Consider the following 72,089-nt stretch of genomic DNA (forward strand, 5'->3'; position numbering starts at 1 on the left):
TATCCTTGCCCTTCCATTGTACCGTGGTTTGAAACATAGGTACTTGCGTGTTATTCTATAGGATGTAATATTCCGGCGTGACCTCCGCCATTTCTTCATGGTACTCTCTCTGCTAAGTTCTATTTCCCACACCGTATCAACATCTTCTAATGGCTCTTCAATTAATACTTGATTGATTTTTTCCTACAGTGGTTGTGGTGGTAGAATTGGTGGTGGCAGAGGTGAAGCGTCTTGTACCCGGAACATCCCCCTAGGTAAGTAGGAAGAGTTGGGTTGTCTAGCAGTAGCGGTGATCTATACACGTGGTGCAAGTAAAGCCAATGGGGCTCTAAGTGCTCGTAGCTGTGCAACATTTTGAAATCTTGGATATCTGCACATTGATGTGTCATGATTTCCTAATTTTACACAGTGAGCACAATAGAGTAATGGCCTCTTTCTTAACTGTGGACACTTGGACACTTGGTGGTAGTGTGATTCAATCTACACAGAGCACCACACAAATTTCCTGCAGGGATAAAGATGACTATGCCCATGCCCAAATGTTTCTCTTCCCTCTACTTTCAATTTCTCTAATATGGCATTACTGAGCTCATCCACCATCATGTTTCCGACTTGCTTGCTTTGAGCTCTAATTTCCTGGTGACTCGATACACGCGAAGTCATAGTTGTGCTGAAGATGTTTTGACATCTTTCGGTTACAACAATTCCAAAATATTATCTTCATATTCGATTGCCAGTTTGCAACATGCATCAAGAGTAGCAGGTCGGGCTAGTACCAAGTAATCATTCATTTTATGGTCTCTAACCCGTCTCCAGAAGTAAGGCAATAAACTGATCATCAGTTAACCTCTCCCAAAGTTTGCACCTTGAATTTAAGTGCATCCACCATCACGTTTCCGACTTGCTTGCTTCGAGCTCCAATTTCTTGGTGACTCGATACACGCGAAGTCGTAGTTTTGCTGAAGATGTTTTGACATCTTTCGGTTATAGCAATTCCAAAATATTATCTTCATATTCGATTGCCTGTTTGCAACATGCATCAAGAGTAGCAGGTCGCGCTAGTACCAGGTAATCATGCATTTTGTGGTCTCTAACCCGTCTCCGGAAGTAAGGCAATAAACTGATCATCAGTTAACCTCTCCCGAAGTTTGCACCTTGAATTTAAGTGCTTAAGACGAGACACATAGTCTCTCATTGACTCAACTTCCTTTTGTTTAATATTATGTAACCGTGCCAGAGGGCCCCATCTGTCACCACTTCGAGCAAAACTGGGCACAAAAACGTTTTTGAGTCTTATGAAGTTAACCTTATCCTCAGGCTTGAGGGTTCGGAACCACTGATGAGCTTTTCCTTCCAAGGTCAGTGAGAAGGCATGAATCATTGTCACATCACTGACAGGCCCGTAGGTTTCACATGTGGATTCAAAAATCTCTACATGTTTGATAGGATCTCCATCCCCAAAGAATTTTTGGACAAGTTTGGAAATGATATGTGGTTTCATCTGGGAGGGTCAGGATTCTAGAGTAGTGCCTAGTTCTCTGACCATCCCTCACAGTCCATCTCTGCCGCCATATTTAGCAGGTCTCTCCTTGTGGCTACATTAAGGTCCATGGTTGGATCCATCCTTGGCCTTTAGGGAATTGCTCCCCCCCTTCCTAGACCTCGTCCCCTTCCTATATTGGCTCTTCTAGGCATTTCTGGTCCATGATGGGATGGTCCAGTCGTTGTACCTTGGAGTGGCTCATCATTAGTCACACCTCCGTACATCTTTGCAGAATCACAAGTTTCATGTCTTGTAGCAACGTAGGGTGATTGATTATCTGCTCAATATCCTTTTTGGTGTACATACGGTCCTCTACTTCACCCGCCACTCTTGCTAGATTATCCTCCTCTTCTATGGTTTTTGTAAACCCTTCCTCCGCTCTGGATTCCTCGTTTATGGGTTCCAAGTTTGGAATTTCTCCCTCACTTCTTCCCATAACCAATTTTGGTTCCTTCCCTCGTGATTAGAGTGGGTTTAAACTTCTCGTTTTCTTTTGCTCAGCTCTCACCCTTCGAGTATCGAGCTCTTGTTTCCTTAAGCTCAATCCTCGCGTAAGCTGTCATTCCACCTCGCTAGGTTTGAGGTATAACTCTACTTCTTCGGTGGTGGGGAAGAATATTTGACTCGTCCTGGCCACACTTTCCATGTCCCGTCTTATTCTGGTATTCGACAGCCTAGAATTCAACATTTGAATGGGCACTTCTTATCGTGGATCGAGTCCAGCGCTGGTTGACAGACCCATGCCCGCAAAATGCGCTTCTTCATCATGACTGGTTTGGAGACCAAAAAATCCCTGGGTGATATCAATGATACTACTAGACCTCGTTGGGGAGGGTGGTTTCTCCTCTTCCCCAAACCCAGTGTATCTTAGCCCTTCTTCCATGGACTCTTCGCTACTAGTTTCAACAGTGGTCAGGTTTCTTAAAACAGTCAGGTGTGTGCTTGTGGAATGTCCTGATCCCACACTTCTTTTATGGGAAGATCCTGGGTGATTCGATGCACTGTCGTCAGGTGTAAGATCGTCTCCGATGAGTTTTCCAGATCTTAAGTGCATGTATGTACAATTTGATAAGCTACTTTGTCGATCCAATTCGATTTTGCTTCCGATTCTATCGCTCTATTTTTGAAGCCATGAAACTGCAAAGAATGGTTCACGGCATGATAAGTCAAAAAAAGGTTCACGGCATAAACGTTATTCTGCACTTTCACGTGCTCAAAGATTTTTGCCTTTCAGGTAAGACCCCCTCTCTTGGCTATAGGTTGCCCTCCCTTACCGACCTTTGTGGCCTTGGCCTGACTATTCGTTGGATTGGACAAAACCGTGAGTCTGCAGAAAAAGTTCACGTCGTGAACACAAAAGGATTCACGTCGTGAAGATTTTCAAAAGGGTTTCACGTCGTGAAGATTTTTTGGAAACTTTCACATCGTGAAAGTTTTGCTGAACTTTCACGTGATCAAAATTTTGGCAAACTTCATGGCGTCAGAGGTGTCAGGATAAGGTTGCCTATTTTTGGCAAGGCAATCCCATGATTAGCGACATTAATTATTACGACGCTGATTTTGAGAACGATTCACGGCATGAAGTTACAGAAAATATTCACGGCGTGAATGTTTCTCTGCAGGTTGACGTGGAACTTCCCACGTCGAAAGTTATAATTTTCAAAATACTTATCCAATTGATCCCAAATTGATTGTGCCACTCCTAAGGAACGGAATGCAAGTTCTTGGCACAGTCAATGGCTCCTTTGGTTTTTGCTTTTTGTGAATTTTTTGAAAAAGAAGAAAAACAGAACACCAACCTGTTCATTCATGTTGGTGCTTAAAATGATGCAAATATCAAAATTAACAAGGAAAAATAGTGAAGCTCTATCCTAAGACCACTCAACCACAAACATACACAACATCACAACCAATTTCTCAGGATTGCTTCCTACCACGCAAATCTTATCCATTCATTTTCTACACAATGCACTACCAGAATGCAAGAGCAATCATGATTTTTATGCAATGGGAGCTAAGACTCCAAGAGGATGGAAAAAACAAAGGTGTTTCCGCGAGAGCGACGTCAAAAATTTTATGGGCTACCACACCTCCAAGAGGGAACTCAACACATTCACCTAAAGGATGAGCAATAGATCACAACTGTCGTAGGGCACTTACCAATGCTTCGAACTTGAGTCCCTTGAGGCCTCTAAGCTCGCTTGTTAGGCTCCACCTCCATGCTATCACCGTAGAGTCGCTCGCATGTCGCATAAGGCAATCACTCTCCCTCTCTCATTCTCTCACACAAGCATGAATCACACAAGCATAAAAGAGGAACAATGCTAGAATGCTCTCTCTCTCTCTCTCTCAATCTCTCTCAAGACACAAGGGAGAGCTCTCTATAGCACAAAGGGGATTGTGTCTTTTCATTATGAGAAAGTGCCTTATATATGTTTGGCCCTTATTCACATTTGGGCGCTCAAAACTTACTAGGCCTTGGGTGGCCAATATCTCATAATGTACAACTTTTATAGTGCTGTTTCATGACACTTATTAATGTCCTCAATTGGAGGATCATGTTTGTTAATCCAAAACAGGACTAATAGAAAAATTACCTTAAAGTTCCGTAATGTTTATAGATTTCTTTGGTATAAAATTCTTTGGTGCCACCTTTTGCCAAGGCACCGAAGGTGTTGCAGCTCCATTCAAAGGACATAATTTCTTTGTGTGTCCCTTTTCTTTGCATTTGAAACATGTGAGATTATCCCTACTCATAAATTTCAACTTCTGCTAGCATTATTGAAATTTTTTGAATTTGGTGTAAAAATCATCTTCCTTTTTTGTCCACTCTTCAAAAAAGTGAACGTGGATTTCTTTTCATTAGACGATAGTTTTGAAGTGTTGGCGCCAACCATTGTCTTATGAAAAAGCTGAGCTACTTGAATAGCATCCTCAATAATTTTGACTTTGAATTTTTTTACCTCGTAGTATTGATAGTCACGAGCTAGACATGTAAGATTCCTCCTTAGCCTGAATAATGAATAAGCTTTTACCTCAATCCCTTGTAATCATTCCCTATTTCAGAATGGAAGAAAATCTTATTTTTCCTTGTTTTTGCCTAGAGAGAATAAAAATTTTAGAGAGAGATAATTCAATATTGAGATATTTTTGGATATTAAAATTATCCTAATATCTAAAATATATTTCCCTGAAACAGAAGTTCAAAATAAATTCTCCAATGTGCATTAGGAATCAATAAAAAATGATATAAGGGACCTTAGCCTAAGGGTCTAGATTTTCAGAAATTTTTGGATTATGGTCCAATTAAGGTTCCAATGGGCTAATAGGATTAATCCAAGTGTTGGGATGAGATAAATCCAAAGAATAAAAGAAAATACCCAAAAATGAGTAAATGCACACATAAGATGAAGAGTTGACTGAGTACAAGGTTTATTAGTTAAAAATTAGGCGATATTACTAAAAAAATGAGATATTTTGGAGAAATAATGAATTTTTGACACCTTGGTAAGGATAGGGGGACCTTTGAGGTAGGCGATTTTTTCACATGTGTAGGAGGGTTTTTTTATTCAAAAAATTGTGATATTTTTATCTCTCCTGGATCAAACTGGATCAAAAAGGGAGCCAGACTGGTCCAAATCTTGTCCAAATTGAGTCAAACTCAAGTTGGAAAATTCTAGAACCTAGTTAGACTTAGTTAGTAGCCTCCCTCACCTATAAATAGACTCTCATTCCTTTGTATTCTCATCTGTGAGCTATACCATGCCAGTATTACATTAAAATAATCATATTTTCTATTATCCCTTAATTTTCCTCTACTTTTGGGGAGCTTGGAGCTTCTCTCTCTCTTCAACAACTCTTGGAGCTCTCTTCTCCTCTTACTAAACGAATTGATTGGTTGGGGGCTTCACTTCTAGAAAAAGAAACAAGCTAATCCTTGAGCTAAGAATGAATTTTATGGTTTTTTGTTAATTTCCTCAAGTGACTTCTCTTCTCAACCCCTCTCAAGCTTGAGAAGTTTTCTAAATGGTTATTCAAATTCAAATCAAGCTTTCCCTAAGAATCATAATGCTCAATTAAGAGAAAATTAATCATTATGCTTATTTTGAATGCTTTCTTATGTATATATCTCTCTCAAAAAGAAAAGTCATCTCTATGACTAATTCTTTAGCAGAAGAATGCTTCTCATTGATAATTTCTTATTTCAAAACCAAACTCTAGGCTTGATAAGCTAGATATTAAGAAAATGGTATTTTCATGATTTTGTGTTAGTAAAATAATGGTTAATTCTTTTAGATTATTGATTCTAAATGAGAAATAGATTATCCTATCAAATTGGGAAAAGAGGAATAATAAAATTAGCTTAATCTAGTGGGATGATCATAATTAAGTTTATGATTATGGTTAAAATTATGATTTAAATTCATAGTTTAGATTTAAGCTTAAAAATAGATCTTCTATCATATTTTCATTACAATGTTTTATTCTTTTATAAAAATTAAAAATTATCAGTAATAGCAGCGAAGCTATGGTAAATTTAAAAAAAATATATATCTTATTTTTATGCATAATACCAAAAGAGGAACTCCTATCATATTGTAGGTTTAGAAATTTAATGCAAAAAGTGATTTTGATCATATTTAGGAAAGAATACTTTTTTGTAATTATGTATAATTATTTAATTAAGAAAAAGAGAAATTTTTGATAAATTTAATTTATGTATAAGAAATTAGAATTTTTAAATGATAAAAGAGGAATTCCCATGACATTTGGAATTCAATCATTTAAATGCAAAAGAGGAATTTTTGGCATATTCAAAATAATGGATATAATTTTTTTTAAAAATACATATCTTATTTTTATGCATAATACTAAAAGAGGAACTCCTACCATATTGTAGGTTTAGAAATTTAATGCAAAAAGAATCATTTTGATCATATTAAGGAAAGAAAACTTTTTTTGTAATTATGTATAATTATTTAATTAAGAAAAAGAAGAATTTTTGATAAATTTAATTTATGTATAAGAATTTTTAAATAATAAAAGAGAAATTCCATGACATTTGGAATTCAATCATTTAAATGCAAAAAGAGGAATTTTTGGCATATTCAAAATAATGGATATTTTTATTTAATTTAAAAAAGAGAAATTTTAAACAAATTTATTTTATGTATAAGAATTTTTTAAATGATAAAAGAGGAATTCCCATGACATTCAGAATTCAATCATTTAAATACAAAAAGAGGAATTTTAAGCATATTCAAAAAAATGGATATTTGTATTTAATTAAAAGAGAAATTTTTATGGTATTTTAAGTAGAGAAAGGTTTAAATTAATTTTGATGACAAAAGAGGAATCTGAATCAAGCAAAAACCTCAAGACCAATTCCAATTCTCGACACAAAGAATAGACTACTATTGAATTAGCGTAATTTTCCCTTAACCGAAATCACCAAGAATCTAGTTGGAAATTCAGTAAAGTGATGGGTAGGTTACCCTGATGAGAGATCAATGATTCTCATTAAGAAAATCTGGATTATGGGAAAAGGGTTTTGTGGAACCAATCTTGAATTGGGAATTCTACTTGTATAGAACCTCTGTTTTCTTTTAAAGAACTGTTTTACGCCAGAATGCTGGAGGAAGCATTTAGTATGTGATTAACTAAGGAGATACTCGTTTTGGCGGGGAGTCATCGAGGGACGTCACTTCCGGCAAAGCCTACCCAGGTCTGCCCAGGTCTTAACCAACCTCGGTATGGTTAAAATGGTGCGCTTTCGGTACAATGGGCGAGGACCGACGAAGCGGTCCTTGAGTGAAGTGCTAGGACACCTAAGTAGGATCCTAGAGGATTCTGACGAGGTGATGCTGCACGGGCTCGCGTTGCTAGGACACCCATGCGTACGCGAGGAAGATACAGATGAACTAAAAAGAATTACTTTTGTGAACTGAATTTTGATATTGGATCTCGTTGGTTGACTAGCTGGTCTTCAACGGAGAGTCCGGATGATATATTTGTAAATCAATGGACTCAATATTTTGGAGGATTATGATCAGTAATACTATGATTTCATTCAAAGATTGTTTTAAAGACAATCGAATCTGTTATAATGGCAATTTCATATTGGGTGTGTAAGTGGTATGCCTACCTTAAATTTTGCCTGGGAATTCTTTCCTTGGTACCCGAGAAAACATAACCAAATTTTTATAAAGGAATCCCGTGTAAATTTCCCGTGCAAGTCTCTTCCTTGATCGGACCATGTGACTTTCGGGTTCAGTCGAATCAGTTTGGATAGTTAAAACTTTGACTCGTTAGATCAATTCTCCAGTTAGATGATTTTCCTGGTGGAATCGCGCGTGCCTTCCGGGCGAGGGAAGTTTTTTCGGGTTCGGGTTTAGTTTCGGAGGAATCGCCAGGCTAGTCTCTTGTCCAGATATCCGTGGGGAGCGAGGCCCCGAATGTGGATCCCTGCCTCGCGTGAGAGACTGATGGTGCTTCTGTCGCCAACGCCCTCGGAGGGGGGCATCACGGAGGGGGCGGGGATCTCACAACTGGTATCAGAGAGTTGTTGAAAGCTAATAAGGAAAAATGAATTCTTATTAGAAACTATAGTAAAAACTCAAAAAGAGCATTTACGTATTGTATTTTCATTCCTTAAGCTTCATTAATGAAGATTTTTAATCAAAGAATTTGGTTTTATAGATGGAAGTTCCATGCTTATCTGGTATTCCTCCCGATCTCACCCAGTCACAAGATATGACTGCTTTCGCCTTCGAGCATATCATCTATTCCACTACAAGCCAAGCCAGACTTGCAAGCCATTTCGAGGATTTATATTTTCCAGACCCAGCGGAGAGACGACAACACATGTGGTTTGCAGGGCAGTATGTCCACGCCTCTTTGCGACCAGCGTGTGATGCTGAGGGAAAATATCTCGTTGGCCATGATTCTGATGAGGCTTAAAGTGATTCATAGTGTTATTCTATATCACCCTACGCCTCGAGATTTCAAACTTTCCTGCCATATCTATAGACTTCTTAGCCACTTTATCCCAAAGAGTAAGATAGTAGCTCCCTTGGCAGTGAGGGAACATTTGTATCGGGGCATGTCTGTAGCCCAGTATCGTCGTCTTACGCATTTCTCGAGGAGCTTTTGACTTTCTGGAGCTAAGATGCTCTATGTACATATTGCAACCTTTATATAAATAAAGAAATGTTTTGTGGAAAAATTCCCTGTTATATAAGTGATTGTTTATTATATGACGAATTGAAGAAGCAAGATCTATTACACTCGGACATATGTCATAGATCTCCAATAAGATCATTTATCTTGTTTAAACAATTATTTTCCGAACCTCTTAAGTCTTAGGATGGTCCAGTCGTTATACCTTGGAGTGGCTCATCATTAGTCACCTCCGTACGTCTTTGCAAAATCAGAAGTTTCATGTCTTGTAGGAACGTAGGGTGATTGATCATCTACTCAATATCCTTTTTGGTGTATAGACGGTCCTCTACTTCACCCACCACTCTTGTTAGGTTATCCTCCTCTTCTATAGTTGTAAACCCTTTCTCCGCTCTGGATTCCTTGTTTATGGGTTCCAAGTTTGGAATTTCTCCCTCACTTCTTCCCATAACCAATTTTGGTTCCTTCCCTCATGATTGGAGTGGGTTTAAACTTCTCGTTTCCTTTTGCTCAGCTCTCGCCCTTCGAGTATTGAGCTCTTGTTTCTTTAAGCTCAATTCTCGTAGCTGTCATTCCACCTCGCTACGTTTGAGGTATAACTATACTTCCTCGGTGGTGGGGAAGAATATTTGACTCGTCCTGGCTGCACTTTCCATGTCCTATCTTATTCGGGGGGGTGCCGGTATTTGACTGCCTAGAATTCGACATTTGGATGGGCACTTCTTGTCATGGACCAAGTCCAGCGCTGGTTGATAGACCCATGCCCACAGAATGCGCTTCTTCGACACTCATGGCTGGTTTGGAGACCAAAAAATCCCCGGGTGATATCAATGATACCACTGGACCTCGTTGGGGAGGCTGGTTTCTCCTCTTCCCCAAACCCAGTGTATCTTAGCCCTTCTTCCATCATGGACTCTTCACTACTAGTTTCAACAGTGGTCAGGTTTCTTAAAACAGTCAGGTGTGTGCTTGTAGAATGCCTTGATCCCACACTTCTTTGATAGGAAGATCCTGGGTGATTCGATGCACTGTCGTCAGGTGTAAGATCGTCTCCGCGAGCGATGAGTTTTCCAGATCTTAAGTGCATGTATGTACAATTTGATAAGCTACTTTGTCGACCCAATTCGATTTTGCTTCCGATTCTATCACTCTATTTCTGAAGCCGTGAAACTGCACGGAATGGTTCATGACGTGATAAGTCAGAAAAAGGTTCACGGCATAAACGTTATTCTGCACTTTCACATGCTCAAAGATTTTTGCCTTTCAGGTCAAACCCCCTCTCTTTGCTATAGGCTGCCCTCCCTTACCGACCTTTTGTGGCCTTGGCCTGCTGACTATTCGTTGGATTGGACCAAACCGTGAGTCGTCATGAACACAAAAGGATTCACGCTGTGAAGATTTTCAATTATCAAAAAATTTACCTTGAAGTTCTGTGATGTTCATAGATTTCTTTGGTATAAAATTCTTCGGTGCCACCTTGCAAGGTTCATGGAAAATGAAAAGACATGTAACTCCCAGGATTTGAATGGTCAAAAAAATATGGACCCGAAAGGCCAAAAGATTCAAGATGATTTTTTTTAACTTCAATTCATCATGGGGGGGCACAAGCTGTCGGCCCCATGGGAAAACCCCCCACCCCCCCGGGCTGTGCGTGAATGCATAAGGGAGAGGGGGAGAAGCAAAGCTTCGCTTTCTCTTCCCCTTTTCCACCTCATCAACCTCTCCTTCACCACTTCTCTCATCTCTTCTTCTCTTCCTTTGTTAATCATGGTTATTAACCACTAATCATGTTTATTCACTAATCAATTCTACCCACACGTGGAAGAGATATTTTGAAGGAAAAGGAAAATTCCGATGAGAGAGATAAAAAATATGCCACGCACACGGGAGAGAACCTGATACAATAACATGCTGCCCACCACTGATTTTCAGTAGAAAATCGACAGAAATTTGCTAACATGCCCACGGGAAACCTACAAAGATGTAATAAAAATGTCTATTTTACCATAAAAATGCTCTAAAAAAGTCCTAAATAATTAGGAAAAACTCCTAAAAATTGTAGAGATGTGGGGAATCCCTTCTACCAAAAAATACCCGCAAATAGCATGTGCGGTATTTTGGTAAAAAATTTGTAAAATGCTTATTTTAACCATAAAAATAGAGAAAAATAGCATTTTCACTCACGGAATTTTCTCGCATCATCGATACGTCCATCCAAGTCGAGAAGCACCACGTTCTGATCGCCATATTGATGTTCCCAATGTATAGGCCATCAAAACAAACTAAAAAATAACAATTTTTGCTTAGTAAAAGTTAAAATTTACTGTAAAAAATGTTAAAATTTTGGTATAATGAGAGAATTAAAAGAAGAAAAAACATCAAAAACTAACTAGAGACCGCTCTGATACCACTGTTAAAATGCCATAGATCTCTCTAGCTAATCACTATGCATAAACACACATAATTCAGGCATATACTCATCCACCCGACCACCCTTGAGTCCAAGGGTGCACACATCAAAGTAATGAAGAACTACATACCTAACCTTGGTGTCCCATACCACCAAAAGGTATGTCTTCAATCCAACAACACATAGCTCTAGCATGAAATGGCAAGAGATTAGATAGTATGCTCTAAACAAGAGAACATCCCTTGAGAGTGCCCCATGTCCCTATTATATAGGAGAGCTCTCAAGTGACTCTTGACTCTCCATTTCCATGTGTGACCCTTGGTTGCCTGACCCTAACCCCAACCCAAGGTTAGGTCTAACCCTTGTCCCACTAGAGCATGCTCCCATGCTCCCATGCTCACATGCCTAGGGTGGGTTAGCCTCCTAGTATATGCACATAACATGATGTACACATAAAAGGACCTTTATGATACTTGGAGAAGAAATTCTACTTCTCAAGCACAAAAATTAGAGCATAGCATAGCCTTGCATAAATTAAAAGCATAAACCTTAATAAAGGAAATTAAATAAACAAGAGAGATGGAGGTGGTCCACCAACATATGTTCCACATGATTAACACTTAATCCATTGCTCATTGCCTACATCTAAAATAATATTAGTTAGTGCACACAATTAATAAAACACATTAATCGTGACTATATCATACCAGTGCACACAGCTAATTAGACAATCTTGACTATATCATACCAGTGTACATAGATGATTAAACACATTAATCCTAGTGAATGATATCAATAAAAGGTGCATCCAAAATATAATATCCTGAAATAAAATAATGGGCATCCCCATAGAGGTTATGACTAATAATCAATGGGCTACGTACCATATTATTGAGGTATCTTGCTCTTTGGTGTGAACCATGGCCTTGAACAAAGAATTGTAGTTTATGGGGTGAAACCTAGTTAGGATCCTATTGTTTCTGTGGGTGGCTAGGGTTAAGTACTATTGTATTGGTGCAGTTCTTAGAGGAACCGACTGGGGTGGTAGTACTGAAGGTGTATTTAGCAATTAGGGCGGTCTATACATATCTTGTAGTGGTAAATGGTTTTGATATGTAAGCACTAGAGCTAAGGAGTGACTAATGGGGCTGGTAAGGCCAATGGTTGCCTTGGCAATGCAAGGAGCATCTATCGTTGTGCTAGATTCCACCCTGTTGGGTTTCCTTGGTACCAACAATGAGCTTTGTCACAATAAGCGCAACATGGTTATTATTTAGGCCTTAGCATTAGACACTTTGTGCTTGTCTGATTTTGGCGAGAGATTGTACACCAAACCATCTCTCTCTGTTGAAAGGTTTCCCTTGGGGCTACCCCTGCCTACTACGGGCCTAAACAATTAAGTAAATTATTCTCTTATAACTCATCCATCCTCATATTCTTGACTAGGAATCTAGTTGGTGCTTTGTTGGGCACTGCTTGGTCGATAGCACTCATCAAAGATGTAGTGCCTAGACTTGTAGCGATGGTTATGAAACTCTTACTCTTACGACCAATCATAAATTGATTGATGAGCGATGAGTCATCTAGTCTTTCACAAATGTTGCATCTCATGTGGAGATACTTAGTTCTAATATTGTAGTCCTGAATTATTTTGCCCTCCTCTTACTTGAGGTTATAGATCTGTGCAAAAGGGCTCCATCTGGCTCTCCTAGGCAAGAATCCCATATTGAATGTGTCTCAAGACCTCGTAGGTGGCCTTTTCAAGTGGGTTTAGAGATCTAATACATTGACCTACTTTGCCTTCAAGGCATAGTCCAAATGAGCAGATCTTGGTGGGATAATCAATTCATCCCATGGCCTCACAAATTTGATCGAACTTCTCTAGGTGTACTGAATGGGATCTCCAGTTCCATCAAATTTTACAAATCAAATAAAAAGTTATCAGAAGCTTAATGTTACTCAAAACACGTGCTTTTTTCATTTTTTCCTTAATAAACAAATCAAACTCACAAAAATACATAAAATCAACCACCATACAAGCACAATCCTATACTACAAGAGGAAACCTTGCCATACATGTTGGAAGTAGACAGGAATCCCACCTGAGATGTTGTTGAGCGTAGCGAGCCTTTCACAAGGTAATTAGAGTACTCACTTCATTACGATTCGTTTTAAGTAGTGTAATCGTTATATACTCACTGTCTTTTATATTGTCGTCGATTTATATATGCTAATGAAAGATTTTGTTATGGCAGGTGGTTACTCGGGACATTCACCGATCGTGGGGATGTAGTCCTAGATTGCTCTACCGATACTGGGACCCTTGCTAAAGCATGCAGGATACTACATTGGCATTGCATCAGCATGGAGAGCTATGAGGTGTGCTTTAGTTTGTGTCTAGACCACTTTTACACGTTCTCGAAGATTTGGATCAATAGTATTTCAAGGCTGACGTTAGTGAGTACGCTCGACGACAGTAGCAAAGGGACGTGGGGACATCGCCTCCACATGTTCCTCACCACCTCCTCCACCGGCCCCAATACCCCATGAGTCCAACAAGGTCAAGTGTCTCATCATGGCCACCCGGTGTTCCAAGGGAGCCCCCATTTTGACTTGTCATGCCACATATGCTCCCGCGGCTTCTTTTACGATGCCCACATCATGGGTACCACGTCCCAAACTTACGAGGCTGCTATTCCCACTTGTACTTACACCATTTTTGGTAGAGTTCCCTACATGCAGCCACCTTTCTTCTTCCATAAGTAGCCGCGGCACCCTTATTGATGTATTTCATTGCTTGTATAATGACATAAATATATTGATTTACACATTATTGTGATACACTTTTGTACACTCATATTATATCTATAGCATTGTTTTTTGCTTTTTTTGTAACCGTTTAGGTAATTACATTAACAATAGAGAGAGATGGAGCAAGATGGATAAAGATGGAGAGGCCACGAAAGAGAGAAAGTTTGAGACCTTAAAATAATTATTTTTATGGTTAAAAATAGTTATTTCTATGTTTAAAATAGTTATTTTTATTTCTGAGACCTTATAAATAGAGCAGAGATTGCCATGTTCCACTACTCTTATTCTAGGGATATATCCCACCACACCCATCCCTTATATCTTCATATTGTAATAGGTTGGGCATAAACTCTAATCCCTATACTACGACGTCTACAAGCATCTTAAGTAAAGCTCTTTAATCTTTCATGCACCTCAAAGAAAAAGAACCAAGATCGGATGTCCTTATAGAAGCATGGACAACAAATGTCTGAAGTGTAGGAGCTCTACAAGAAACTCACAATAGTGAAAGTGGTAGACCTTACAGACAAGAACATGCTAGAGGTGAAAGCAGCAACAACCATTAGGATATGGAGAGCTTTTGGTATCATTGAAGAGGTAAAAGAGGCTTCTCTTCGAGGAGAAGTTGGCACCTTCATTGCAAATTTAGGGTAGACTGAGAAGGCCAAGATGATTGTTGAGGTCCAAAATGCTTTCATGTATTGTTGCTTGTGTTCAACATCTTATAGGTGTTTGTCATAATATGCTACAACATTGTAATTTTGCTTTGAAATATAATGGAAGTTGCATCTCTCTATGGTGTCTTTGTGAAGAAGTCACAATGATAGTGGCCCATGGAAGTAAACAACATTGTGTTCACACATGCTTTCATGTATTGCTACGTGTGTTCAACATCTCGTAGGTGTTTGTATGATATGCTATAGTCTTGTAATTTTGCTTTGGAATACAATGGAAGTTTTAGATCATAATATGGTGTCTTTGTAAAGGAGTTGCAATGATAGTGGCCCATGGTGTCTAGTGCTCAATATCTCGTATGTGTCCAGAAGTCTTGGAATGTATTGGATAATATTAGAAGTTCCAACGTTGCCTGCTGTCTTTCTAAAGAGCGAGACAATAGAGAGAGCATGTGAGGGAGAGAAGAGCGAGACAGTAGAGAGAGAAAGAGTAGACAGAGACAATAAGAGTAGAGAGAAAAACCGCTCACCTCAAAACCAGAAAGCGCTCGTTCGAAAATGCTCACCAAAAAATACACCCGTCATGCAAGTGACCCCCTCATTTTGAGTCGTACTTAGCATGGCTAAATAACCTTTCGTTTACGACATTTAATATGAGGAGTATAAAAAACAAAAAATAAAACCTACTAGTCCCTAAGTCAAGGTGGGATGAACTAGAGGATAGGAAATAGAAAATTTTCCAAAAGCTTCTTGCTCAAGATCCTCTAAACCAATATTACTTTCCTACCTTTTTACACAAAGGCAGCCCTAGTGCATCTACGTGTGTTTTCAGACCGTCGGCCGAAGATGTGAAAAGCCCTGCCCTTATGTAAAACCACACGTAGTTATTCTGCTTCCATGAGACGGCTTGCTGAGCACTTCAAAGCTGTTTCAACGATATGTCTGTAAGAACTCCCTCTCTCCCTCTCTCTCTCTCTCTCTTTGTGTCTGTGTGTGTCTATCTCTCTCTCCATGTTTGATCGAACTTCTTGTTTCTGCAGATCTTTGAGTACAACGGGAGTGCGGTTGTGGCCATGGTTGGAAAGAACTGTTTTGCCATCGCCAGCGATCGTCGCTTGGGGGTTCAACTGCAGACGGTAGCCACGGATTTCCAGCGGGTTTTCAGAATACACGACAAGCTCTACATCGGGCTTTCGGGTCTCGTCACAGACGTGCAGACACTGTAAGGCTTCATCTTTGTTTCAGAAAACAGGGGCCCTCTCTTGTTTGTACCAGAGTTTCTAAGCTCGAGCTTTGTGTCGGCAGGCACCAGCGTTTGCAGTTTCGCCACAAGCTTTATCAGCTGCGGGAGGAGAGAAACATGAGACCAGAAACCTTTGCAAACCTCGTGTCATCTATCCTGTACGAGAAAAGGTAAGGCTCTCAAACATCCTCTCATGCTCTTGCTGATGCATTGATGATCAAGTGTACAGAAGCAGAAAGGTAGAAAATTTTAGTAGCAAAAAACTAATGAGCGTCAGTAACTCGTACCCTATTCCCTTCGCAAATCCCTAATCCCCTTATGAAGAGATCAGAGCAATGTCTCGAGCACAGGGCAGGGTCACAATTAGAGTTTGTGTGTAGTAGGCAACTTGTACCTGTTAGGGTCATTTAATGCATTATTATCTTGAAAACCCATACCTTTTTTTAAAAAAATTTTCTGTTTGAGCTTTTAGGCTTATCAAAACATCCGTGTCCTTGAAGTTCATTGATAGGAAGTGAAGGTACTGAGACTTTCTCACAAGTTTCCTTAAGTTGTACATGCAGTGTCACATGCAGAAGCATCATTTTGCTCTGATACCAATGCTACATGCATTGCTAAGGCATGCGATGAGCTACTTTGGTGTGTTTACTGGCGAGAGAGAGAGAGAGAGTTTATTAGACACAAAATTGGGTCCCAATAACCCATTGAAGGATCCCTTCCCTTTGGTGCATTTGCTTCATTGTGAAGTTGAAATGAGTACAATGTAGATATTAATTCTTGACTTGAATATATCTCCCTCTTTCCTTAGCTGAGTGTTGGCCTGTGTATCAAGGCTGAACAGAAGTATTTTAAAAGGGTTTGTGTTGGGAGATCCTAGGATGCCTGTGTTCTGCAGGACTGCAGAAAAACTGAAATACACTTGGGTTTTGTCTAAACACTCTTGACCATTAAATAATTAAACAGCACCTTCTGATATGATGTGTCCTTTCAAATTTTCCTTCACCACTCATGCTACCGGAAGATCTTCCTCTCACCTTGGTCATGATTTCATTGGTCTCGGATAGCTTTCCAAGGTTGCAACTTGACCTTTGAGTTTGTGAACCTGCTCTTTCAGCCCATTTGATTTACTCCAGAAAATTAGTGGTTAGCTCATTTGAACGGGTGGCGGGGGGTTTTCTTGGTGATGCGAGAGCCGCTGGGAAGCTCAACTGCTTTCGCATTTTCACAATCTATTGCTTTCCCATGTGAACCTTCTCTTAAAACTATTCAAAAAAAGAAGGTTTTTAAAATTGTTTTTTGTGTAGTTCGTGATGCCTGCGCAGCTCTGGAGCTGTGAAGGTCTACAGTAGCACAGACACACACAGAGAGAGAGAGAGAGAGAGAGAGAGAGAGAGAGAGAGAGAGAGAGAGAGAGAGAGAGAGAGCAGATGTACTGTCTTTAATTTGCAGGTTTGGGCCATATTTTTGTCAGCCTGTAATTGCTGGACTGGATGAAGATGGAAAACCATTCATATGTGCCATGGACTCTCTTGGTGCCAAGTAAGTCCTTTTTCCTTACAAAAAGAGATGATGATGTTTGTTGAATTTGTTGCAAGGTACTTTCTAAACGCATTGGTGTAGTTAACTGAGGCATGACATTGCGTTGAGATTAACAACTGATTATTATTATTTTAAACTATATATGGTTATGTGTGTTGTTTTTTGCCCCCATTGCCTATGCTTGGTATGCTTTGTAGAACAGCAGCCCTGGTGCAGGTTTCAAGGTGTTACATATCGAAGTCTCACAACTAGCGTGTTTGATGCAGAGAATTGGCAAAGGATTTTGTGGTTGGTGGTACTGCAGGCGAATCTTTGTATGGTGCTTGTGAGTCCATGTACAAGCCTGATATGGTACTTTCCCATCTGATGCCTTTCAATCAGTTATGCAAGCATTTTTTACGTTTTTGATGTGGACTTTGGGAAAGCAACAAGATCAGTACCAAATAGAAGGGGTGCATGGTAGCTGACCTCCGAACCGTAGGTATAAATCCGTAGACCACCCCTTGAGGCTTGAGCTAAGGCTTTCATGGACCATGTCCTAGGCCTAGGCATAGGTCTCCTTCCATCCGACCACACCGGTAGGATACAAAACAATATGGTCATCCACATGATAGGCGCACCCCACTTATATAGCCTCAATCAATCTATAAATAGTCACTGACTCATAAATAGCTACAAGTTATGGGATAACACTTATAACCCTTAACCCCAAGTAATCACAACCTATTCCATTGATCCTCAGGGTCCCCTAACCCCCTACTAACTATGTGGTAAGCGTCACGTATGTAACATACTTTCCCACCATAGCTTGCTGCACCAATCTTGAGATGCGCAAAAGTCCAACCACATTAGATAACTGACTCCAAAGTAAGTTTCACACATGTCGATCTTTCAACATAGCTACTTATGTAGGAACCAACTTAATCACAAGCCGCCGTTCTTACAGGACTATCTCCGTGGCACAAAACACAAAATATAAACCAAATCAAGGTCATGAGAAGTCGACACAACCTCTCAATCTCTGACTCGCATGGAGTCAGGTAACTGAAATCACGAAAACAATTGTCGTAGCTCACATTACCTATCCACACAAGGATTGGGTAATTCTTCGTAACTAGGGGATCCATTCCCTCCTGCAACGCCTCGAAACTTTTGGATACACTCAAATACACAAGCATTCCCTCATAAAACTGCGTTGATGAATGATTCTTAACACCGTGAAACTGCGCTCTATCTTGAGCAGTGCTGATAGAATCCTATAGTGATCAGTATCTCTAGCATATCCGCTAGGAAACCTCGAAGTGTGTAAAATTAAATACCATGAGGTCCCTTGTTTACTAGGGATCTTTTTTTTGTAATAACATTAACAAAATTGTAGGTGATCGTTGAATGCTTAGTATTGGTGTAGGCAAACTCGACCATTGGGATGTCTCTCTCCCAAACATATGGTTGCCTGGAGATGTATGCACGAAGCATATCTTCCAGAACTTAACTTACCCTCTCTGTTTGCCCATCTGACAATGATCAACGTTTAGCTCCCTATGCGAGATTCATATAACTATCAAATATCTCAGCACTCTCATCATGAGTAATATCAGAGAATACGCATATCAAGATCATGTTCAAAACAGCCGTGTTCAAAACAGAACACTATTGATAAAACATATCATGTTTGAGTTCAAACGAGAACACTAGTGATTAAAACCTCTAATGTGAGCCAATATTTGTCGATGCACATTGATGCAAGGACTCTACAACATGGTTGGCTGCTCCTAGATATATACCTTCAAGTTCTAGTCTCAGAGAAATCTGGGCTACCAGAGTTGGTGCCGAATGCATTCAACATTCTACCAAAATTTCTTTGTTGTGTGACAGACGGAGGACAATCATCATGAGTAGGAACTCAAGGCAGTCACTGATTGAGTAAAGTGTCCAAAAAACTTGAAGGTTCTCTCAAACACTATGTCAGGATAATCGTGATGTGAAATTGCATCAAGTGCTCCACTTGGCTTGGGTAGAACTAGTATAACCCCCGCTAGTTAACACTTAATTATCACATAGTCTTGGACATTTGCCACATCAGAGGCTAAAACATCTCCCTCAAAAAGGGCCAAAAAAACAAACACGTGGTAGATCCTAGCGTCCCATACCACCAAGATATGCCCATATACGTTCTACAAATCCATCACACACAAGTTTGCGGACTCTATAATGTTATGTCAAGGTATATAAAGTTGCATGCAATCCCTCAACAACATTCGTGGAAATAAATAATATTGACACGTGTTCAAATTCACTGTTTAAGTGAAACAATGTACCTATCAATTTTCCCACTCAAAACTGTTATAACATATTAGCTTCACCATATTAGTGACAAACCAAACCGTTTCATCAATCATAGATCTATTGTAATAACAAGCAACAAGCCTTCAATCATTTCCAATCCTTTATCTTCTTTTTTTTCCCCTACCTTGTAGTTGATTATGCTATGTACTTGGATACTAATCTATGGATTAGGGATCTAATCCAACGGGTTAGGAGGGCCTCGGGATTAGGGATTAGCGGGTTGATACTTGGCTAGGATAAAATAGGCTTAATTAGATGCACCACTTAATCATATAGGTTGGCGTGTCATGGACATGTGGGATTGTGCCGGAGCTTGACCCTTGGCTTGGGGGAGACCGGTGGAGGTCAATCGTGGTTGGGAGGTGACCTAGCCCACTGTCCCATGATTTGGTTTTGCTCTAATCTTTATTTCAATTGCAACTTTCGGAGAGCCCGAGGGTTTTGTAAAACAGTTGACTATTAATGTAATTAAACATTGAAATTGGCCACAACCTTAAACATATGCCAATTAATCCACAAAACTGTATGCACAATTGACACTGCTGGAAACCTCCCCCCCTCCCCCTTCCCGAGTATTTTATTACCCAAGGAGAAAATATCTTGTACAAGCTTTGAGAGCCTTCCTCTCCCCACGGGAGATGCCGGATTATCCATAAATGCCATAACATAGCCCAACACGAGGCAACCATAAAATTCAGCGAGTACATAGGCTGTAGAAATACTTCAACGATATCATATATATTTAGAGTTCTATGGTTCCCTTTATTGGGATATGATGGATTTATGAAACATGTTATTTTATGGATCAAGGATTTTCTCTGGAGTTATCTCACTGGTCGAAATGCCTATAAACTGTGTAGCAGAAATGTTTATGGAGCACTAGGATATTTATGTATGTGAGTGATTCTTATTGTATGTTACACACTCGAGCCCACCTCTCCTCCAAGGTGTGTGGCCAGAGTACCAACATGGAGTGCAAGTGGTAGAGTGGACATGACACTTGGTTGGCAGGGGACTCATGTCGATGCCAAGAGTCATGTGGACTTACACCTGGTTGGAAGGGGACTTATGTCTACGCTAAGGGTCATGTGGTCTGACACCTTGTTGGCAGGGGACTATGTCTACGCCAAGTGTTGCTAGACTGAAATCTGGTATGTTGGGGACATGATGCGTGGGCTTAGATCTAGTGGATGCTCTACATCCGTGTGCACGGTCAATCAGTTTTCTATTTCTCGGCGTGGTGTGTCAAATCCCCACGGATCTCCTCGTGATCGTTCTTGGTACGAGACTCGAATCCTGCAAACAAATGAACAAACAAACAAGGGGGTGCAGAACCATGACAGCTGTGGGCAAGCCCACAGTCTTGGCTGTCCCCACCGAGCCATGAACTGAGCTAACTAGGTTGACGTATCGACCAATCTCCTCCTCGCCCATACCGCCACGAAGCTGCCCTCGCGGGCCTCGAGATTGTTGCCGGCCTTGGCTGCATAAAGCAGGTGCACGTCTGCACTAGATCCAGGCTCCAAGACCATAGAGCTCTCACAAACTCGCGAGACTCTCTATATCCCAATAACTAACCTTGGCCACCCTTTTATAGGCTCTTGGCCGGTCATCGGGCATCCACACTTGGGCGTCCGTCCGTCCATACTTGGGTGCCTGCCCGTTAGTTTATCCCTAACTCAGCTCGTCAATCAGCCTGCCTAGCTCCAAGCTTCCCCAAGCCTCGAAACTAGTCTTGCGTGCGTGTAGCACACGGTAGATACACACTGTGCACATGACATACTTCCCTTCCTCTAAGAGCTCACTCCTGAGCTCACTAAAAAGCCAGGGTAATCTCTCTGAAGAGTAGTTAATGTCTCCCATGTAGCGTCCTCCTCAACACGATCCTTCCACTTGATCTTGTATTCCGTGATAAGCGTATTACGCAATCTTCTTTCACGAAATCCAAGAATCTTTTTAGGTTCGTGCGGAACAAATGTCATGTTCTTGACATCTATAATTTCTTGAGGAGTAACTAACTGATCTGTTCCACCCAGTACTTCCTTAAGTCTACTGACATGAAATACAGGATGAACTTTCACATGAGAAGGCAAATCCAATTCATATGCAACTGAGCCAATCCGTCGTGTAACATGAAATGGTCCACAGTATCTAGGGGATAATTTCGGAGATCGACCTGTCCGTAAAGTCTCGGAATCTTTCAGAACTCGCAAATACACCATCGTTCCTTCAGAGAACTCTCTGGGTGAACGATGTCTATAAGAATAAAACTTGTCTCGGTCTTGAGCACTTCTAATAGATTCCTTCGCAACTTGTAACATTTCTTGCATATCTTGCAAAAAATTACGTGCTGCATCATGCTGAAGTCCTGAGAATCCTATTGTAACAGGTGATCTAGGTTGAAAACCATAGATAAGCATGAAAGGACTAAACCTTGTACTCGTATGCTTAGTACTGTTATATGCAAATTCTAACATAGGAAAATAATCCTCCCATGAACTCTGTCTTTTGGATACATATGCTCGAAGCATATCCTCCAAAATCTGATTCACTCTTTCAGTCTGGCCATCTGATTGAGGATGATCGGAGGAACTCAAATTCAAAGTTGTTTCCAACTTCTCAAAAACAAGTTTCCTCGTAAACTTAGAGTCCCTATCACTGACTATGTCCTGCGGTAACCCGTACAGTCTAAACAATTGCTCGATAAACTGTTGAGCTAATTGCGTAGCTATAATAGTCTTCCGGGTCGGTAAAAATCTAGCCATTTTTGTCAAGCGATCTACCACAACCCAAATAGAATCGTGGCCTTGATGTGTTCTTGGTAATCCGGTAATAAATCCATGGAAATACTCCCATTTATTACCTGGGATTTGCAAAGGATGCAACAACCCAGCCTGTCTAAAGCGTTCAGCTTTATTTGCCTGATAAATTTGACACTTGAGAACATAATCTTCTACATACCCTTTCATCTTTGGCCAATAAAAAGTGTGTTTCACTAATAATAACGTCCTAGGGTGTCCAGCAGAAGGCACTCCTTAAGAAGAATCTTGGGCCTAATGTCCGGGATCTGTGGTACACAAATTTCCTCATTATGGAATAGTAAACCATTCCGAATCATCTACTGGCCTCCTGCAGCCTTAATGGTAGACTGCTCAGTCATCGAGTCTTGGTCAATCAATGAGCTCCCATCCTAGATCTTCTGCCAAAATGGACCAAATTAATTATCAGTCCTGCAAAGCCCTCTCAATAATTGAAATAAGTTAGTAGAAATCTCGGTGAACGACAAAGTATTCACCTCTCGAATTCGACTAAGCGCATTTGCAATACTATTCATGGACCCTTTCCGATAACGGATCTCAAAATCAAAATCTTGCATTAACTCCGCCCAGCGAGCTTTCCTTCCTCTCAAATTATCTGCATCACACACATACTTGATTGACTGATGATCAGTCAATTCCACAAACTTGGAGCTATATAAATAATGTCTCTAAACCTTGAGAGCATGAATCACAGCATAAAGCTCCTTCTCAAGGGTTGGCCAACGAGATTGAGTGTCGTCTAGCTTTTTACTTTCAAAAGCAACCGGTCTACCATCTTGAAATAGAGCAGCCCCGATAGCATAGTCACTGGCATCAGTTTCAAGAACATAAGGCCGACTAGGATCAGGTAATGCTAAGATAGGTGCTTCCTTGACTTTATCTTTCAAAAGTATGAAGGCCATATCCAAATTGTTATTCCAAGTGATAGGTTGATTTGACTTACGTAACTCGTAATGGCCATACTTAGTCCGAAAGGCGGTGCTTTCGACATGCCTTTCATGAATACGTATCTGGTGATAGCCAGTACGTAAATCTATCTTCGTGAAATATTTCATTCCTGCTAACCGGTCAATCAGGTCATCTGATCTAGGGAGAGGATAACGGTTCTTAATGGTCAGCTTGTTCAATCTCTTGTAATCTATACACATTCTCCAGGTATTGTCCTTCTTTCTCCTAAGCAACACAGGTACACCCCAAGGTGATTTACTTGGACGGATCTGGCCCATCCTTAAAATAATCTTCGAGTTGTTTAGCCAACTCATCTTCCTCGGCTTGACTCATCCTGTAAGGTGGAATACTGACAGGATGAGCACCAGGGATCAAGTCAATACGATGATCTACCGCCCGTTCAGGTGGTAAACCCGATGGCAGTTCCTTAGGAAATACATCTTGAAATGAATCAAGCATCTTCTGTAATTCTTTGCTTTCAAACACACTTAATTCATTGACATCCATGGAAGGTATGAGAAATGAAGAAAGTGGAATCAATACACAATGGAAAGCGGTATATAAAGATGAATCCATTATATTTTCAAAATCAATTGTATTTACAAGAGGTCCTTGAGAGGGATGAATACAATCACCTAAAATACTATACTGGGTGTCCCTTTGCTGAAAAGAAAAAATATGACTAGACCAATCTATCTGGACTTCAAGAGTCTTAAACCACTCAATCCCTAATAACAAGTCTACATTCTCTAGGTGCATTACATAGCATTCCAGAGTATCTTTGTAGTCCTGAATCTGGATTGGAAGCATCTCCACCTTTCGATCCCATACTTGCCTTCTCGCAGGTAGGCGTACCTCATAGGTATGATCGCTGGGTGTCGTATCAAGACTCAATTTCTGCACAAGTTTGTAGTTAACAAAATTGTGTGAGCTACCAGGGTCTAGAAGAATGTGAATCTTATGGCCATTCACTTCTCCATAAACTCGGAGAAGATCATGCAAGCCAAATACTTTAGAATTGAACAGACAATCAGAACAAGTACTAGGGCGAGAGTATTTTCTCAAACCCTCTTGCCTTGATTTTAGAAATGAGCCTTAGGTTTGTGTGTATGTAAACCAACTTTTCTGTGTTGGAGGGCTTCAACCTATTCCTTCTTTTTGTGTGTATGAGAGAGAGAGTGCTCCAATTCCTCTCACATGGAGATGCACAACTCCCTTGAGAAAGCACACGAAGAGCAAGCTGCTGCAATTTTGGTGTACTTGCTCCAAATGACTCCCACTATTTTATTGCTTGGTGTATTCTTCTCTTCCTTTGCAATTTCACGAGCGAAGGAGCTCCCCTCATATCTATATGCATCCAACTCATCTATAAGCACTCTTTGTTCTTCCACATTGTACCCACTCCAACGCTCTATGACAGTCATCCATCCATTTTGTACCTCCCCATCAGCTTCTTGGTCCTTGTCTCTCCAAATGGGATGCAACACAAAATCTGAAGCATGCAAGGGTGAATGGAGCATGTCCCATCGATCTACACAAACTCGACTTCGGCAAAGCTTGTTTGCATCAACACCATCTAAACTTTGAATCTTCTCCACCATGCGATCTGTGAGCTTGTAAATAAGCCCCATGGTTGCACCTTCCCTGTCAGCTGTTCGAAGAATCTTTAAGATGGGTGCACATATCTTCGCAATCAATTTGGCATGTTGCCAAAAAGAGTTTCCCAAGATGATATTGGTCACTTCCTTGGCAAGTAATGTGCATGAAGTCTTCCATGAGACCCACTCATCACTAACCACCAACATAGCAGCTATAAAACGCGTATTTTATAAAAAATACTCGACGGGACGTTTTTTTGGATTAAAAACGTCCTTTTGAAAAAAAACGTGAGGTTTTTTTTTTAAATTAAAAAATTTGCCAGGCTAACGTTTAACGTTATGCCTGGGCTTTTTTGGGATCCGCGTGCGCTCTGGTGCGCTCTGTTGCTTCCCGAACCTGCACGCCCAAGTTCCAATCTCACATGTTCGCTTCCTCGCTGTGCTGGTCGCCCCCCTTCTTCGGTACGGTACCAGGTACGGTACTCTCTCTCTCTCTCTCTCATCTCCGCTCGTTCGCCCGTGCTCGCCGCTCCCCCTTTCCCCCTTCGTTCGCTGTTCGCTTCCTCGCTGTGCTGGCCGCTGGTATGGTATTCTCTCTCATCTCTGGTCGTTCGCGCCCCTTTCCCCACCCACCCTTGCTCAGGCTCCCAAGGCAGCAACATAACTCTCTCTCTCTCTCTCTCTCTCTCTCTCTCTCTCTCTCTCTCGTCTCAATACATATTACATACTATCTGCACACACACTCACACACGCATACTTATTACTACCTACAGGCTACGCAGGCGGCGGCACTCGTGTGAGACGCAACATGGGGAGAAAGAAATTAGCGGTATGGGATGAAGTGATCGAGAACAAGGCCGGCAAAAATTGGCGGTGCAAGCATTGCAACATTGTCTACATCGGCAGTGCACCGCGTGTTAGAGCTCACCTTCTCCACATTACTGGCCAGGGAGTTGATGTGTGTCCCAGCGACATTCCCGACGATGTCATTCAGAAATTGGGTGAAGATCCAAGTGTTGTTCGTGCCAGAAAGAGAGCCTGAGTTGAGGTTCAAGGTACGGCACCTTCCATCATAGATTCCTCCCAGACTTCACCACAACAGGATGTTCCCGCATCATCAGTTGCCGGTTCTTCTCGAGCTCTAGCCTCTTTTCATCCACACAGCGATGGTGCGCATCCATCTTTCACCCCAAGCCCTCCACCTCCAAATGTGCCAAAGAAGTCTCTTCAACAAAGTTGGGCCAAAATCAAGCATGAGAATGTAAGACGAAGAGTTCGGCAATACTTCTTCGAGTGCAATGTGCCCTTTGACCATGCTCGCGAACCGGCTTTTCTACACATGCTTAGTGCGGTGGCAGATGCGGGGCCCACATTCAAGCCTCCATCATATGAGATTCTTTGCACCAAAGAATTGAAGGCAGAGGTCATGGACATTGAGAAGGAGCTAGCACCAATACGGGCGGCATGGGCAAGGTATGGGTGTACTACTATGTGTGATGGGTGGTCGGACACCAAACGCCGCCCTCTCTTAAATATCCTTGTCTCTTGTTGTCTCGGCACCATGTTCTTGACTGTCATAGATGGCTCCGGGGAGGCACATACAGCTGAATTTATCTATGGGCATCTAAAGGCAGCAATAGAACAAGTGGGAAGCGAGAATGTGGTTGCGGTAGTCACAAATAATGCATCCAATTGCAAGGCTGCGGGCGCACTAGTGGAGAGAGACTATCCACAAATCAGTTGGGTTCCTTGTGCTTCGCATTCGATTGATCTTCTAATTGAAGATGTGGGAGCCATACCATGGGTGGCGGATGTGGTGAAGAAGGCTGAGTTTATGGTAAACTATGTGACAAGAAAGCAACGAGCTCTTGGTATCTATTGGGCAAATTGTGAGACGGAGCTCGCAAAGCCTTCAAGTATCCGCTTTGCCTACCTCTTCATTGTCCTCCAAAAATTGGTAAAATGTCGACGTGGTTTGCGGCGTATGATTACGGATGACAGATGGATTTCATGGGATGGTAGCCGCACCGAAAAGGGCAAAAGATTTGAGGATCTCATCTATGAGGCAGTCTTTTGGCATGATGCGGAGTGCATTGTAGCATTCATGGAGCCATTGATCGCAGCACTACGCCTTGGCGACTCGGAGGGATGCACCATGGGCCTCATCTACGAGTTCATGGAGAAGGTGGGCGCGGCCTTCAATGCAAGCAACCTCTTTGATGATGATAGGTATGCTACTTGCAAGTTGTAGGATGTAAGTCGTTCTTTGCTTTTGACTCTTGAGTCTTTTTTCTTATAATGTATTCTAGATTCTAATTTATTGTCTTTTGTTCTAAACTTCTATGTCAAAAGGATGGATGAAATCAAGGAGATATGGCAAACACGATGGGATTGGTTTCATCGTCCAATTCATGCTGGTAGCCACATCTCGCATCCACTTTGGAGACAAGATGCTCAAAGACATGATCGCGAGCTAAATGTGGGATGGAGAGAGTACACCACCAAAGTGGAGAGAGACCCAATAACGCAAGATCTTCTCGAGACCCAGCTTCTTCGGTTTCGCGACATGCATGATGTTGATTTTGGCTCACCACGAGCTAGTCTTCGAGATGCCCAGCTTAAACCTGTCAGTTGGTGGGAGAAGTATGGTGGTGACTGTGCCGAGCTACAGCGCATTGCTATGAGGGTTCTCTCACAAGATTGCTCCTCCGGCGCTTGTGAGAGAAATTGGAGCTTGTTTGCGGCCATACACACAAAGAAAAGAAATTGCTTGTTGCCTGCACAATTAAAGCGTCTTGTCTTTGTCAATTCCAATCTGAAGCTTCTTCGAAAGAGGGAAAAAATGAAAGCAATCAATGAGATCAATCCCGACACTTTCAAGGTTGAGATTCGCATGGAGGAGCTAGTGCACCCTCGTGACGAAGAAGATGAAGTGTGGGCTTTCCTTGCAGCAGAGAGAGCCTCTTTTGCACATCAGACTCGCACGAGGACCGGCACCATAGGCAGGGGCAGGGGCAGGGGCAAGGGCAGGGGCAGAGCCCGAGCTAGAGGGAGAGGCCAGCATTAGTGATTGGAGTGTTAGTGAGGAGGATGAGCATGACCGTGACCATGGTGGGGATGATTCTAGCTCAGAGTCCGAGTCTTGACTCTGATGAATGACTCATGAGTCACATTTTGTATGCCACATTCCAGTATCTACAGACTAGTGGCTCATTTTTATGTATGACATATGTTCATTGTTATTATGTTGCGGCTTCGTCCTTATTTATGTTAGGATTTAGGATTCAAGATTCCCATTTTGTGATTTTAGATTCATGAGTACTCAGTACATTTCATGATTATCTTGTATTCTCTAATCTCTTTAAGCATGATAATGATTCATAACTCAAGTCTCTCCTTGTCTTTCAAAATTAAAGTTTAAAGTTTAAACGTTCATAAGTTCATACGTTATAACTCCAGTCTTGAGTCTTAAAGTTCAACACTTCAAGTTTCAACTTTAAACATGTATGTGACATGTCTCGACCAAATGTAATTAAACTAGTGTTTTTTATTTTAAAAAAAATGGCATTTTTTATTTTGGCCCCGCGAAAAAGACGTATAATACGCGTATTATACTTTGCCGTATTATACGTCCCGTCCCGTACCTGGTTGCTATGACCACCAACCTTCTCAACCCATTGTAGACCGTGTCATCTAACAGATTTACCATCACTATAAACATGTATGCAAACCGTGTTTGAGCTGGCTTAAGGAGCTCCTTCGTACTATGCTTTCTAAACATAGCCAGTGCCTTCTGCTTTCTTGTGATGAAACTCACAATCTTCTTGCCTTTCTACAAGATTGGAGCAATCCAATCCAACAGGCCAATGTCCTCAAATAACAAGTCCAAGCAATGGCATGTGCAACGAGTTTAAAAAATGCTTGGCCACTCTTGCTCTACAAGCTCTCCCGTACGCACACAATTGATTATTGGAGGCATTGTCCATGCATACCTGCACAACATTTGTAGGCCCAACCTCAAGGATGACATCTTTCAAGATGCCAAATATGTACTCCCATGACTTGTATTGGCCACTAGTGTACACAGTCTTCAAGAACACTGTGGCATGGATGGAAGAGGCAAGTACATTGATAATAGGCCTTCGCTTAGTGTCCGACCAGCCATCACACGCAATAGAGCAACCATACTTCTTGCACTTATCCCGCACCCCCATCAAATCTGTCCACACATTTGACTTCATCTTGTAATTCTTTGACACGAAGTGCCTCATAAGTTGGTGGCTTGAAGCTGGATCCCACATCTCCAATGGCCCTTATCATATTAAGAAAGTAAGGGCTTTTCACCTTAAAGTGTGGGATGTCCTCTGCATAAAAAAACCTCATGACAGCCATAGTTGCATTCTTTCGTGCTTGCAACTGCCATGCATTTGCCAAGTTTCCCTGCATTTGACTACTCTTAGAGACTTTCTGTCTCTTGGTTTTAGTCCTTGCACCATCGCCAATAAAGGAGGAGCCACCTGTGTCACCCAAGTCTGCAACACTGGCATCAATATCACTCTTTGCTCCTGAAGGAGTCAAGCCCAAGCCCCACATGCAATCTCCTACATGCATCCTTTGCAGCTTGGGGAGCACTAGGACATTTGCCAACACCATGGCAAGTAATACATAAGATATGAGCCCTTATGCCCAATGGCCCTCCATTCCACTCATGCCCACAGTACTTGCATTTGCAGCCATACATACCCTTGCCATTTAATTTTACAATAGTCACATGCTCCCATTCGAGGCCTTTAGGTCTTCCCATTTTAATGTTTATGTATCTCTGGAGTCCAAACTTGGGAAAAAAAAATTTAAATACCAAGCGCCACATTTGGGCAAAATCCCAAATCTGCAATTTTTACAAAAGCCCCAAAACTCTCGCATCAAGGACCAGGGTGACGGGTCCTAAGTCCCAATTGCAGGCGATTCCCCCAATTCCCAATGTCCAATAGAAATTTGCAAAAATTGATTATTGGTCTTCAAATAATTTGAGAAATTTGGGGCTTTTGCATTTTTAATTTATGCTTTTACATTGGACCTGCAAAAATTAGGGCTTTCGAGAAATTTTAAAAAATTGGAACTGGAAGTGAACATTGGATAGTCCAGTGTCCACTTCCAGTCCCAAATTTTTAAAATTTCTCGAAAGCCCCAATTTTTGCAGGTCCAATGTCCACTTACAGTCCCAATTTTTTAAAAATATAGGAAAAAATGCAAAAGCCCCAAATTTCGTGCAGGCTGCCTGAGCCAAGTTGTAGGTGCGAGGCATTGAACTTTGGGGGCTCTAGAGTCTATGGCATAATGCATTGGGGGCTGGGGCCTTGGGCAATGGCAAGATGCAGCTTGCACAGTGTAGCATGAGCAGCCATGGGTCCATGGCCCATTATGCAGAGTCTAGACTCTAGACTAGCCACCCAGCCAATGGGACCAGGTGGACAGGGCACTACAGGCCGTATGGACCGTACAACAGGCGTATCAAGTGAGATTCGAGAGGCGGCTAGCTTGACAAGTGGTCGGCGGTTGCAGACGAGGGCAAACGGTGCAGCTTCAAAAAACGAAAAGTTGAGAGAAAGTACCAAAAGTACACGATGCCTGACAAATCCCAACATTGGGGGACAAAAAAAAAACCTACACCTATGAAACGTTGCGAACATTCGCGTTTTTAGCAAACGTTTGCAAACATTTTTCTCATGAAACATGCGCGTATGTTTGGAACTATGCTTGTATCCAGTGGCACTGGATGCCTTCCCTTTACCTTTGCCTTGAGCGGCAAAAGACTGATCACCAATCCTCATTCCCAACCTATTCGTCGGAGATTGCTCTTCTTGCAGGATCAAAGACATGATCTCATCAAAAGAAACGGCATTTGCATTGCCTTTCATGAGAAACCGAAGTGTAGTAGTAAAGCCCTGATATGAGTCAGGAAATGGTAGTGACATGTGAACTGTATGGAATAAGCTCATTAATGTTGGCTAGTTGTTCTCGAAGGTCTTTCATCTTCATGAGATACGCATCCATAGAGTCACCCTCATCCAAACACAACATGTCGAGCTGCTTTTTCTGGTAGGCTACACGAGCCTCGTTGCGCACTTGATATAGTAATGCAAGGGCATCCCATGCTAACTTAGCAGTGACACATGAACGGATATGTGGTATAGTGCTCCTCTTCACTGAGAGAACAATGAGGGAATTCTCATGTGCATCTCTAGCATCTCGTGGCATTTGATCTGTAGTAGAGTAAGATTGAAGCGACTATTCATCTCTAGCATCTCATCGTCTCTGATTTGTAGTAGGAGATATAGGTGCTAGTATGATTGAAGCGAACGTAACATCTCTTGTAGAAGTAGCAGGAGCAGGTTGCTGCACTGCAGATATTGGACATCCTTCATCTCCTGTAATTATTTTCCAAAGCTCTTTGGCAACTAGTCTTATAAGCCCACAATGCGTAGTTAGTCTTGTCAAATCGGCAGCAAGCATCCCAAACACATCGTTACGAGACATACTACTTGCAAGTGTACTCTTTGTACCCAATTGAATGCAAGTGATGTTAAACCCTCAAAATATTTTTAGTATGTATACTACTGATGGCAATGTGAAACACTTTAAGTAGCTCTCTGAAGATTTGCAAAAGTATAGAAAGGAGTAGGGATAGAGATTATTTTTTGTAATTTCTACAAGCTCGGTTAATGTATTTCGATGCCGATACTGTAACGTACTAATGTGTACGTATTTTTGGGTCCAGTTGACTTGCTGATTTATAGCATCTGTATTTAATGTTTATAAGTGGGAAATACTTGGAGGACATAAAAGAGTAATTTTGGTCACAAATTTAGAGATTTTAGAGATGTCGATTTTGGTCAATTTTGGGGTTTTTATGCCTGTTTTGTGTGTCATTTGTAAGTGATTTCTATACCATATCTAACCATGTTAGATAATGTATAAGAGGGTCATTGTGGGTAGTTTAGACTAAAGGAAACTCGTATGGGGGTTTACATAGTAAACATAGCCGCGTCTTGTAGTCTTATTAACCATCCTCCTTTTCAATTTTTCGATTTGGGTATTTCTACCTTGTGTCACTCAATTTGTGGTGGTTCAGTCCATTGTCGCCCGTCGTCGCCCAACTCAGCCGACGGCACTACCATTGCAGCTCCCATCTTGATAAAATATTTTTTTGGGGATTCTTTTCCACTTGTGTTGCTCCTCTCTTCCGGGGTCTCCTAAGCTAAAAATCGTCAAAATCGTAATTCGTTTGAGCCTCCAAAACACCTCTGTAAATTTTCATCTTGTCCCAAAAGAGAGCTGAACCGAGCATAGGGATGCATGTGGGAGTCTTTAAGCTACTCATCGTTGGAACCCAGAGAGGTCGAGATTGAGAAGGAGACATACACAGGATCAAGGTTGATTCCGTACGTACGTACGGATCCGTACAGTACGGTACAGTCGTACGGTACGGTACAGTACCGTACTGTACGGATCCGTACGGTTTTTTTTAAATAAAAAAAAGTGGCGTGGCGTGGCGAAACGTGTGTGGCGACCATGCGCTTGCGGATAAGCGACCAGATTTTGGGCATTAAGCGAAAAAATTTTGGGTCCATGTGAATACTTGCACAATCGTGTGTACCTGCAAAACTCTGCAGAGTAGCTTCTTCGCTCTTCTTCGCTCTCTCTCACGCCCAGGCTTCATCATGCCGCGCAAGACCAACCCGAACTGGGCAATCCACACCAATGTCCTGACGGTTGTTAACACCCCTTCTCAGCAAGGGTCAGGTACTCGGCTATGGGCATGCAAGTATTGCGGGGAGCAGTACACTAGCACCATAACTCGCGTCATCAAGCACATGACAGGTATCGGGTGCACCAATCAATGTGGTCCATGTGATAAAATACCACAAGCTGTGAGGGACCAATTGATTGCGGAGAATTGTCCTGCAATGGGTGGTGCAAGCAGTGTTAGAGGTGGTGAAAGTACGCAAGATGCTCTCCATGATGCTTTTATTGGAGATGTTACAGGTTCAGGTACAGTAGATGAGGGTGAAAGTCTTTCGGCTTCAGCCCAATCCACCACAGGCAGGAAGAGGGCACGTATTGCTGATGATGAGGACCTCCTGCCACAAGATGCGAGAGGTACAGGGGAGGCATCAAAGCAATCCACTCTGCGTTCTTGTATCTCATCACAAGCTTGGGTAAAAGAGCGGCAAAGGGTGGCAGAAATGGAGATTTGTCGCACTCTTATTGAGTGTAATATATCCTTCAATGTGTTAAGGACAGACCAATGGAAAAGAATGGTGAAAGCAATTGCGCAGGTAGGGCCTACTGAGACATGGACAGGTCTTCAGTATACGAAGATGCGTACATCCATGTTGGATGAGCAGAAGGCCTTGATAGACAAGGCGCTCACACCTGTGAAAGCAGGTTGGCAGGAGTTTGGATGCACTATTATTTCAGATGGGTGGGCAGACATTCGCAAGAGGCACATAATCAATATCCTTGTGTCATCTTGCTTGGGCACCTATTTCTTGTGTGCCGTGGATGGAGGGAGAGCAGGCGACAGGATCACAGGGGAGTTCATTTATGGCCACATTCGACAGGCTATCCTTGAGGTTGGGGAGGACAATGTTGTGCAGGTGGTGACCGACAACGCCTCTAACTGCAAGGCAATGGGTCAAATGGTCGAGGCAGAGTTTCCACATATAGTGTGGACTCCATGTGCTGCCCATTGTCTTGATTTACTTATGGAAGACATTGGGAAGCTTGTTTGGGTGCAGCCCATTGTTGCAGATGCTGTAAAGATCACCACCTTCTTCCGCAAGAAGCATCAGGCTCTTGCCATCTTTCCGAGCCATAGCCCTTTGGATATGGTGAGACCATCCAAGACCAGGTTTGCCTACATGTTCTTGGTCTTGGATAGGCTCTACAAGATAAGAGATTCACTATCATCAACAGTTGTGGATCCAAGGTGGCAACAGATGCATAATTCAGAGGATGAGCGTACAAAATACTTGCAGAGGCGGATCCTGGATGATGATTTTTGGCAGCAAGTTCATAGCCTTTCAGTTGCACTTAAGCCCGTGTATGTCCTTCTCCGATTACAGACATGGAGGGCTCAACTTTGGGGCTGGTCTTTCATTTGTTTATGCAAATGAAAGACCATGTTGCTCAGTGCTCCATGATGACTGCTCAACGGTAAGCAATAGTTCTAATTTCTTCCTCTTTCTTTGATTTTTATGACTTCTCGATTCTCGATTCTCTTAGCACTATAACCTAAGACATGTATGTTCAATCTCTCATTTTCAGCCGAGGTGAGATCCTGGACATTGTAGACAAACGGTGAACATTCATGAGCCGTCCCATCCATGCGATGGCTGCCATGCTCCATCCTCTCTACAGGTCGCCAGAGCTATGGAATAATACTGCTTTGAGCATGAAGCAGTCAGAGTATGTGGGAAGGATGTTCTCAGAGGAGGAGCAACTTCAGATTGATAGAGAGTTCACCACTTACATGAGTGGTATTGGTGCTTCATTTGCGAGACCTGTGTCATTGAGGAAGGAAGCCATGAAATTCCCTTTGACATGGTGGCACTCTTATGGAAGGGTTGGTCTTCCAAACCTTTCACGAGTTGCTCTTCGTGTTCTATCTCAGGTAACTTGTAATTAATCTCTAAAGTATAATCTTCGTAAATGAAGATTGATGTTTTAGCATTGAAAGATTTACAAATTTGCTCGCATTGCACTCATTTTTGCACAGGATTGCTCGGCTGGAGCATGTGAGCGGAACTGGAGCTCATACTCCCTTATACACACTAAGATTCGGAATCGCCTTAGTACTTCTCAATTAGAGAAGTTGGTGTATTGCAGAGCTAACATGAGGCTCGTGCGAAGCTACCATGCTTTGGGGTCACCGAAGCAGGTATACATTGAAATTTGGACTCAATAAGAACTTAGAAGTAGAAATTTTTTTGTAGTTCAATGGATGTCCATTGTCCAATATGCAATTTGTGGCATGTTTAAACAGGTTGATCCAACACTACTCAAAATGGTAGATGAACCCAGCCCGGAGCTTGTGGATCGGCAGATTAGAGATGAGCAAGAGGAGATTTTGAGAGCTTTACATAGAGAGCTTGAGAGCGTGGATCGTTGTGTGACCCGCTCACGTGCACGATCTCTCAGCATTCCTCTACGCCCGGCAGCTCCAGATCCAGGCTCTGCGAGACGAGAGAGCATTCGCAGGGGAAAGCTTCCAGTTCGTCGCACCCAGCAGAGGCGTGCAAATGAGGCTGTCGAACTCATTCACACTCAGATTCCCGAGGCACATGATGAGGATGCACTGGAGCTTGTTGCTACTGAGCCAGAGTTCGATGAAGAGGGCAATGGTATCAATGATGGAGGCATGCTCTCTTCAGAAGACTCATCATCTTCATCTGATGATGAGATTTGAGACTCTTGTGTCTAGACTCTAGAGTCTAGACAACTGTGTAGTGTTTCATTGTTTTGCTTTTTGCACTTGTGGACCAGGACATGTGCTGGCAGCTGTAGACATGATATTTGTACTCTCTTTTATTATCTATGACTTTCATGGTTCTTGCTTATATCACTATGACTGTTTAATGTTAACATGAGGTATTGTGTAATGGGCTTGGTAACTGATAATTGATTTAAACTTTAAGTAATGAGGTTCAGTCTCTTTATTTTAAGTATTTTGGTTGCTATGTCTACAAAATATTCAGGTTTCTAGGACTGTTTACAAATGGTACGTACTGTTTACGTACCTTAAAATTTGTTCCGTATAGAAGTACGTTCCGTACGTACTGATAGCGTACCGTACACTACGTACCTTACCACCTTGCACAGGATAGTCGCGGGCCTGCGACGTCTAGTCTGGAGTGGACGAGCGTTAGAAACAATGAAATAAGGGTTGGTTTACACCTATAGTGCACGGGGAAAAAACCCCTCTTATGGAGGGTAAAAAGTGCCCCGATTGGTCCTGCTGGAGTTCACCCATCATTGCCATGACATAGATGTCTACATGCATCACCTTTACATGATTTGACAAAGAAGAAGCGTACCTTCCGTTGGGGACAAGTTGATAGAGGCTTTCAATAAGCTTAAGGAAGCTAGAACCAACCCTTCCTCCTCTCCGCTTTTCTCCTTTTCTCCTCCTCAATTCTGAAATGGCTCATGAAAGCAGTAGATTTCTTTATAAACTAGTAAGTTGAACAAATTCTTTGGCTTCAAGGGAACCAAGAAGATCCTTTCTTGGTTGAGACTCTTCAATAACCTTTTTCAAAGGTAGCTCGTTCATCGAAGCCGAGAATTGAAATTCGTTGTTGTTCATTTGGAAGGTGACACTACTCTTTGGTGGGAAATGCATGAGAAGCCAAAATGAGCAGCCACTACTTCGGATGGCTTCTAACAATGGCTTTTGGAATACTACTTGTCTCAAGAGTACAAAAGAATGTCTCGTTAGAATTAAACAAGTTCCATCAAAACTTTGAGAAATCTATATAAAGACTCAAATTTCATAATATGATTAAATTGAATTAAAGAGGAAGATGAACAAGGCAAACAATTTATGATAGGCCTTGGGCTAGGCATCAACATCTTGAACTTCATGGACCTCAAATATATATCTGGAACTTCAATGACCTCAACTCTACCATTAAAATTGAATATTTAAAAGGAGGCTCAAAGGTTTTTCATGACAAGGAGGATGGGCAGTTTAGAAAGAAGCACAAGAAGTTTCGCTTCAAAGTTTAGAATAGAGCAACATGACGATAATAATACCAAAAAGAAGGGTACCAAATACTTCTTTGACAAAGAGAACAAGTGTTACCATGCTGAAGGTAAATGCTTCAAATGTGGGAAGGGAGGACAATTTCTATTAGTGTCCAAAGATAAATGTGCAATAGGATAACCCTGTTGGCACTCATCTGAAGTCTCGTTTCGTAGAGATTTCAGGATCCTTCAAATATCGTAAGGCTTGGGCCTTTACATTCATGGTGTGCTTAGCAGTGGATGGCTTTGCTCTTGGACATATTGAACAAAATCAGCATATCCATGAGACTTCATGTAAATATGCATTACCAGCTGAAGAGGTGGTACTCTTGTGGGAGGGATGGATTGTAAATTCTTGACCAAATCAACAAGCTTTCTTTGATAGAGTGGGGTCTCCCAGTTGACCCCAAATGGAGTCTCTTTTGTCTTTTGTTTTTTTGGTTATTAATTATAGTTCATCTTTAATGTGTTGTTATTAGTTAAAGAGTATCCAAGTTCCTTTCTTTTATGGGCATTTTCTCAACGCAAGTCCCATGCATACCTTCTCACTAATCTGATGGTTTTCAAGTCTTTTTCTTATGGTCACAGGAGAAAATGTATTGATGGTTGTTAATTTGCTATACTAATGAATTAAGTGCCCATAGTCACCCTACCAGGGAGACCATGTGCTTTCTTTCAATGGATCTCATTCACAACCTCGTTTCAGAGCATCTAATGGGTGATTTGGAGAGCATGCAGCAATGCCAAGCAGCCTTCCTTTGCACTTTAAGCCTGGGTCCCTTCCTAACCTGAGGGGATGGCAGGGTCACTTGGCATTGAAGGTCCTCAATGCCGCCCCCCCCCCCCCCCCCCCAAAAAAAAAAAAAAAAACCCACCAACAAAGCCCTGCTCGTGGCCACCACACACACACATCCCCCTCCTCTTGTGTGTATTAAGAAAACAAAGCTTTTATGAACTCAACCGTAGAATCCAGATATACTAATGGGAGGAACCGTGGAAGGCTGTTATAAAAAATTTGATATTTTGACTGATGCAGGCTTTGGCTCATTTGGCTTGTACATTTGAACAATGAGCTATATAGAATGTGAGAAACCCTGTAGTTTCTGCATTGAACCATGCTGGATTGAGCTTGGGAGCTGCTGCTCTTGCATTCTGGCAATTATTACTGGCATTTGGAAATGTGGTGGGTTTTTTTTGGAGTACAGTTTTGGGGATAGTGTACATTGCACATGGTCTTTCAGCCTACAGGTAGTTTACAAAATGAGCACAAATGGCACCTTTTTGTTTGTCATTACTGGCATCTATTCAAAACAGAGCGCACCACCTTTTTGGATCCTTTCTTGCATTAGAAGCTGGTTAAAAGTTTTCTATTTAGAGAAGAAAACCATTTGTGTGCTGATTTGCATAAAAATTGCTATCTTAAGATTTGAGGATAACACTTTCACACAGGAACCAGAGGAATTGTTTGAAGTTATATCACAAGCGTTATTGTCATCAGTAGACAGAGACTGTTTAAGTGGATGGGGAGGAATCGTCCATGTTGTGTAAGATACCAACATCAACTTACATACTATTCAGTATTTTTGATGATGCCTCCTTTTGGAGGCACAACGTCTGTTATTTCGGGGATTTGTATTTTTGAATTTGATTGCTTGTTCTTGTGACTTCCTTGAGTTGCAGGTCTGGTGATCAAGTTATCACTCGAACGCTGAAGGGACGAATGGACTGAGCAATGCTTAAGATATGCATCCATGGCAATCTGATGGGCACTTTATCTCGTGGTAAAGAGGTGGTGGTAAAACTACATGATTTCGAGGTCGTCTGAAGCCACTTCATTTTTAAGCTAGGAGGATAATTGTTTAGGTGTGTTGATAACAAATGTGACTTAATATGAAAAGCTGGGTGAAAATCTGCAAAAACATGCTACACATTTGGTATGAATAGATTGAAGACATTGACGAAGGCTATTTCTTGCCTACTGTCGAACGCTCTCACCTGTAGAAGTTATATATCAATCCTTGATGATCTTTTTGCAAGTCTGCTATTTTTCTGCTATATACAATTTGGGGTGTAGTTGCATTGGAAAACGTGTAGTGCACCTCTTCTTCTTCTTCTTTGTGTGTGTGTGTGTGTGTGTGTGTGTGTGTGGTATTGTAGTCTCCCAGATTTTGCTTGTGTATGGGGTAATAAAGCATGAGGAAAGAACTCTCGGGCCTTGATCCGGTCATGTCCTCTTCTTGCATATATATTTTAATTAGATCATCTCTCTTTTAAAGATAATCTCTTGTTCTTGCTCTTCTCTGCTGAATTGAGAAGAATCAAGTACATTGCTCTTTAGTTTCAGCCTTAATACTGCCTGATGAAGTGATAACAAGGGTGGACAACTCTACATAAACCTGCACATGCCCTTTGGGGGGCAGATTTTATGAGCAGGGATGTGATAGCACATGATGCGGAGTTGAAACTTCATTTTAGTGAATTTTCATATTTCAGTCTCTTTCTTTAGTATATTGGATTATCTTTGTATTAACATATGTTTCAAGCACGGATGTGCTGTATACATCATGGCTTGCATTATTCCCACATAGCATCCAGTACAGGGTACAAATTCCATTCAAGTAAGGCTTCCCTATCAGTCTTTTTTCTAAGCTGTTTTGACTTCCGATCCAAAGTTGCCTTCTGTTGCTTCTACGTCGTCTCAACCTCTTGCAACTTACGAGTCTCTTGTGGAATATGATCATCAATTAGTAGTGTATCTTTTTAACAACTTCACTTGATAAGATGAATTTCAGTGTACCGCTCGTTTATCTCTGGCTGGCCGAGTGGTTGTGGCCAACCAGGTTCTGCTTGCTACCATGTGGTACATCACTTCTTGCTGGGCCTTCTCTCGGGCGTGCATTGGCCAGGTGCAGAGGCTCATTAGGAACTTTCTTTGGTCCGGTGGCGAGACGGGCGGCCCGCCAGGGCCAAGGTGGCATGGGCTGTGATCACTCAGCCGAGGGAGAGAGGCGGCCTGGGCATTGTTGATCCTATTTGTCAGAGCCGAGCGTTGCTTGGCAAGTTGGTGGTTCGTGGCCTCCTACCAGGCGCTGAGCTGTGGAAGGAGTTTCTTGTTTCCAGGATTCTCAGCCGCACTCCTCCTCTTAGCGGCCCCATGGACCCCCAGCATCAGGTGGATCTTTGACCCCCAGCATCAGGTGGATCTTTACAGAGCAGCGATCCAGAGGAGTGGGCCTTGGTTTCGAGGAGCGTTTTGCAGCTAGCCTTCTGAGGGCTTGGGAGCATCTGAGGCCGTCACTCTTCCAGACTCCCCCGGGCATCGATGAGGAGCGCTTGAGGCAACCATTGATCTGGAACCCCTTGATCCGACTTCCCAGTGGTCATATGGTTGGATCGCGATCTCATGTGTCGTGGGCTCGTTGAGCTCCGGCCCAGCCCAGTCCTTAGACGACTGGATATGTTTTCAGCAGCTGCCTCTAGAGGTTCAGGAGAGGAGACTCAGCGGGATGAGGGGCAGAGAGTTGATGAGGCAGGACATTGAGGCGGCCATCCCTCGGGAGTGGCGGACTCCAGTACAGGACCCTCCACCCCCACAGTGGATGGGCGTCTTTACTCGGCATGAGATCCTTCTAGCGGTGTGCGGCTCAGCAGAGAGTCGCCCCACTCACCTTCGAGGTGGGAGAGGGAGGCCAGCTTCAGAGGACCTGACTAGATTTGGATGAGTTCCAGGGTTGTATCTTTCAGAGGGTGCGGGTGGTCGTCTTTCATCAGAGACAGTGGCATATAGACCCCTCACCGGCCTCAATAGGGGAGGACTATTCTTGGAGATTATGGGCTTGGGACAGCAGGCCTCTTATTCGCCTTCAGTGGGATCCAGGCGAGTGGCTTTGGCGAGATGCCTATTCGGCTCCTACCAGCCCAGGCACCCCCTTTTTTCAGTACACAGCGAGGCTGGGGCGGCGGATCCAGAGGCACAGGATAGCGGGCACCCCGGCGGCGGCCGACCATTGGCGGCGACAGGGGCTCTCCCCTGCCTTCCTTAGGGACTTCTGGCAGCGCCTTTGGGACAGCTTCCGGCCTCGGAAGGTGACGCTTTTTCTCTGGCTTACAGCGCATAGAGGACTGGCTGTGGGGGCTTGGCTAGCTTTTGGCAGACACCCAGCGTCCTGCCCTCGGTGCGGCCATGCACAGGAGTCGCAGCGGCACTGCTTATGGGATTGCCCACAGGCACAACAGGTCTGGTAGCGCGCTCTCAGGATGGTTTTTGCAGGCTCGCCAGGTGAGATGATGGTGATGTGGGGTGCGGTGGCTTGGGCCACGGACAGCGGCCCGGCCCTTGGATACGAGGACGTCCCTGGCAGGGTGACCATCCAGGTCTCTGACAGGGCGATGGCGGTGGTTCCGACGCCAGACTTCTCTCCCAGGAGGGGGACGGGCACAGATGGGAGATGATCAGCAGCATGACGGCTTGGCACATATGGAGAGCCCGATGCAGGGAGGCCATAGACCGCCAGGCGACTCCACCGGCGGAGGTCATACAGGCTCTCTTGGTGGACATCATTCACATCTTGAGAGGACACTGGGGGAAACTTTAGGGCGACTCGGATCGCATGAGAGATCGCCGCAAGGTGTTACTCCGCACTTGGCAGCCTGGCCCTTTCCTCACCGCGAGGGGTGAGGATGTCACTTGGCACTCACTACAGGCCTCCAGTTTGGCTCTTCTCACCTCCCGCATGTACTACTAGGTAGCCCCCCCCAGAGAGCGGCCAGCCACGGGGGTGGAGCTCCAGTGTTCACTGTATTTATTATCCCTCCTTGTGAGGTGAGCTTTGTAGCCTTATGGCGTCTTCTCATTAACTAATAGAAGGATCGGTTTTTCCAAAAAAGAAGAAGATGAATTTCAATGTTTTCAAGTAGTTCAAGTAAGCATGTCAATATCCCAGAGAGGATGAAGAAGCAGCAATCATATTGTCTATATACATGTCTTCTGTGAAGCAATATATTTGCATGACAACCTCAATACATTCACAGATCCATCTCATTTAGATTCAGCCCGGTGCACAGCTTGGATTATGAGGAAAACTCAGGATATTGAAGCGCAGCCTGCATCTTCTTCACGAACAAAACATTGCTTGGAAACAAAATTTTAGTATTTCCGTCCGCATGATCAAATTGCTAGCTTGGCATGTCCATCTCATAGCTTCTAATTCTTTTACCAGTATCTTGAAGTTTCTGCAGCACGACTCTGGCTATTTTCCCCAAAGCCTTCTCCCTCTTTGTACACCCCTTGCTCTCGGTTGTTGCAGGAGACGACCACCCTTCCAACCTCACCATGCAGCTTCTATTCCTAGTTTCAGTCCATAGTGTGCCACTTGTCAATTCTTCCCTCATGATCAAATTGCTCCATTCTTTGATCTTTTGGGCGGCTCATACACGCAAGCTCTTCTACAGTATGCACTGGCCATGTGTCTCTAGCATGCACTGGCTATGTGTCTGCTGAGTCATCACTTTCCAATTTTTAATGCTTAGCTCTAAGCTCCAATTCACACACAGAACTATTAAGCACACTGCTCGCCTTAACAACCTCCTGTTCCCATGCCATATCAAATACCTCTCAGGTATATAGACTAGGTCCACTTTAAGCTTGAAGATATATTTTGCAAGTTATCTTCTGTAGTCAGCATTTGTGCTATCTCAAAGCATGCAACACCAAAACAACTCCCTGCAACATCCAATACATCATTAGTTGCAAATGTTACTGACACTCTCTTCATTGATGGCTTCCCTTTGATCCAATGCAAGGGGTTACCAAGCTATGTCATATAATCAAGACCAAGGAGCTCATGTTGTTTTTACTATCTTTCTCTTGATCTCTCACATGCATCCTAACAAGCAAAATACTATAGATTTTTATATAAGATGTTTATATGCATATAAAACTTTTCCTTCACAAGGTTAGCAAACTCAAAACCCTTGTATCATCTCTATAGCAAACCAACAAACATCAACAACACTACTTCTTTGGACATAAAAGAAAAACACTAAAAAAACTCCCAACAATGTGGACTCTCCCAAAGCTTCCTCGGTCATAAGGTCACACCCATTGATCAATACTGCGTGGAGCCAAACGGTGCTCGTCTTAGATAGCACCAGTGAGAGTGAAGACTATCCCAGCACGTGACGAGAAACTCTTGACCTCGAGAATAGGAGAACCCGAACCTCAGTGTATGGACAAACGACCTGTCCAAGAGCAAGCTCCTACCTCTCCCACACATTCACAGAGAAGGCTTGCTTCGAGGCACCACAATTTTACCTTGGGAAACCCACACTCGAAACAAGCACAGCTCGGGGTGAGAGGTATGGAACATCCACAAGAAAATGAGCCCACGAGGTCTCTAGATCCTAGAGCAGAAATAGGGTAGAGCGAAAGTCATCAAAGCCAGATTGAACTACTAGTCTGGGGAGCCATGCGTGTTTTAAGAGTGGCTGATTCATACAGAGCCCAAAGACCCATACAAATCCTAGGGCCAGGTCTATGTTTCCAAGGACTAGAAACGTCATACGAGCAAGAAAGGGTCTACCCGAGCCCATCACATCACCCCAGTTTGCTTGTATATCAACAATACCCACCATAGGGAGTATACTCCGCGTACCACATGGGACCACAAGGGGCACAACCTAACCCACCTATAAGACAAGGGCCTTTAATGGTTTATTATCCGCCTTGCCCCGCTCCTCAACCAACCATTCCACAACCTACACCGCTCCAGTCGTGGTAGAGTTAACCCCATAAATGTTAGGATTAGCCATGGAAATGGGAGGGGGGTGGCTACAGGCATCACACCCCCAGCACGAATGCAACTTGCACCTACACCCAAATTAGAGCGAAACAAACCCACAAACATCTCAAAAATATCGCTAAATTTGATGAATCTAGTTAAAAATGATGATTAATTTTTTAAAGCTTGTTTATGATTAAGAAAACTCATATTAATTAATTATTGAAATAGGGTTATACTAACATTTTTGAAAATGAGGAATGAATTTTTAAGAATAATTAAGAGATTTAATCATAATTATGCTTATAATTATGTTATGTTATGCATAAATAAATTTTAGTTTAAAAGAGGAGTTCTTATCATATTTCAATTAAATATTGATTTAAAGTTAGAAAATTGAACATTTTCAGAAGTTGCAGCGAAGCTATGGCATAATTTTCTAGAAAAAAGATAAATCTTATTTTTATGCATAAATTTAATAAAGCAAAAAGAGAAATTCCCATCATATTCTAGGCATAGATATTTTTATGCTAAAAGAATGATTTTTGTCATATTTATGGAAAATATTTTTATAGTATTTATGCATAATTGTTTAAATAGAGAAAAGAGAAATTTTGTTATATTTATTTTTACATGCATAAAAATTTAGATACAAAAAGAGGAATTTTCACAATATTCTAGGTACAAATATTTTTAATATTAAAAGAGGAATTTTTGGCATATTTCAAAATATGGGTATTTTCATTTATTTAAAAGTGGAATTTTGAGTATTATCATTTCTTAGAAAATATAGGGAAGCTATGGAAAAATTTATATCATTTAGAGAATGAATTTATGCATGATAAATTTTATGCTAAAAGTGGTCTTGAGCATTATTCAATTGTCTGAAAAATAAAGAAGGTTATGCACAAATTTTCTAGAATCATTCAATTTATGAGAATTATGGAAATGATTCATTTAGATGAATGGATGTAGGATGATGTGATTGGATGCGATATGATGTGAATGGATGTAAATGGATGTGATATGATGCGAATGGATGAGACTGGATATAGGAATGATGTGAATGGATGTAGGAATGATGTAAATGAATGTGAATGGATGTAGGAATGATGTGAATGGATATGAATGGATGTAGGAATGATGTGAATGGATGTAGGAATGATGTGAATGGATGTGATATGATGTGAATGGATGCGATATGATGTGGATGGATGTGAATGGATGCGACATGATGTGAATGGATGTAAATGGATAAGATATGATGTGATTGGATATGGAATGATATGAATGGATGTAGGATGATGTGAATGAATGGATGTTAATGGATGTGGAATGATGTGAATGGATGTAGGACGATGTGAATGGATGTGATTGGATATGGAGTGATGTGAATGGATGTAGGACGATGTGAATGGATGTGATTGGATATGGAATGATGTGAATGGATGTAGGACGATATGAATGGATGTGGATGATGCGATGTGAATTGATGTAGAAGAATGTGGAATAATCAGAAATGACGTGGACTAATGGGAGTTTGTTGGAAACTGTATTTGTATATGAAATCTGTTTTTAAAGATTGATCTATGTCAAGAATGCTGGGGAAGCATTTTGACTATCTTGTCGAATAAGGTCGTGTGAGGACCTAAGTGAAAAGGTTGCAACAGCTGATGGAGAGTCAATGAAGGACGTCTCGCGTGGTGGCAAGGCTAGGCCGAGGTCTTGACTAGCCTCGGTTCGATTAAAATGGTGAGCTTCCGGTAGTACGGTGGATGAGGGACCAAGGAAGCGGCCTATGAGTGAAGCGCTAGGTGACCTGCGAGGAACCTAGAGGGTGCTGACCATATGGTGCTTGGGCTCTGGGTCTTGGTCCTGTGAGCAGCATGTCATTGACATAGAGAGCAATGATTAGATGTACATCATCCACACGTTTAACATACAAAGTGCTTTCTGTTGGACTATTCTGAAAACCATGTGCAGTCAAATATGCATATATCTTTTCATACCAAGCTCATGGAGCTTGCTTTAAACCATATAAAGCCTTTTTCAACCTGCACACTTTGTTTTCCTGCCCTTTTTGAACAAAACCATGAGGCTGCGATACATACACCTCCTCATGCAAATCTCCATTCAAGAATGCAGTCTTTATGTCCAACTGATCTGTACATTCCAACCATCATGAGCTGCCAATGCACAAATGCTATGAATAGTAGTCATACGACAAGTGGGAGCAAAGGTCTCATCAAAATCAATGCCCTTTTCTTGAGCATAATCCTTTGCAACAAGCCTAGCCTTATAGCGATCAACACTGCCATCTGGCTTTCGTTTCAACTTAAAAACCCACTTACATCCAATGGCCTTTTTACCAATAGGCAAATCACACAAAGACCATGTACCATTCTTCATTATAGCATCATATTCACTTTGCATTGCAGCCAACTAATTTTTTGATTTTTGTGCCTCATCAAATGAAAGAGGTTCTTCCTCTTCACACATACTAGACACAGCCAAAGCATAACAATCTGATGCATAAGAGGCATGCTGAAAACCTGAACGAGTACAACTAGATATAGGTGCATCAATTTTACTATCACGCAAGGTTTGCACCAGCCATTTAGGTATACCTCTAGCTTGCTCATTTTCAGCCCTATCCTCATGAATTATATCCTGTAAATCTGCATCAGAAATAGGATGATCTATGATGTCGTTTGAAATTTGCATAGGCTAAATATTTGCCTCATTAGGACTTACATTTGAATTCCCACTTGTAAATAGAGGCAACAACGTATCAAATACATCCCGTGAGCTCACACCTGTCTCTTTGGTACATGATAACAAAGGCTGCACAGCATCTTCCACAAAAACAACATCTCGACTAATCAAGATACGCTTTGATTGCGGATGATACAATCTGTAACCTTTACTCTCAGCACTGTAACCAACAAAAATGCATTTGATAGCCTTATCATCCAATTTCTTGCGTTGTTGCACAGGCACTAAAGCATAGGCCAAGCAACCAAAGACACGCAAGTGACCAATAGAAGGCTTCCTGCCATGCCAAGCTTCGTATGGAGTAATAGACTGCAAGGCCTTAGTGGGACACCTGTTGAGTACATATGCAGCACACATGACAGCCTCAAGCCAAAACGCATGTGACAAAGCTTGGGTCTTGACCATACATCGTGCCATCTCCATAAGTGACCTGTTTTTCCTCTCAGCAATACCATTTTGTTGAGGGGTATACGGCACTGTACATTGGTGTTTTATCCCACGACTAGCCAGAAATGCATCAAACTCTTTAGACATGTACTCCCCCCCTCGATCAGAACGGAGGGTGCCCACAGTACAATTGGATACATTTTCAACCATAATAAAAAACTGTTTGTAGCACAAAAACACTTCGGACTTTGCCTTCAGTGGATATATCCATGCATTACTTTGAGTAATCATCAATGAAAGTCACGAAGTACAAGTGTTTACCAAATGACGGAGTTTGCATAGGCCCACATACATCACTATGTACAAGTTGCAATTTGTGAGTGGCCTGCACAGAACCATCCTTTGGAAACGCAAAACGCTGCATTTTGCCCAAAATACAGCCTTCACAAACATGTTTCAATGGTGCCTCCAGAGGGGGCAATGAAGCAACCATATCAAATTTCTGCAAACGCAGCAAACTAGCAAAGTTCAGATAACCAAAACGAGCATGCCATAGTTTTGCATCTGAAACTGCCTTTTCATCAGAAACTGCATTTGCTGAATCTTCCACACACTTGTCATAAGAATTGAGCCTATACAGCCCACGAAACAAGGTGCCAGATGCAATAATCGTATCACCAGAAGCATGAACAGTACATCCGTCATCCACAAATTTGACTACAAATCGAAGTCTAGCAAGCGCAGAGACAGACAATAGATTCTTCTTTATCCCTGGCACATACAAAGCATCTGAAAGTGTGAAAGCGCTACCATTTGCAGCAGTAAGCATAATTTTACCAACGCCCTTCATTGGGTAAGAAGCATTATTGGCACATGTGACAGTATTCCCATTAGAGACAGCCTCAAGACAAGTGAACATATCACGATGTGAGGTAATGTGCTTTGTAGCACCACTGTCAAAATACCATACATTAGAGTCAACAGAAACTGCCAAACATGCATCATGTACAGATGGGTCATACTGGAAATACACGCTAAATGCCCATTCTGTATCCTGCACAACATTTGCAGAATCTGCATTTGTAGAAGCATCCGCTATTGTGGCTGCATTTGACTCTTTCTTCTTTGCCTCTTTAGCCTTTAGCTTAGGACAATTCTTAATGACATGATCGTTTGCCTTACAATAGTTGCACCTGGTCTTTTTCTTGCCTTTATCAAGAGCCTTCTCAGACTTATTGTGTCTACCTGTGGAAGGAGAAGAAGTTGCAGACCTACTAATAGGAGAAGAAACAGTGGAAGGGGCTGCCTTACCACTTCTTCTCTACTGCTGGGCAGCAATAAATGCTTGATCAACAGCACGCTGATGCCTAGCCCTGTTTTGCCTGGAGTGCGCTTCTTGCAAGAGCTTGCTGACTAAAGTATCATACTTGACAGCATCAGGTCTGTCCTCAGTAAGAAGTCTCCACGTGGAAGCAAAAGTCTGATATGTCTCAGGTAAAGCATCAAGAACAGTCTGCACAAGAGAATGATCAGGAATAATCTCACCTGCAGAAATCAACTGTTCTTTGAGATCTTTAATCTCAACAAGAAAAACATTTATGTCATCATCTTCCTACATAATCTTCAATTCTAGCTCTTTACGCAGGTAAGTGATTTTTGCCTCGTTATTTACGACCTGCATACAAACCAGCTAGAATATCCCAAGCCTGTTTTGCTGTTTTAGCTAAACGAATATGTGGGGTGATGTTACGTTTGACAGAAAGTGCAATCAAGGCATGAGCCTGCACATCTTTACCATCCCAACAACGAGCTTGTTCAGTAGTGGGTAAAACAGCAGCAAAAGTAGAGCTGCTAGAACCTGCAACATCCTCAACAAATCCTACATCCACAGAACCTGGATGTACATCCATACCCTGCACAATGTTCCACACTCCTTTTGCAACCAAAACATGCTGCATCATGTATGCCCAAAGTGGGTAGTTGCCGTCTCCATCCAGTTTGTCTTCAGCAGACAACATGCGAAATACATCATTCCTGTTATCAGCCATGCCCAAAGTGGGTAGTTGCCGTCTCCATCCAGTTTGTCTCCAGTTTGTCTTCAGCAGACAACATGCGAAATACATCATTGCTGTTATCAGCCATGGCCACTGACTGAAACTGATGCAAAAGCTGCCTGTAATGAAGCAAAGACTGAACAGAAAACAACTCGTGCTATGTAGCACGGTCCACAATAGAATACGTATGGCTATTTTGCAGAAAACTGCACTGTCAAAATTTCTGCAGAAAATGACCAAAACACCTGTGCAGAACTTGCAATGCAAAAACGGAGCCCGAAACGACCTCAGATGCGATTTCTGAGAACGTCAAGCCCTACGGGCAGATTTGCAGAGTATAGGGACCTGCAAGTTATCATGAAAGCTCACCTCAATCGGAGAACGTGAGTCGGAGGGTGCCGGCGGCGTAGCCCTGGGAGCTAATGCCTGCTCTGATACCAATTGTTGGAATTAGGGTTGCAGGAAAGCACACAAAGCTTGGAGAAGAAGCAGCAAGAATGCACATAACACAAAGTATATTAGATTGTGTCAATGTACAAAAGATAAGTTACCCCTAGAATGATGGGCGTATATACAAGCCGGGGGAAAAAACCTCCTAAAGAGGGAAAAAGTGCCGTGGACAGTCCTAAGTGTGTTCACACACATCACTGCCTATGTATATGGCAACAACTTCATTGGAATACATGGATTTCCATTGTCATGGGGATTACTCTTTTAACATAAAAATGGATTACTAAAAATTTCTCTTTTTCCTAATTAACTACTTATACATAAAAATCAAAGTTTCCATGATTATAATAATGAGAATCATTCAATTAATCTAGGATGATTAATCCTAGAATATGCTAGGAAGTCCTCTTTTCATATTATGAATGAAAATGATTTATGTGTTAATTTTTTTAAAATTTTGCCATAGCTCTGTCTGATATTACTACTGAAAATTCTCAAATTATTTAAAAGCATAAAGTTTGGTAATATCCCTATAATTAGAATAACCATTAATTGGATCAATATCCAATTATGGGCTTGGTTCTTAAATTTTTCATAAATTAAATAGCATAAAAGCATTAAAAAGCCACTTAATTGGCCTCAATTTGAAAAGCATAGAATTTACTTTTAGATTAGAGAATTGCTTCATGAAAAGCTTCATTTGAATATAGAATAGGTCATAGGAATGACCATTCTTTGGGGGAGAGAGAGACATGCTAAAAAAAACATTATAATTTAAGCATAAATAGAAATTTATGTGTTTTATCATTACAATTCATTAAAGAACTTCAATTGTATTCAAAAGCCATTCAATTAAATGCTTCTCAAGCTTGAGAGGGATTGAGAGGAGAGAAACATTTGGAGATTAAAGAAAAAAGACCATAAACCACATTTTACCTTTTAGATTGCTTGATTCTTTGATCAAAGTAGAGGCCCCCAACCAATCAATTGGTTTGGTATGTTGATGAAGTCTCCAAGGATGATTGAAGAGAGGGAGAAGCTCCAATCTCTTCAATTTGTAGAGGGTTTTTAGAGGATAATAGAAAATAAGCTTATCTTAGAGTAATACCGGCATAGTTTAGTTCACAGATGAGAATACAAAAGAATGGGGGTCTATTTATAGGTGAGGGAGGCCACTAACTGAGTGCAATTGAGTTTTAGAATTTTCTAGCTTCAGTTTGGTTGAATTTGGACAAGTTTTGGACCAGTTTGGCTCCCTTTTTGATTTGGTTTGATCTAGGAGAGAGGAGAGAGAAAAATATCCTATTATTTTTGAGTTTAAAACTCATCCACACATGTGAAATAGGTGCCTCCCTGAAGGGCCCCCTTCTCCTTACCAGTGTCAAAAATGAATGATTACTCCAAAATATCTCATTTTTTAATTAATACTTCATAGTTTTTAACTATTAAATCTAGTACTTAGTCAACTCTTCATCTTATGTGGATGTTTACTAATTTTTTGGTATTTTCTTTTATTCTTTGGATTTATCTTATCCCAACACTTGGATTATTCTTGTTGGTCCATATAGGAACCTTAATCCAAAATTTTCAGAAAATCTTGACCCTTAGGATAAGGTCTTCTAAATCATTTTTAATTACTTCCAATTGCACTTTGGAAAATCTATTTTGATTTTTTTTGTTTTAGGGAAACATTTTTTTGATATCTGTAGAATTTATTTATCCAAAAATATCCCAATATTGATTTACCACTCTTTAGAAATTTTTTATCTCACTAGGCCAAACAAGGAAAATTAATATTTTCTTGTATTCAGAAACATAGAATGATTACAAGGGATTGAAGTAGCGGCTTATTTGTTATTCTGACTGAGGAGGAATCTTACATCCTCACCCACTTGAAAAACGCAAGATGTCCTCATCTCGCAAAGTGGGGGCAATCCTTCGCCAACTCTTATTCTTTCTTCCAAGTGGCGTCTTTTAGAGGGAAGAACTTTCACTTTACTAAGAATTCTTTGAGGACTCTGCTCCTGAGAATCTTTTCCCGAACGTCAAGGATTTCCTCACGTTGGAGTACTATCTGGCCTTGAGTCGGAGATATCAATTGTTCATCATCAAGCCTGTGACTTGGGCTAGGTACATACTTCTTAAGCAAACTGACATGGAATACATCATGTACCTTGAGATGGGGAGGCAAAAGAAGTTTGTGGGCTAGATCGCCCACTTTCTTTATGATAACATATCTGGAAGAGAGCTTCTTGTACTTCCCTAAGGATAAGGAACTTCTTTTTGGTCGTACTCGAATGAAGACTACATCTGACTCTTCAAACTCTCTCTCTGACCTCTTTTTATCTGCATAATGGTTTTGTCTGTCTTGGGCTGCCTTTATATCTTTACGGATTGATTGCATCTGCTGGTCCATGTCATCAAGCATTTGTCTGTCTTGGGCTGCCTTTATATCTTTACGGATTGATTGCATCTGCTGGTCCATGTCATCAAGCATTTGTCTGGACATTTTGACTCTGATCAATGGGTCAGACCAAGTCAATAGTGTAAGGCAATCTTGTCCATACAAAGCTTTGAAAGAACTCATCCCAATGCTCTGATGATAAGAAGCATTGTAAGCAAATTCGACCAGATGCAGATGACTTAACCACTTCTTGGGTTCCCTGCCGTAGCATGACCGAAGGATATCTTCTATTACTTGATCTCTGTCACTTACTATCCTCCTAGGTAAACCATGCAATCTGAAGATCTCCTTAAGGAAAACTCTAGCAACATCCACTGCAAAGTATGTTTCTTTCACTGGAATCAGATGGGTAACTTTTGTTAGCCTATCAACTACCACAAAAATGGAGTTGTAACTTGATTGCATTGAAGGTAATCTAGTGACAAAGTCCATAGTGATGCATTCCCACTTCATCTATGGAATGTCTAGAGGCTGCAGTTTCCCTGGCATCTTGACTCTCTCTGCCTTGACTCTTTGGCACATCAAGCATTTTCGCAAATGATCAAGTACATCCTTTTTGAGTCCTGGCCAGAAGAAGCTTTTCTTCACAGACATATAGGTTTTTATAAACCCTGGATGTCCAGCTATCATGCTATCATGGGCTTCTCTCAGAATTCTTCCCTTTATTCCCACATCATTGGGGATACATAGCCGATTATTATAATACTTCATCCAGTTTGTATCCAAGAACTCGACTCATTTCTTGAGGAGTCTTGCTTTCCTACATCAGAAGGGTAGCAATAGGGGGCAAAGAATTTGTCCTGCAAGATTTTCTCCTTTGCTTCATTGACCAATGGACTTGACACCACTCTTATTGCAAGCAAGGAGGCTTTTCTACTGAGCACATCTGCAACCACATTTTCTTTCCCTGATCGATACTTTATTTCAAAATCAAATTCCTGCAGGGTTTGCATCCATCTCCTTTGACGCATGTTGAGATCCCTTTGGGTGAAGATCCACTTCAGACTTTGATGATCCACTTCAGCAGACTTTGATGATCTATCATCAAGGTGAACCTTTGTCCCAAAAGATAACGTCTCCACAACTTTAGAGCATACACTACTGAGAGTAACTCCAAGTCATGGATGGCATAATTTCTCTCATGTGTTCTGAGTTTTCTAGATTCATAGGTCACTGCATGACCTTCTTGCATCAGAGCACCGCCTAAGGCAAACCCACTGGCATCAGTAAAAGGGTTTGGTAAAATCTTGCAATTTAAGGATAGGGTTGGTTACTAACTTCCCATCCGGCCCATGGGTTAGCAAACCACCCGACCAGTGTATTGGTGGGATTCCTTTATAAAGATTTGGTTGTATTTTTGCCCGGGTACCAAGGAAAAGAGTTCCCAGGCCCCCTAGCCACCGGCGATTCATGTAAAAATTAAGGTAGGCATTCCATGTACACACCCAATATGAAATTGCCATTTATAACACATTCGAGTGGCTTTAAAACAATCATTCAATAAAAATCATGATATTTTTGATCATCATTTTCCAAAATTCTGAGTCCATTGTATTACAATAATATCTTCTAGACTCTCTATTGAAGACCGGCTGGCCAACCAATGAGATCCAGTATCAAAATTTGGTTCCCAAAATCTTTCCTTTTAGTCCATCCAAAATCTTCCTCGACGTACGCATGGGTGTCCTAGAGCAACCGCGAGCCCATGCATCATCTGGTCAGAACCCTCTAGGATCCTCCTTACGTGTCCTAGCACTTCACTCAGGGACCGCTTCGTCGGTCCTTGCCCATCGTACCGGCGGAAGCGCACCATTTTAACCGTACCGAGTGTGGTCAAGACCTCGGCGGGCTTTGCCACGAGCGATGTCCCTGTTGACGACTCCCCGCCAGCTATTTCAACGAACTTCCTCTTGAAAAAACATAAGCCAAATGCTTCCTCATTCTGGCGTAAAACAGTCCTTTTTGAATTAAAAAAATAGAGGTTCCAATGCAAGTAAAATTCCAATTTGAGATTGGTTCCAAAAACCCTTTTTCCATAATTCCTAGTTTCATGAGGATCCTTGATCTCTCAACAGGGTAATCTACCCATAATTCAGTCTGATTGTCCAACTAGGTTCTCGGTGAGTTCGATCAGGAAAAACTAGTTTAGTTCCAGTAGTCTATTCTTTGTGATTAGAAACTGGAATTGGTCACGAAGTTTTTACTTGATTCAGATCGAGAGATGGACAAGTAGGTTTACTGTCCGTCCCTCTCGTAATCTAACCAAATTCATTCGGTTTAGTTCTACAAGGATTCCCTTCAGATAAACATCTAGTCTTAGGTAAATATCAATTTAGTGATTTTACCAATTAAAATATCCAAAGATATTCCTCCTATCACATAATTTTTCAACCTTAACTCATTAGGTAGAATTATGGTGGAAATTCATCTTTTGATACTAAAATTTAATTCAAATCATCTTTTCTTAAATATAATAAAAATTCTTCTTTTAACTAAAATATCAATACCTATTTTTTTTGAATAAACTTGAAATCCTTATTTTTCTCATTTCAATGAGTGCAATCCAATTATCATGGAAATTCCTCTTTTACCATAAACTAAATCTATCTAAAATTCTTCTTAAAATTTACATAAAAATATCCATTAATTCCATTAACTAAAAATTTCACTTTTCTCATTTTAATATTTGAATTCCAATATGGTGGGAATTCCTCTTTCATCATTTTAACTTATCTATACAAAAAGATAAATTTAACTAAATTTTCTCTTAAAATTTAAATAAAAATATCCATTTATTCCTTTACACTAGGAATTACACTTTCCTCATTTAAATATTTGAATTCCAATCTGGTGGGAATTCCTCTTTCATCATTTAAACTTATCTATGCAAAAAGAAAAATTTAACTAAATTTTCTCTTAAAATTTAAATAAAATATACATTATTTTAGCATCACAAATTTTCTCTTACTTCATTGGAATAATACATGGATTTCCATTGTCTCATGGGGATTACTCTTTTAACATAAAAATGGATTACTAGAAATTTCTCTTTTTTCTAATTAACTATTTATACATAAAAATAAAATCTTTCATGATTATAATGAGAATCATTCAATTAATCATGAAAGATTAATCCTAGAATATGGTAGGAAGTTCTCTTTTCATATTATGAATGAAAATAATTTATGTGTTAATTTTTTTTAAAATTTTGCCATAGCTCTGCTGCTATTACTGATAATTCTCAAATAATTTGAAAGCATAAAGTTTAGTAATATCCCTATGATTAGAATAACCATTAATTGGATCAATATCCAATTATGGGCTTGATTCTTAAATTTTCCATAAATTAAATAGCATAAAAGCATTAAAAAACCACTTAATTGGCCTCAATTTGACAAGCATAGAATTTACTTTTAGATTAGAGAATTGCTTCATGATGAAAAGCTTCATTTGAATATAGAATAGGTCATAGGAATGACTATTCTTTGGGGGAGAGATAGACATGCTCTAAAAAAACATTATAATTAAATGGAAACTTATGTGTTTTATCATTACAATTCATTAAATAACTTCAATTGTATTCAAAAGCCATTCAATTAAATGCTTCTCAAGCTTGAGAGGGGTTGAGAAGAGAGAAACATTTGGAGATTAAAGAAAAAAGACCATAAACCACATTTTACCTTCTAGATTGCTTGATTCTTTGATCAAAGTAGAGGCTCCCAACCAATCAATTGGTTTGGTATGTTGATGAAGTCTCCAAGGAAGATTGAAGAGAGAGAGAAGCTCCAATCTCTTCAATTTGTATAGGGTTTTTAGAGGATAATAGAAAATAAGCTTATCTTAGAGTAATACCGACATAGTTTAGTTCACAGATGATAATACAAAAGAATGGGGGTCTATTTATAGGTGAGGGAGGCCACTAACTGAGTCCAACTAAGTTCTAGAATTTTCCAGCTTCAGTTTGGCTGAATTTGGACAAGTTTTGGACCAATTTGGCTCCCTTTTTTATTTGGTTTGATCTAGGAGAGAGGAGAGATAAAAATATCCTATTATTTTTTAGCTTAAAACTCATCCACACATGTGAAATAGGTGCCTCCTTGAAGGCCCCCCTTCTCCTTACTAATGTATCAAAAATGAATGATTACTCCAAAATGTCTCATTTTTTATTAATACTTCATAGTTTTTAACTAATAAATCTAGTACTTAGTCAACTCTTCATCTTATGTGGGCATTTACTCATTTTTTGGTATTTTCTTTTATTCTTTGAATTTATCTTATCCCAACACTTGGATTAATCTTGTTGGTCCATAGGAACCTTAATCCAAAATTTTCAGAAAATCTTGACCCTTAGGATAAAGTCTTCTAAATCATTTTTAATTAATTCCAATTGCACCTTGGAAAATCTATTTTGATTTTTTGTTTGAGGGAAACATTTTTTTGATATCTGTAAAATCTATTTATTTAAAAATATCCCATTATTGATTTACCACTCTCTAGAAATTTTTATCTCACCAAACAAGGAAAAATAATATTTTCTTGTATTTAGAAACATAGAATGATTACAAGGGATTGAAGTAGAGGCTTATTTGTTATTCCGACTGAGGAGAAATCTTACAACAACCACCAACATCTATCCCCATCCCATCACCACCCCAAATCCACCACTGCCCCAGAAACACCACTACTACAACCACCACCACCTTCTCACCCTAAATCCGTCCCATCTTGTCATCTACCCCCCTCCCCATTTCTATTGATATATTATTATAATTATCTCCATCCTCTCCCTACCTCCCTTCTCTCCCTAACTTCATCATCATCATGATCTTCTCTAATTTCCTCATTTGTGTACACCCCTCCTCTTAGTCGAGATCCTTTCACTCATCACCTCTCTACCTATCTCCGTCCTCTCCATCTAAATCCTTTTACTTATTGCCTCTCTACTTATCTCCCTCCATCTAACACCACCCCCCCTTTTCCCATATCGCTATCATTTCCATCCTCTCCCTACCTCCCTTCTCTCCCTAGATTCGTCTCATGATCTCCCCTAATTTTCTCCCCTCTATACTCCCCTTGTCTCAGTCGAAATCCTTTCACTCATATCATTGCCTCTCTACCTATCTTCATCCTCTCCATCTACATCCTTTCAATAATTGCCTCTCTACATTCCCATATCCCTATCATCTCCCTCTTCTTACTCATTCTCTACATCCCTATATCATCTCCAAAGTTTTATAATATCATTCTCTCCATTCCTATATATTATCCTTCTCTCTCCCAGTTTGTATTATATTGCGTCTTCCATCTTCATATCATCTCCCTATTCTCCATTTCTTTTCTTCTCTTGCTCCCTCTCTTGTTTCCCTCCCTCTTTTGTGACTCTTTCCTCATCTCTTCCCCCCTCTATATTATATTCACATCTTGTTACAACTATCTCCATCATATCCTTACCTTCCATTCTCCTCTCTTTTACTCATCAACATCACTACCTATCTCTCTCCTCTCCATCCAAATCCTTCCACCAATTACCTCCAAAAAAAACTCCATATGTATGATCTATCACTACTTTCTTATAACCCTCGCTCACTCCCTTTTTATTAATTTTAGGGTTTGAACCTCTTGTATCAAGATGAAATTCATAGTCAAATTCACTTTTATACAAGATTCCAATGTCATAATCAAGATACATGAATTGACATAAGACCAATTCAATCCAATATTTATAGAGAATGGTTTTTCCATAGTAAGATTATTCTAAATAACGCAACCATTATTAACAAAATTGTACAAGAGGGACTTTTACAATTTTGTCATCTGGCTCCACACAAACTATATGAAATCCTATAGTTTTTGCTTCTTTTGCAAAATCTCCGTGTCTAGCATATAAGTCAAGCACCACATTTGTATTCCTTATGTAAGATTGAACGATTATTCTCCAAACCTCTGCTCTTCATTGTAAATATCCTTTAAAAAATTAGCCTTAAATAAGATTTGTTGGAACAATAAGCCATTAATTCACAATAATATAACTTTTGAGTGGAGAACGCTTATCTCTAATAATGTATTCATCTTTCGATCTCTTGCACTTGGGAAGGTGACATGGATCGTACATAGTAAAAGACTTATGGGATGGCTAACTTTCGAGACACTTAGGAAGCTACAAAAAACCCCACATATGAGGATAGATGCTTGCAAAATCATGTGTTTTAGGTTAGGATAACTTACAAGTGGACAACAAAAAGTTTAAACCAAATTTTTGGAAGTACTCATTTATTAGCATAAATCCATGGACATCTCCTACTTCACACACAATTACAACGCACATTCAGTAGACCATCTACTTTATGCCCAGCATCATGATATGCCTTTTTGAATAAGGTGCACAATTGATACAATGAACCAATAATAATCATGGTGCCATCATCATCAAGAGTAGTTTGGACTAGATTAACCACCAAAAACTCCTCTTTATCCTCTATATTTTCAATTTGAATAAAGATCGGAGTATGATTTATTAAATTAAAATATAGTAGACCATCAAAGGTTTACAATTAAGGAAAACTTACTTCTTATTAAATTCAAATATAGTATACCATCAAAAGTTTATGATTAAGGAAAACTTGCCACCTATTTCATTTCATCGGGGAGTTGCATTGGCATTAATGCCAAGAATATGACCACTCATGTAAGATCCTTCTCCCCACCGCGCAACGAATTCAGGGGTGCTAGCAGCGGAAGTAGCACTTCTTGCACGGGGCAGGGTCCCACACTCGGGGCCTCACCCATGGATATCCGGACAAGAGACTAATCCATCGATTCTTCCAAAATCAAACCTAGAAAAACTTCCCTTGCCCGGAAAGCACGGGCAATTCCTCCTGGATAACTTTTCTCTAACGTAGTCTCAAAAGCCTTATCTAATAGAACTGATCTGACCGAACCCGTAAGTCCCATAGTTAGATCACGGAAAACATTGCACTTGGATCATAGAGACCAACGCTTTTTTCCTCATTGAGAGGCACAGCCATTGATTCTTTTCCATAGAACATTTTTTGTCTGGGATTTACTTCATCTATCGTACCATAACAGAATTGAGTCTCAATTTAGGGATCCATCAATCCAGCCTAACCCCTTCAATCCAGCCTAACCCCATCCAGTCCCATGGGTTCGCCAACCACCCAGTGATGGGATCCAATTAGGAATTTGGTTAGGTTTTGTCCCGGGTACCAGGAAAAAGGGTTCCCAGGACCCCTAACCGAATATTCATGCAAACTTAAAACTAGTCACACCACTTACACACCCAATATGAAATTGCCTTTTTCACAGAATCAGCTATCTTTAAAAATAATCATTTAATGAAACCATTGAGTCACTGATCCCAATCCTCAAAATCTTTGGTTAAATCCTTATTTCCAATCATTCCTTCATCGGTGTACCTATGGCATCATTGGCAACCATAACGCTCTGAGGGGCCTTTTCGATAGTTCTTAGCTCATAGAGTAATCGGCAATATATTCACATATCGAAATAGAAACTCCGTTGAAGATCAGCAAGATCAACCAATGGATCCATATAAAAGGGCCATGGACTCAACCGTTAAGGACCAGCAAGGTCAATCAACGAGATCCATGCCCGAATTCAGAAAACAACTCTTACTCTTTGTTCCAATATCTTCCACGATGCACATGTGGGTATCATCGGCGACCCAGAGCCCGAGCACCGTATGGTGAGCACCCTCTAGGATCCTTCGCAGGTGACCTAGCGCTTCACTCATAGGCCGCTTGGTCCCTCATCCATCGTATCGGAAGCTCCTCCGACCTCGCTATGCGAGACGTCCTCCATTGAATTTGCGTCAGCCTGTTGCAACTTATTAGATTAGGTCTCCATGACCTCATTCACAAGATGGTCAAAATGCTTCCCCAGCATTCTTGACATAAAACATTCATTAAAAAAATAGGTCATAAATACAGTTTCTATAAAAATGAACTCTCGTCTTTCCACATCAACCACATTATTTAATTCCACAATCATTTTACAAGTATTCTTATTCTCATCCAATCACATCATTTTCATCTCATCACATCTTTCCTCAATTTATCCTCATCAGATCTCATCCACTTGCATCTACCCATATCCACATCTCATCACATCACATTTATTCACATCTCATCCATTCAGACCACATCACATTCACTCACAACTCATCCATTCATTTTACCTCACATCTCATTCATTCACATCTATCCTGATTCACATCCCATCACATTCACATTCACGTTCACTCATATCCATCACATTCACATTCATTCATATCCATCACATTCATTCTCATCACCATTATATCACATCACTTCTATCCACATCATATCTCATTCATACACATCTCATCTCATTCATCCACATCCATCCAATTGTTCACATGTACGACTACTCATATCTATCCATACATTCATATCTATCACTTCACATCCACATATATTCATGTCACATCACATCACATTCTTTCACATACACATCTATATCTGTTCTTTCACATACATCCACATCCATTCTTTCACATACTCATTCACATCCATTCTTCACATACACATTCACATCCATTCTTCTCATACACATCCTTATCCATTCTTTCACATACTCATTCACATCCATTCCTCACATACACATTCACATTCATTATCATCACATAGATTCACTCACATCCCATATCATTCATTTACATTCTGATTCACATGACATCACGTCTCATCCATTCATTCACATTTATCTGATTCACATCGCATCTCATCACATCTATCCACCTCACATTCTCATCACTTCTATCACCTCTATTCACATCACATCCATCCATCCATTCATTCCCATCTATCTGATTCACATCACATCTCATCACATCTATCCACATCACATTCTCATCACTTCTATTCATATCACATCCATCCATCCATTCATTCACATCTATCTGATTCTCATCACATCTAATCACATCTATTGTCTCATCACATTTGTTTAAACATAGAATTTAAGAGAATTCTAATTTTTGATATAAAGATTCTTTACGCATCTATTTGTGCATAAAATAAACTTCAGTGGGAATAACACTTTTAACAAAATCCTTTTATGCATCTATTTATGCATAAATTTAATTTAAAGGAAAATAACACTTTTAAAATAAAAATAAATCCTTTATGCATCTTTCTATGCATAAAATCAATTTTAATGAAAATAACACTTTTGGAATAAAAATAAATCCTTTATGCATCTTTCTATGCATAAAATTAATTTTAATGAAAATAACACTTTTGGAATAAAAATAAATCCTTTATGCATCTTTCTATGCATAAAATCAATTTTATTGAAAATAACACTTTTGGAATAAAAATAAATCTTTTATGAATCTTTCTATGCATAAAATCAAATTTGATGAGAATAACACTTTTGGAATAAAAATAAATCTTTTATGCATCTTTCTATGCATAAATTCAATTTTAATGAGAATAAAACTTTTGATATAAAAATAAATTCCTTTATGCATCTTTCTATGCATAAAATGAAAATTAATGAGACTAAAACTTTTGATATAAAAATAAATTCCTTTATGCATCTTTCTATGCATAAAATCAAAATTAAAGAGAATAACTCTTTTGTTATAAAAATAAATTCCTTTATGCATCTTTCTATGCATAAAATCAAAATTAATGAGAATAACTCTTTTGAAATAAAAATAAATTTCTTTGTGCATCTTTCTATGCATAAAATAAAAATTAATGAGAATAACTCTTTTGAAATAAAAATAAACTCCTTTGTGCATCTTTCTATGCATAAAATCAAAATTAATGAGAATAACTCTTTTGAAATAAAAGTAAACTCCTTTGTGCATCTTTCTATGCATAAAATCAAAATTAATGAGAATAACTCTTTTGAAATAAAAGTAAACTCCTTTGTGCATCTTTCTATGCATAAAATCAAAATTAATGAGAATAACTCTTTTGAAATAAAAATAAACTCCTTTGTGCATCTTTCTATGCATAAAATCAAAATTAATGAGAATAACTCTTTTGAAATAAAATAAAATTCCTTTATACATCTTTCTATGCATAAATTTAATTTTAATGGGAATAACACTTTTGAGATAAAAAATAATTCTTTTATGCATCTTTCTTTGCATAAATTCAATTTTAATGGGAATAACACTTTTGAAATAAAAATAATTCTTTTAGAATGCACAAAACGGAAGGAATTACTCTTTTAGAATAACCTAATGATAAACTTCGGTTCCACAAAATTTAAGAAAATTTTGCCATAACCTCCTTTGTATGGCTGATCATTTCTCAATTTTCACATTCACTTTATGACTTGAATTAATCCAATTTGAATTCTAATATCTCTAATCTACTCTATTTTCTAAAAATTAAGAGAGTAAACAATGAGAAGAGTTTAATCAATCATTTAATTGAACTTTTTAGGATTAAGAAGGGCTGAATTGTAAAGAAGAGAAGGGGGTGGCCTTTCCATCAAGGCATAGCATCAGATTTTAATTCAAACATTTTCAAAGCATAAAATTTAAGAAAACCATAGATTTAAAATTCATAATAAGTAAGAATTAAGCTTACATAGAGTTTGTAAGCTTTCCTTTGGCTTGAGGGATTGAGGGTTCTACTCTTGTTTGCAACAAGAGTGGCCACCAGTTCTTTTGGAGAGGATTTATTCAAAAACAATTGAATTATCAAGTGAATTCAATGTATTTGGCTCTAGGGAGGAGTAGAGTAACAATGCATATAAACAATATTAACCTTTTACCAGGGGGAGGCTTCTATTTATAGGAAAAAGTGAGCCTCTAACCAAGCTGCTCTTTATCTTCCAACTTTCGTCTTTTGCTTGGACTTGAAGGATCTGGTGATCGTTCTCTTACTTGACTCTGGGGGAGCCTTTCCAGATCAGTTTGGTCACTTTTTGACCAATTTTAGGTCAGTTTAGCTTACTTTTTGGATCTAGTTGAAGCAGGAGAGAGGAGAGATGAAAATATCTCATTATTTGTGAGTTTAAAACTCATCCACACATGTGAAATAGGTGCCTCCTTCATGAGGGGAATTCCCCACAGTGAGGTATCAAAAATGCATCATTTTCTCTAAATATATCTTCTTTTTTAACTAATAAACCTTGTCCTTAGTAGTCAACTCTTCATCTTATGTGAGTATTTACTCATTTTTGGGGGATTTTTATTTTATTCTTCAATTTATCTCCTCCCTACATTTGGATTAATCTTATTGGTCCATAGGAACCTTAATCCAAAATTTTCAAAAAATCTAAACCCTTAGGCTAAGGTCCTTTTTAACTATTTTCAATTTATTCCAATTGCACACTGGAAAGTTCTTTTTGAATTTCTATTTCACGAAAAATCATTTTAATAAGAAGGGATATTTTTCCATCCAAAGATATCTAGAAACTGAATTACCTCTCTCTAGAATATTTTATCTCTCTAGGCTAAAATAGATAAAAACAAGATTTGTTATTATTCTGAAAAGGGGATTGATTATAGGGAGAGAAACTAGACATCTTGAGGGGCTGGGAGAGGAATCATACATCCTACCCCACTTAAAAAATGCGAGATGTCCTGATCTCGTAGGTGGAGTATAATCTCTTTCATCTTCTTCTTCTTCTTTAATCACTTCCAGCGTTACTGCCTTGGAAGTGGACGGTCGATTTGGGAACAACCCTCTTTGACTTTCCCTATTCTGAGGCAGAGGTCTTGCATTCCTTTGGTTTGAAACTGCGGGTTGGTTAGAGGGTCTACCTCTGGGATTTTCGTGATTTTAACGGATAGAAACCTGATTACTCTCTGGAAGGAAGGAGCTGGAGTCTAGAATCTTAATCCCTGATTTCCTTGCCTTGAAAACCTTTATCCAAAAGGAGTTGGACAAGGGGTTTTCTTCTTGTTGATTCCTTGAACTTGGATAGAACTCTTGGATAAAGGTGGTTTTCCCAGTTGACACCACACGCCATATGATAGCAAATTGTGTTGAGCTCCTGTATCCAATAATGCATTATACAGCACCTCCCCGTAAGGACTCTGTAACTCAATTGGGTATCTTAGAGGTGGGTCATATTCCAGTGCATCCTCCTCTGCTTCCTCGAAAAATACTTGCGTAATTCCCAAGTTGGCTTCTCGTTGTCTCCTAGCACGCTGTTGATGTTCTTTGGCTTCGACTCTCGCTTGTATCTTTTTAAGCTCAGCTTGTTCTTTAGCTGCCGTCTTTTGATGGATTGCATGTAACTCCTCCTGGCTCAGGGGGTCATAGTATCTTTTGAATTTACTCCCATTAAGGAATCCAATGGTTTCAACTCCGTCGAGAGTCTCCACTCTGATGGTACCTTGCGGGGTAATTTCACATACTCTATATGGTCCCTTACCAGCATATTTGAGCTTCTTCTTTTCATTTCGCACTCCATACATCAGGACTTTATCCCCAACCTTGATGTCCTTGTCCTTTAGATGGCGATCAAACCATTTTTTCCTTCTATCCTTCTCCACAAGGGCATTCTATACAGCCAATTGTCTTTCTTCGTTTAGCTGCTCAAGGATATATAGACGCTCTACTAAGGGATTACCATCCTAACCCTCTTGAGTAGCAACACGAAGACTAGGAATGACAAATTCCCACGGCATGACTGCTTCTTGGCCATATACCATTTTGAATGGTGTGCAATTAATAGCCACTACGCAGTACGATAGGCCCATAAAGCTGTCGTAAGCTTTAGATCCCAATCCGTGCGATGAGCTTCAACTGTCTTTGTCAAAATAGAGATTAAAGTCTTGTTGGTACTCTCGACTTGGCCATTCGCTTGCGGATAGTAAGGAGTAGATTTATGATGGGATATCATGAAATTTGTTGTGAGCTCCTTAATCACTTCATTTATAAAATGCGTACCATTGTCGCTCACAAGTTCAAAAGGACAACCGAATCGTGTGATTATATTTTCAAAGAGGAACTTGGTTGTTGTCCTCGCATCTGCCTTACATGTCGCTTTCAAGCACTCGCCAAGGCCTTCTTTAATAGCTCATAGGCACGGTCACATTCTTTGGTCCAGATAAACTCGATGAGAAGCTTATACAATGGTCGAGCTATCTCGGCGAAGAATAGAATAAACCTTCGATAATAACCAACGTGGCCCATAAAGCGTTGGACTCCCTTATAGTTGGTGGGTGGTGGCAGTTCCAGAATGACCTTGATTTTACTCTCGTCCGTTTGGAAATCCCATTTTTGGACACTATATGCCCTAAGATAACTCCGTGTTTAACCCAGAATTGGCATTTGAAAGGATTCAAGGAGATGCGATATAATCTACACCTTTCAAATATTTTTCGTAAACACATCAAGTGCTCGTCCCAAGAGGAATGAACACAAAGATCATCTAAGAAAGCTTCACAGAAGTCCCTTAGATATTCCTTAAAGGCCGTGTTTATCAATCGTTGGAATGTTGCAGGTGCATTGGTTAAGCCAAAAGCCATGACGCGAAAGGCAAACACTCCAAACTCCGTGATAAATGCTGTTTTAGCTTGGTCCTCGACTGCAATTGTGATCTGATTGAAACCCGAGTACCCATCTAAAAAGCTATATGCCTCCTTGCCTGCCACTCTTTCAAGCACATGTTCAGAATATGGCAGGGGGTAATGATCCCTTCTGGTGGCTGCATTAACCTTTTTGAGATCAACGCACACTCTGAGTTTCCCATTCTTCTTTGGTACGATGACTATCGGAGAAACCCATTCTGAGTGCTCAATAGGGTATATGAATCCACATTTTACAAGCTTTTCAATTTCCTCTTGTACAATCTTTGCGTACTTAGGATTCATTGGGTAGGGACGTTGCTGGACTGGTTTAGCAGTGCTAATCATTGGAATCGTGTGTTGCACCACCGAGGGTGGGACACCCTTCATATCATGATATGTCCAAGCAAATATGTCCTTGAATTCCTTAAGAAGCTTTGTAAGTGCAGCTTCTTCCGCCTTGGTGACGTCTTGAGCAATAAAAACTGGTTTAGACTCCTCACCCGGATCTGCTAAGTCTATCTCCTTGACTACCGCAGGGCCATCGTAGACACCGCTACTCCCATTGGTAGGCGTTCGTTGGGCTTTTGTGTAGACCACTTTACGTTCCCCTGTGGTAAATGATTTGAAATGCTCGGGTGCGGGGTGTAAGTCTACTGGTTCTTGTTGTGCCAGGCTTTTTTCTTTCAATTCCGCTTCCTTTTGTTGCTGAGCCAACTCTTGGTTTTGCCGCCTTCTTGCAGTACGACTTAGTTTTGGCTTCTCTTCGATTTCTAATTGGGCGACGTCATGAGGTTGCGGAATACACCACATGACACTTTGGAGGTATTGTCCCCAATTATCCGCTATCTTCCGATGAGCGTCAATGGCTCCTACATAACTAAGCCATTCTGCAGTGGATCTCTCCTTATTTATTGCAGTTCGTACATTAGCTCGATAGCGTTGGTGCTTATGTCTCGTTTTCTTCTTACCAAGTTTTTGATTTTTGTTTCTATCAGATTCGGACTCATTTGGTCGATCTTCACTTTCGGATGAACTGCAGGAGGCCATTGTCCTAGGCCTTGAGCACCTTGCTTCCACATTTGGGTAAATATTTGATTCATTTTCCCCATCAGGCTCAGGGTCAGTTTCTTCTTGAGATTCATACTCAGAGTTACATTGGTCAAAGTCTTCGCTACTTTCAGTGTCGGTGGAGTTTGCCACGTTCTCGCCATCAGGAGTCAAGTGCATAACACCTATCATGTTTATTGGCACTAATGGTGGCATATCTTGCCCCTCAGGTGTTACCCAACTTGTGCCTCTATTTCCCCATGTGTCTATGGTTGCCGCTAAGTGTACCCAATCCACGTTATCCGACTCAGTCATACCCGGTAGGACATCCATGTAAGGAGAATCCTTCCCATCATCAGTCTCTTTTTTGCATGTATAGCAATACCTTAATGGGGCGGAGTAAATAGTGGTATCCGATCGATTATCAATGATAACCTTGCTTCCTAAAGGATGTGCATGACCATTCTCAAGATCAACTCGAATGACAGAGTCCTGGAATTGTAGATAGACATGGTTTTTCGACCAGTCATGCACCATTTGTGCTTCCCTCATGAAAGGACGTCCTAAGATCATTTGATATGACATAGGATGCTTGGAGAAATCCATTACAATGAAGGTATGTTTTACCTTGTATCCCAGGACCTTGATCTTAAGGTCCCTTAACATTCCAATAGGTTTAGCTATGGTTCCGTTTGCCATCTTAACCACTATGTTTGTGACTTCGAGGTGAGGCCTTCCCATAGATTCCCAACAATTTTTAGTCACAATGCTCACTCCAGCACCACCATCAAGGATTCCCTTTAGAGTTAATCCCTTGGTAGTAATGGGGAGGGTGGCATTAGATTCGTCACCTTGAAAGTACTGTCCCAACTTGTTCACAGGTATTTCCACGACTGAGTTTTCATCTAGGTTGGGTTGTAGATCCCAATGTTCCTCCTCATCTTGAAGCGTGTCGGCTCTATCCATATTTGCAAATTGTGGTAGCCCCGCCTTTAGTTCTCCATTGAGAAATGCCCGAAGAGCTAAGAATAGCTCAGGATCTCCGTATAATTTGGATATGATCGTGGTTCTGATTTCAGAGGACATGAAATCCATTAGCTTAGACACATTCAACGGTACTTTTCGAGACATCACCCCTTGACTAGGGACTGGTGAAGATGGAATCACTTCCTCTTCAATGGGGTCAGGCATTCCCTCACTAAACATTCTTTCGAGCAAGAAGGGTGTTTGCCCACTTGCGGATGTCCTATCCTCACTTTCTTCCCGAATGATACTAGGTATAGCTAACGGTTTATGGTTCTGGTGAGGCTGAACTTGCGTAGGAAACACTATGTCTGGAATTTTGATTTTTCTCGGGTTTGGCTCCAGTTCTCTTTGTGTTTCTTCCACCAAAACCCTTAAGTGTTGCACTTGTTCAATCTCCTCAACTGGGTTTGGATAAGTTCCAATCTTTTTCTTAAGGGTTTTTGGCCCACAAGGCTTGTCTTGGGGAGTCTCAGTCAGTTTGGGTGGTCGAGAGGGCATTAACTGACTTGGTTGTGGGGCCGAGGAAGTTTCCTTCTGTTTCCCCTTATTTATGTACTCGCTTGATTCTCCTTCATTGAGCTCCCGAGTGGGTTCCTCCCTTAAGGTAGTGGCTTTGGTCCCCATGGTTTCTATTGAATCGGAATCGTCTTCAGGATCATTCATATACACGGGGTCGTCTCCTGTCCCTATGTCAGTCTTTGAATCATCAGGAGTGCAGCGAGAATTTAGATGCTTCAATCAACTTATAAAGTCTCTCACTGATTCCCCTTCCTCACGTTCAGCTTTTTGGAGTTGAGATGCTACTCCCCAAAGCACACCCTCACGTATGTATTCTTTCAAGAACAATCTCTTGAGAGTGGGGTAGTGAGTGCGCTCTTCAACCCTTAAGGTTCGATACCAATCTCCGGCCTTCCCACTCAAGGTTAAGCCTAAGGCTTTACACTTATGCACCTCATTGTGCTCTTCCAAGGAATCACACATGTGTTCAAAGACTTCAATGTGCTTCCTAACATCCTCATTACCACTGAAGTTTTGAGTGAGCTTAGCCACTTGTATTGCCTTGCTTCTAGGTTCTCTCTCAGGCATACCCCGCATGTTTTCCGCAATAGATCGTTCGATCGTCTGAGCAAACGCTGCGAGATCACCTAGGTGAGCAGGCATAGTTGGTGGAGGCACTTCTGGGATAGCCTAGCTGATAGGAGTTGGCGTTGGTCTGAGTATGTTGGCAAATGACGTAGGATATGATATGTGACTAGGCCTAGCTCCTCTTGGATAAGGGTTGTGATAAGGCGGTCGTGGAGCATACGCCATTGGCATACTAAGAGGCATAGAGCTACATGAGCATGAGTAGCGATAGGTACATATGGTTGATAGGCACTAGCACGCACTGTTGTAGGTACTGTTCCACTAGGTAGCGGTGTCGTACTAACTACAGCGATAACAGGTGCACTTTCAGCTATGCTCATCATTGGGGTAGGCATTGTGGATTCCCTAATGGAAAGTTGAGCCAAGGTTGGAAAGCTAAAGTTACTACTCGTGGGCTCAACCTGCATTGAGACTCCAGGTGAAACAACATACGAAGGGTCTATGGGACTCACCGAGGGAGTCTCCAATTGTGATAGGGTTGGTTGTTTGGCCTTGCCCATATCCAAAAATCTCATAGGGCCAGTGGAAACTAGGTTCACTCCCCTATTTTGCCTCTCAATTTGGATAATTCTATGAATAACCTCACATATCATTTGCTGTTGCTCTTCTAGATTAGTGGCGCTAGATGTAGATCGTAGGACTTCTAACCAACCCACATGGTATGTGTAACCCGTGTATAGGTCCGTTAGAGTCTCTGTGTGTAGATCATATTCCCAATTTTCATTGAGAAATATCCCATCTAGACTTGGTGTGCCAAACGGTTCTCTTGAAGTGGACGCAATGTCACTTCTTATGGATTGGCTTCTAGGGACCTCTACTTTAGGAAGAGCATCGGAATGTGGTAGCTTAGTAGGGCCCTCATTAAACGAAGTGGGTAGAATATCCACATGGACACTCCTTGGGAGGGTAGGGTCTACATGAGATGTGAATGGCGAATCCACTACCCCACCTTCTTCATTTACTTCGCTTGTGTCGCATGTTCAGAGCGTGTAGCTCTACTAAAGGTCTCTATTAGACGACTAAACATGCTAGATCTGGGTTGTGGGGCCCAACCTGGCATGTTTTGGCTTGTCTCCTCAGGGTTCTTGGTAGGGTGTTCTTCCATGGCTTCTGAGTGAGAGGACGAGTCACTATCCACTATTCGTGGATCTTGGGTTGCACTCCCTTGGGTTCCAGCTGAAGGCCAAGATGCTAACGTGGAGGGATGGTGTGAGCCTGCGTAAACTGAAACACTTTCTAGTGGTTTAGGCTCTAGCACCCAACCAGAACGTAGATGCATGTGACGTGGGTACCCTATGTGCGTTGGTAACTACTCTTGAAACTCACACAAGTGGTTTCTAAGGTGTTTCGCACCCCGTTTTTACTTGTTTTTAGATTGTTTTTAACCCGTTTTTGACCCCCTTACTTATGGTCGAACTGGACTAGGGCGTGTGATAGCTCGAAACGAGCGTATCGTTTAAAGGGTCCTGGTGTGCTTTACAGCACCGTGTTCGCCTATCTAGAGCTCCTGTAGTCCTCAAAACAGTCCGTTTCCTTTGGGGGAAGGGGCGAAAGCCTATTTGCTTGTGGAGGAAAGGGTGAGGGCTTTATCCCACATGCTCACTTTACTCCTTGGGGAGTGGGCTACATATAGGGCACAACTTTCCATAAGCTCTCACTTGAAAGAAAGCTATGGAGGCTCACTCTCCTATATATATATATATCAAAAGACCGAGACCGAGGCCGGGGTCGGGGTCGTGGGTCAATTGGGGTTCTTTCTTTTCAAAATTTTTTTCTCCAAATGAAAAATCTTTCCTCTCCACACGTTTGGTTTTTTTTCTTTTGAAAAAAAAATTAATTTTTAATTTTTAATTTTTTAATTTTTTAATTTTTTTAAAATTAATTTTTTCTTTTTTCTTTTTTTTTTTGTTTGGGATAAGTTTTCTAGGGTTTCTATCTAGGGTTCAGCCTTGGCCGCGGTGCAGTTCGCACACAGCACAGGTCTAGGGATTCAAAAATCCCCCCTCACACGCAGAAAACCAGATAACAGAACACACGCCCACACGCGGAGCGAAAAAATAACAGAAATGCAGAAGACAAATTACAGAAACAGATTGCAAAAAACAGAAACAAGTCAACAACAAACACACAGTCGCTTTCCTACAGTGTAAATTGAACTTCACGCAGCAGCCCGAGCTGCAAACTGGAGCTTGGTGCAGGGCAACTCCCCGGTAGCGGCGCCAAAAATGTGCGCTTTTGCTGCACAGGTCGTAGCTGGGGACTTGCCGGACACTGTGTGTGAGCCACGAATGGCTGCAAGCATACAACCAGGGAAGGAAGCTTAAACAGAATGCAAAGGGTGTGTCACTCACCGCTCAACCGCCGCCTTGAAGGATTCCCGCGTCGCAGTGAAGAAGGAGCCGTCGCCGCTCTACCGCCTCTCCGACGCCGTGCCACTACACAGTGCTCGATCGCTCTCTCACTCTCTCTCTCTCTCTCTCACACACGCAGGAGAAGGAAACCAAGGAGATAAGGCAAGAGCACTCTTGTATTCACAACACATGAGAATGAGGATTTTAGGGTTACATTTGACTCTTATAGGTGACTTGGCCGTTCACACTTGGGCACCCATACATGGTCGGCCGATCCTGACCCTTATCCTACTGATATTCAAGGTGCGCCTCTCATCGGCGATCACCCAATCCCTTTATCCTTAACATATGGTGCCGACAAGCCCGGCCCATGACTCAGAATATTTAAATTAATGACGTAAAACATAGTATGTCTCAATGTCCGTCATGGGTTAACACCCGGGTACCAAGGAAAAGAGTTCCTAGGCCCCCTAGCCACCGGCGATTCATGCAAAAATTAAGGTAGGCATTCCATGTACACACCCAATATGAAATTGCCATTTATAACACATTCGAGTGGCTTTAAAACAATCCTTCAATAAAAATCATGATATTTTTGATCATCATTTTCCAAAATTCTGAGTCCATTCTATTACAATAATATCCTCTAGACTCTCTATTGAAGACCGGCTGGCCAACCAACGAGATCCAGTATCAAAATTTGGTTCCCAAAATCTTTCCTTTTAGTCCATCCAAAATCTTCCTCGACGTACGCATGGGTGTCCTAGAGCAACCGCGAGCCCATGCATCATCTGGTCAGAACCCTCTAGGATCCTCCTTACGTGTCCTAGCACTTCACTCAGGGACTGCTTCGTCGGTCCTCGCCCACATCGTACTGAAAGCGCACCATTTTAACTGTACCGAGTGTGGTCAAGACCTCGGCAGGCTTTGCCACGAGCGACGTCCCTTGACGACTCCCCGCCAGCTGTTTCAACAAACTTCCTCTTGAAAAAACATAAGCCAAATGCTTCCTCATTCTAGCGTAAAACAGTCCTTTTTGAATTAAAAAAATAGAGGTTCCAATGCAAGTAAAATTCCAATTTGAGATTGGTTCCAAAAACCCTTTTTCCATAATTCCTAGTTTCATGAGGATCTTTGGTCTCT

The 72,089-nt window shown here is 41.0% G+C and overlaps 2 protein-coding genes across 2 annotated transcripts; both read left to right on the forward strand.

Annotated features, from left to right (window-relative positions):
* The first annotated feature begins 15,420 nt into the window (after window positions 1-15,420).
* Window positions 15,421-38,954, forward strand: LOC147630631 (proteasome subunit beta type-3). The gene is made up of 7 exons (XM_086810565.1): window positions 15,421-15,561; window positions 15,658-15,839; window positions 15,923-16,030; window positions 17,310-17,399; window positions 17,666-17,750; window positions 38,368-38,462; window positions 38,599-38,954. Exons 1-7 carry the CDS (start codon window positions 15,556-15,558, stop codon window positions 38,645-38,647), a joined length of 615 nt encoding a protein of 204 aa, XP_086666691.1. The 5' UTR covers window positions 15,421-15,555; the 3' UTR covers window positions 38,648-38,954.
* On the forward strand, window positions 34,258-35,688 carry LOC147630632 (uncharacterized). Its single transcript, XM_086810563.1, has 3 exons — window positions 34,258-34,786; window positions 34,892-35,053; window positions 35,159-35,688. Exons 1-3 carry the CDS (start codon window positions 34,484-34,486, stop codon window positions 35,579-35,581), a joined length of 888 nt encoding a protein of 295 aa, XP_086666689.1. The 5' UTR covers window positions 34,258-34,483; the 3' UTR covers window positions 35,582-35,688.
* Window positions 38,955-72,089: the final 33,135 nt, after the last annotated feature.

Source organism: Cibotium barometz, chromosome 16 (genome assembly GCF_041138505.1).
Source record: "Cibotium barometz isolate CiBa-2024 chromosome 16, ASM4113850v1, whole genome shotgun sequence".
NCBI classification, from domain to species: domain Eukaryota; kingdom Viridiplantae; phylum Streptophyta; class Polypodiopsida; order Cyatheales; family Cibotiaceae; genus Cibotium; species Cibotium barometz.

Excerpts from the sequence above, each read along its gene's own strand:
- LOC147630632 (XM_086810563.1), top strand. The coding sequence starts at position 34,484 with ATGAGCCGTCCCATCCATGCGATGGCTGCCATGCTCCATCCTCTCTAC. Across the intron at positions 34,787-34,891 it reads CTCTTCGTGTTCTATCTCAG|GATTGCTCGGCTGGAGCATG; the intron begins GTAACTTGTAAT and ends ATTTTTGCACAG. Across the intron at positions 35,054-35,158 it reads CTTTGGGGTCACCGAAGCAG|GTTGATCCAACACTACTCAA; the intron begins GTATACATTGAA and ends ATGTTTAAACAG.
- LOC147630631 (XM_086810565.1), top strand. Across the intron at positions 16,031-17,309 it reads TCTATCCTGTACGAGAAAAG|GTTTGGGCCATATTTTTGTC; the intron begins GTAAGGCTCTCA and ends TTTAATTTGCAG. Across the intron at positions 17,751-38,367 it reads CCATGTACAAGCCTGATATG|GAACCAGAGGAATTGTTTGA; the intron begins GTACTTTCCCAT and ends ACTTTCACACAG.